The 72,089-nt window shown below is 33.3% G+C and overlaps 4 protein-coding genes, 1 long non-coding RNA gene and 2 pseudogenes across 7 annotated transcripts; 4 read left to right on the forward strand and 3 right to left on the reverse strand.

Annotated features, from left to right (window-relative positions):
- Positions 1–1,663: 1,663 nt before the first annotated feature.
- Positions 1,664–10,887, reverse strand: LOC123891670 (annotated as a pseudogene).
- A 3,717-nt stretch (positions 10,888–14,604) lies between these two features.
- On the forward strand, positions 14,605–15,510 carry LOC123888609 (RING-H2 finger protein ATL29-like). The gene has a single exon (XM_045937691.1). The coding sequence runs from the start codon at positions 14,605–14,607 to the stop codon at positions 15,508–15,510; it is 906 nt and encodes a 301-aa protein (XP_045793647.1).
- An 827-nt stretch (positions 15,511–16,337) lies between these two features.
- On the reverse strand, positions 16,338–23,141 carry LOC123888953 (phenylalanine--tRNA ligase, chloroplastic/mitochondrial). Its single transcript, XM_045938119.1, has 11 exons — positions 22,946–23,141; positions 22,574–22,783; positions 21,589–21,782; positions 20,798–21,004; positions 20,604–20,721; positions 19,799–19,875; positions 18,961–19,140; positions 18,714–18,758; positions 17,720–17,824; positions 16,822–16,935; positions 16,338–16,721 (listed from the first exon to the last, which is right to left on the reverse strand). Exons 2-11 carry the CDS (start codon positions 22,779–22,781, stop codon positions 16,671–16,673), a joined length of 1,299 nt encoding a protein of 432 aa, XP_045794075.1. The 5' UTR covers positions 22,782–22,783; positions 22,946–23,141; the 3' UTR covers positions 16,338–16,670.
- A 1,306-nt stretch (positions 23,142–24,447) lies between these two features.
- LOC123890672 (phosphoserine phosphatase, chloroplastic-like) lies at positions 24,448–29,731 on the reverse strand. The gene is made up of 7 exons (XM_045940327.1): positions 29,275–29,731; positions 28,243–28,375; positions 28,023–28,130; positions 26,508–26,601; positions 25,667–25,816; positions 25,539–25,592; positions 24,448–24,957 (listed from the first exon to the last, which is right to left on the reverse strand). The coding sequence occupies exons 1-7, from the start codon at positions 29,495–29,497 to the stop codon at positions 24,832–24,834; spliced, it is 888 nt and encodes a 295-aa protein (XP_045796283.1). The 5' UTR covers positions 29,498–29,731; the 3' UTR covers positions 24,448–24,831.
- A 5,613-nt stretch (positions 29,732–35,344) lies between these two features.
- On the forward strand, positions 35,345–36,770 carry LOC123888112 (annotated as a pseudogene).
- Positions 36,771–37,042: 272 nt separating this feature from the next.
- Positions 37,043–39,585, forward strand: LOC123892728 (heavy metal-associated isoprenylated plant protein 21). Its single transcript, XM_045942583.1, has 3 exons — positions 37,043–37,193; positions 37,545–37,620; positions 38,922–39,585. Exons 1-3 carry the CDS (start codon positions 37,119–37,121, stop codon positions 39,212–39,214), a joined length of 444 nt encoding a protein of 147 aa, XP_045798539.1. The 5' UTR covers positions 37,043–37,118; the 3' UTR covers positions 39,215–39,585.
- Positions 39,586–50,154: 10,569 nt separating this feature from the next.
- Positions 50,155–59,276, forward strand: LOC123892516. Of its 3 annotated transcripts, XR_006803205.1 has the most exons (13): positions 50,161–50,346; positions 51,762–54,476; positions 55,428–55,500; positions 55,771–55,865; positions 56,672–56,773; positions 56,857–56,922; positions 57,438–57,493; positions 57,632–57,703; positions 57,978–58,031; positions 58,093–58,141; positions 58,501–58,560; positions 58,642–58,730; positions 58,810–59,190. It is a non-coding gene; the product is annotated as an uncharacterized LOC123892516 (long non-coding RNA). The 3 variants fall into 3 exon arrangements; XR_006803204.1 differs by lacking the exon at positions 57,978–58,031; XR_006803206.1 differs by lacking the exons at positions 55,771–55,865; positions 57,978–58,031 and having other exon boundaries at positions 50,155–50,346; positions 58,810–59,276.
- The last annotated feature ends 12,813 nt before the right edge of the window (positions 59,277–72,089 follow it).

Consider the following 72,089-nt stretch of genomic DNA (forward strand, 5'->3'; position numbering starts at 1 on the left):
AAAAGGAAAGGCGCCAGGACCTTCTTCTTCCTCGTCGCGTTCTTCTCTCAAATAACAACAATGGTGATTTTCGAACTTTCTCGTTTTTGCACCAAAAATGACAAGTGAATGTACCATTTTGCTCATATTTTCATGCGAATTATGAATATAGACTTAAATTTTATTAATTCTTACTCAAACATTCGAATTTTCAGATTAAAGTAAGAACCCTAAAAATGTCAAATACACATTAAATATTATTTAAGTACAATAAGAACTCATGAGCATAGGGCTTTCACTCCTCACATCATGGGCTACATTCTTTCTTCACGAATCATTCCAAATAGTGCATGTATAAGTGAGTTCGAAATTGCAAAGAATGTACCTATTGAAGCAAGGTCCAATGCCTCTTCTAGCACTTACAGATGAGAAATAAAGATCCATTTAGCTTTCTTGTACCTCCAGGAAGATAATGGTATGCGTGGATTGGCTTGAAAGTTCTTGAATCCTTCTAACCAAGTCAATGTGCAAGTGAGAAAAATGAAAGTTGGGAAACTGTGATGGGGATGTTACAGTTGGGTATTAATGCATACCTAAGTTTTTTTTATGGTGTATGGATGATGATTCAATGGAAAAAGTAGAGGAAACTTGGAGAAAATGGAGTTTTTGAGTGAATTTTGTGGATGTTTGACTTCTGAGCTTGAGGGGCTTTTACAGAGGTTGAATTTGGTCATCATAAGTATAAAAGATTGGTTTTGGTTGAATTCCAATGCTGGTTTGTCCATCAAGTTTCAAAAGAGGTTGTAAAAGCTCGGTTAACCAGATAACCGGTTATGTATTAAAACACCGGAACCGAACCGTTTTTAACTTAACTGGTTTTAATTTGAACGAACTGCACAATTCTAATTTTTCATTGAACTGAACCGAACTATTAACAAGAAATCAAAGAAAGATCAAGAAGAAAAAACCAGTCACAAAGGAAATGTGACTAAAGAATGAAGGAGAAGATGAAAATCAAATATGGCGGTAGTTATATTGTGGTTTACACGTATAGAGTAGTTTATTCTGCCATTAGAGTGCACATTGTATGCAACAATGGTGGAATAAGATGTGTTAGGCGCAAGTTGAGCCTAACTATGCAGAGAAGAGAATAGGCACGCGCGTAGCTCAAAGTAAAGAGAGAAAATTTTATTACTCAACTCAGATGTTACAGTGACTATGGATATGCTTATATAAAAATGTGTTAAGCTAGTAACTAACTCTTAGAAGTTGTATCTGCCTCTAACTACTTGTGGAACTAATTATTAAACTAACACAATATGACAGTTGGCTTGTTGCACAAGCAACTGTCCTAATCCTTCAATTCTTCACTATCAACAGTTTTCAATTTAACTGGTTTTAATTGGTTTTTCTTTAATAATAACTCAATGTAACACATACATAGTTAAAAACAAACAGAAACTAATGTAAATCCATACATACAAAACCTGCTACATATATATGGTAAACCAATGTAAATCGATACATATTAACCTGCTACCATATTTTCTTTTTGCAAATTAGAAACTAAAAACTTGCTACTAAACTCCAATTTCATCCACAAAATACTTGTCTATTAAAAACACAAATTTTCTACTAACTCCAAACATCTTAACTACTAAAATCATATCTATTACAAATGACTTCAATCGTCAAGATTAACAACGCTTGCAGATGCCGTTGCCGTTTGAGAAATCATATCTGCAAACAGAAAATGCTACATCATAATATATTCACCATTGGAAATAAAATGTTACATCAACATATTCATCATCTACTAACTGAAATATCAAAAGAACTTCATGTTCTGTTCAGAATAGTACTATTGTTATAAAACAAAAGAATGAACTAAAGCTATATTATATCTATCAAAATATAGGACATTTTCCATTGTAAACGAAACTAGTTTGTCAGCAAAAATACTGATAAACAAATATAATAATTAGAAAACAGAATATTAGAAGGTGTTTGTTTTTCTCCATAAGACACAACCTCACTAATTTATGTGATATCAAACATCATGCTAGAATCTGCCAGCAAAGAAAAGGAAATAATATCAAACATCCTATCAAAACAACTACTAGTAGAAAACACTCCAACATCTTATATCTATCAAAATACATTATAACAAAAGAATGAACTAAAAGAATTAAAATTAGAAATGGTTTGAATTTACCTTGCTCAAGAGAATTTCTGGAAGACGCATCTGAAATTTGTAATGATGGCACTTCAGGAGAATATAAGATAGGCTTTGGAGGATATGGCACCGACTGAAGTGATCCTTGCAGCATTTCTATTACTTTACTCATTGATGGTCTATCTGATGGTTTTGTTTGAATGCAAAATAGACTTACCATAGTAATCTTTCTCACCATATCATTTTCTTCCTCTGAAATTTCCAAACAATTCTCAAGGTTGTTGTTACCTTGTTCAAGATCTGTTGGCGTTTTATGATTGGCCTCATTTTGCTAAAACATATGACCAAACTAGATGTGGAACTACATGCTTCCATCATCCAGTGCAAGCAAGATGTTGCCCAGAATGCTTCAACATTGGATACCACATCCAGTGGGCCGGGCCTGTTACATTGTGATCTCGCGCCTTTTCTATTTATGGAATCCACGTGAATTCTACTTGTGCGCCAAGTAGCGCCGTTCCTTATGGTTCAGAAGGCGGCCATAACCTAGTTTTGTTTGCTAATCAAATCATCCATTTAAGGAAACAAAACATTTGTTCGAAGAATATTCCTTGAAGGAATTTTTGATCCTGCTGAGTTTTCGAAGCCCAATTCAAGACCTGGCCCATGCTAGCGCAGGTTATTTAAGGAAGCTGACACCATTGTTCAAACCACTGAAACCAGATTTGTGTTTTACAAAGCGTGAGTTTAGGGTTTTAGTATAGTGTCATTGTGTTCATATTCTTGTGTTGATTTGATGCAAGATTAAGAACTGTGTGTCTTTGTGTTGTAATATCTCGGGAGCTTCTAAGCAAGGAGATAGTGTGTGTGAACCATTCCAAAGCTTTGAAGTACGGAAGTGATGAGTGTTTTATGAAGTGTGTCTTCACCTGTTAAACGTAATAGTGTACGATCACAGTGGCTGTGGTCAAGAGGAGGTGAGCGGAGGTTCTCATACCTAGGTGTGTCTTAGGTAGAATATAGCACAGGTGGTGATTAGGTGAGAAGTCTTAAACGGGTTGTTTATTGAGGGCTTCAAACTAATACTATCATAGTGGATTCACTCCTGAATTGGTATCCCCCAGAGTAGGCTTATGCTGAACTGGGTTAACAAATAACTGTGTCATTTAGTTTTCTGTTTGTTACGTTTATTGTTCATTTCGTATGCGCCGCTAGATGTTGAATCATCTGATCAAGCATTGAAACTGTATTACAGTGTTAAAGCATCAGGTTCAACATCGAAACACGAGTGTGCCAGAATTTCAAGATCTTTATAAATCCAGTCTGGAAAGAACATTTCAGAAGCAGATGTACCTCAAGTGTCATAGTTCTTTCTTCCACTAATCACTTCAAGAATCAACATTCAATAACTATACACATCAGATTTGTAAGAAACTCCATCAAATGCTCTACTAAATACTTCTGGTGCTATGAATCCTACGGTTCCTATTGTGCCGGGTATAGAGACAATACTATTATTCTTTTGGCATATTTTTGCTAGTCCAAAATCAGAGATTTTTGGACAAAAATCTTCATCCAAAAGAATGTTTTGAGGCTTTATATCGAGATGCAGAATCCTTGAAGTACATCCATGATGCAAGAACTCTAGACCTCTAGCAATGCCAATTGCAATTTGGAACAAAGTGTTCCAATCAAAATCACAAACAGCATTAGGAATTTCTCTTTTGTAGATGAAATTATCTAGTGAACCTTTGGGCATGAGTTCATATATGAGTGCTCTTTTGTTCACCTCATAACAAAAGCCTAAAAGAGACACAATGTTCAGGTGTGATGTTCTACTGATGCTAGCAACTTCATTTATGAACTCTTGTCCATTTCCCTTTGATTCCTTTATTACTTTCACCGCCACTTGGCGACCATAAGATAAAATTCCTTTGTACACATCACCATATCCTCCTTGGCCTAATTTATCTCGGAACGAGTGTGTTATACTTTTTACTTTTGCATAACTGTATCTTCTTGGCATCGATGAATTATGACTTCGCATGAAAACCTCCACATCGTGGTCAGTAGATTCTTTTATTTTCTTGAAGAACCAACTTTTTACTAAAATATGATACCTCTTGTGTTTACAAATAATCAACACAATAAGTATAACAAATCCAACACTAATCACCGAAGCCCCCTGCATGTTTGCACATGAGAGAATTATAAACAAAAGTAAATGGAGTAATTAGTGAGGAGGATTAAATAAGTTAAATTGTCAAATCTAAATACAGTATTATTTATATATTTCATTGAGTAATCTTTTCAAATATATGGATCAGTCTAAAAAATTAAATGTTTGTCTTAACCTTCCAGTAAGAAATGAGTCTAATTATTGGAAATTTTGATGATAATAAGTAACAAAGGTCTGACTGAATATAGAAGCATACCTACGATCCAAATTACATGTCTAAGGTTTGCTTTAGATGAACCTCCGGTTTGACCATCACCTACTGTAGTTGCATTTTCGCCTCCACCTTGTCTAGACATATTTTTGCTTAGCAAAGCATTTCCTGTAATATTCAACTTAACCTTGGATGCAAAATTGGGAATCATTCCCGATAAATTATTATTAGAAACGTCGAGATTCTTGAGTTGATGCAAAGTTGTAAGACTCTGTGGTATTGAACCTGTCAAACGATTGCCAGAAAGATTCAAGTTCACTAAATTTGTTAACTTGGAAAAAGCTGGAGAGATAATTCCGGTTGACATTGCCGACAAGCATTTAATTCTTCAAATAGATTTCACTATCAAAATCATAAGAGTCTTAAATCTTTTTTAAAATTTAATTATAATATTTATTTAATTTATTCATTTAAACAGACACGCATGCACGCACGCACGCGCGAGTGCACGCACGCACATATGCACACATTAAGTTTAAAAAAATTGATACCCTAAAATTTGTTAACTTGGAAAATGCTGGAGAGATAGTTCTCGTTGAATTTGTCGACAATGCCTGATCCCCAAAATCAATGCTCACAATCTTCCCTCGTTCACACAAAATAACTTTTGCCTTACAAGCATTGTCCTGATTGAAGAAAAAAGCAGGAGGCCCAAAAGTTTCAAAAATTTCAAGCAAAACCATAATCTGGGGATCACAGGGTCCAACATCGCTCCGACAAATGTAATTTGGTTCGACAGTTGCTTTAACACCCTTGCGGAACAGAGGTATTGGTCCTTGAAGCCAATTGTCGCCCAAAGATACGATGCTCAAGCTAGGTAGAGCGGGTAATGAAGGTGGGATCAAACCAAATAAATGATTTGAGTGAAGCTGCAAATCATATACATGAGTACAATCGGACATGTTGGGGATTCGACCCGTGAAGCTGTTATTGTGAAGCCACGCTTGAGACAAGTTATGCATGGGTGATATAACATTAATTGTACCCTGAAACTCGGATCCCGACTGGTTGTTAAGCCGTAAAATGCTCACCGATGATTTCCCTAGAGACTCGGGTAGAATTCCATCGTTTTGGTTGTGAGAAATAATAAAAGTGTGCAAATTTGGAAAGGAATTGAACATCTCTGATGGTAATGAGCCAATGATATTGGTAGCTTGGAGATCAAGGATGTCCAAATATTTGGAGAAAGATAAACTATCCAGAGGAAATACTCAGTTGGAGAGATTGAAGTTGTTGCTTAGGTTGAGGGTTCTCATATCATGTAAGTAATGAATGCATCATAAACTTACCATAGTAATCTTTCTCACCATATCATTTTCTTCCTTTGAAATTTCCAAACAATTCTCAAGGTTGTTGTTACCTTGTTCAAGATCTTTATAAATCCAGTCTGGAAAGAACATTTCAGAAGCAGATGTACCTCCAGTGTCATAGTTCTTTCTTCCACCAATCACTTCAAGAATCAACATTCAATAACTATACACATCAGATTTGTAAGAAACTCCATCAAATGCTCTACTAAATACTTCTGGTGCTATGAATCCTACGGTTCCTATTGTGCCGGGTATAGAGACAATACTATTATTCTTTTGGCATATTTTTGCTAGTCCAAAATCAGAGATTTTTGGACAAAAATCTTCATCCAAAAGAATGTTTTGAGGCTTTATATCGAGATGCAGAATCCTTGAAGTACATCCATGATGCAAGAACTCTAGACCTCTAGCAATGCCAATTGCAATTTGGAACAAAGTGTTCCAATCAAAATCACAAACAGCATTAGGAATTTCTCTTTTGTAGATGAAATTATCTAGTGAACCTTTGGGCATGAGTTCATATATGAGTGCTCTTTTGTTCACCTCATAACAAAAGCCTAAAAGAGACACAATGTTCAGGTGTGATGTTCTACTGATGCTAGCAACTTCATTTATGAACTCTTGTCCATTTCCCTTTGATTCCTTTATTACTTTCACCGCCACTTGGCGACCATAAGATAAAATTCCTTTGTACACATCACCATATCCTCCTTGGCCTAATTTATCTCGGAACGAGTGTGTTATACTTTTTACTTTTGCATAACTGTATCTTCTTGGCATCGATGAATTATGACTTCGCATGAAAACCTCCACATCGTGGTCAGTAGATTCTTTTATTTTCTTGAAGAACCAACTTTTTACTAAAATATGATACCTCTTGTGTTTACAAATAATCAACACAATAAGTATAACAAATCCAACACTAATCACCGAAGCCCCCTGCATGTTTGCACATGAGAGAATTATAAACAAAAGTAAATGGAGTAATTAGTGAGGAGGATTAAATAAGTTAAATTGTCAAATCTAAATACAGTATTATTTATATATTTCATTGAGTAATCTTTTCAAATATATGGATCAGTCTAAAAAATTAAATGTTTGTCTTAACCTTCCAGTAAGAAATGAGTCTAATTATTGGAAATTTTGATGATAATAAGTAACAAAGGTCTGACTGAATATAGAAGCATACCTACGATCCAAATTACATGTCTAAGGTTTGCTTTAGATGAACCTCCGGTTTGACCATCACCTACTGTAGTTGCATTTTCGCCTCCACCTTGTCTAGACATATTTTTGCTTAGCAAAGCATTTCCTGTAATATTCAACTTAACCTTGGATGCAAAATTGGGAATCATTCCCGATAAATTATTATTAGAAACGTCGAGATTCTTGAGTTGATGCAAAGTTGTAAGACTCTGTGGTATTGAACCTGTCAAACGATTGCCAGAAAGATTCAAGTTCACTAAATTTGTTAACTTGGAAAAAGCTGGAGAGATAATTCCGGTTGACATTGCCGACAAGCATTTAATTCTTCAAATAGATTTCACTATCAAAATCATAAGAGTCTTAAATCTTTTTTAAAATTTAATTATAATATTTATTTAATTTATTCATTTAAACAGACACGCATGCACGCACGCACGCGCGAGTGCACGCACGCACATATGCACACATTAAGTTTAAAAAAATTGATACCCTAAAATTTGTTAACTTGGAAAATGCTGGAGAGATAGTTCTCGTTGAATTTGTCGACAATGCCTGATCCCCAAAATCAATGCTCACAATCTTCCCTCGTTCACACAAAATAACTTTTGCCTTACAAGCATTGTCCTGATTGAAGAAAAAAGCAGGAGGCCCAAAAGTTTCAAAAATTTCAAGCAAAACCATAATCTGGGGATCACAGGGTCCAACATCGCTCCGACAAATGTAATTTGGTTCGACAGTTGCTTTAACACCCTTGCGGAACAGAGGTATTGGTCCTTGAAGCCAATTGTCGCCCAAAGATACGATGCTCAAGCTAGGTAGAGCGGGTAATGAAGGTGGGATCAAACCAAATAAATGATTTGAGTGAAGCTGCAAATCATATACATGAGTACAATCGGACATGTTGGGGATTCGACCCGTGAAGCTGTTATTGTGAAGCCACGCTTGAGACAAGTTATGCATGGGTGATATAACATTAATTGTACCCTGAAACTCGGATCCCGACTGGTTGTTAAGCCGTAAAATGCTCACCGATGATTTCCCTAGAGACTCGGGTAGAATTCCATCGTTTTGGTTGTGAGAAATAATAAAAGTGTGCAAATTTGGAAAGGAATTGAACATCTCTGATGGTAATGAGCCAATGATATTGGTAGCTTGGAGATCAAGGATGTCCAAATATTTGGAGAAAGATAAACTATCCAGAGGAAATACTCAGTTGGAGAGATTGAAGTTGTTGCTTAGGTTGAGGGTTCTCATATCATGTAAGTAATGAATGCATCATAAACTTACCATAGTAATCTTTCTCACCATATCATTTTCTTCCTTTGAAATTTCCAAACAATTCTCAAGGTTGTTGTTACCTTGTTCAAGATCTTTATAAATCCAGTCTGGAAAGAACATTTCAGAAGCAGATGTACCTCCAGTGTCATAGTTCTTTCTTCCACCAATCACTTCAAGAATCAACATTCCATAACTATACACATCAGATTTGTAAGAAACTCCACCAAATGCTCTACTAAATACTTCTGGTGCTATGAATCCTACGGTTCCTATTGTGCCAGGTATAAAGACAATACTATTATTCTTTTGGCATATTTTTGCTAGTCCAAAATCAGAGATTTTTGGACAAAAATCTTCATCCAAAAGAATGTTTTGAGGCTTTATATCGAGATGCAGAATCCTTGAAGTACATCCATGATGCAAGTATTCTAGACCTCTAGGAATGCAAATTGCAATTTGGAACAAAGTGTTCCAATCAAAATCACAAACAGTATTAGGAATTTCTCTTTTGTAGATGAACTTATCTAGTGAACCTTTGGGCATGAGTTCATATATGAGTTCTCTTTTGTTCACCTCATAACAAAAGCCTAAAAGAGACACAATGTTCATGTGTGATGTTCTACTGATGCTAGCAACTTCATTTATGAACTCTTGTCCATTTCCCTTTGATTCCTTTATTACTTTCACCGCCACTTGGCGACCATCAGATAAAATTCCTTTGTACACATCACCATATCCTCCTTGGCCTAATTTATCTCGGAACGAGTGTGTTATACTTTTTACTTCTGCATAACTGTATCTTCTTGGCATCGATGAATTATGACTTCACATGAAAACCTCCACATTGTGGTCAGTAGATTCTTTTATTTTCTTGAAGAACCTACTTTTTACTAAAATATGATACCTCTTGTGTTTACAAATAATCAACACAATAAGTATAACAAATCCAACACTAATCACCGAAGCCCCTGCATGTTTGCACATGAGAGAATTATAAACAAAAGTAAATGGAGTAATTAGTGTGGAGGATTAAATAAGTTAAATTGTCAAATCTAAATACAATATTATTTATATATTTCATTGAGTAATCTTTTCAAATATATGGATCAGTCTAAAAAAACTAAATGTTTGTCTTAACCTTCCAGTAAGAAATGAGTCTAATTATTGGAAATTTTGATGATAATAAGTAACAAAGGTCTGACTGAATATAGAAGCATACCTACGATCCACATTACATGTCTAAGGTTTGCTTTAGATGAACCTCCGGTTTGACCATCACCTGCAGTAGTTGCATTTTCGCCTCCACCTTGTCTAGACATATTTTTGCTTCGCAAAGCATTTCCTGTGATATTCAACTTAACCTTGGATGCAAAATTGGGAATCATTCCCGATAAATTATTATTAGAAACGTCGAGATTCTTGAGTTGATGCAAAGTTGTAAGACTCTGTGGTATTGAACCTGTCAAACGATTGCCAGAAAGATTCAAGTTCACTAAATTTGTTAACTTGGAAAAAGCTGGAGAGATAATTCCGGTTGACAGTGCCGACAAGCATTTAATTCTTCAAATAGATTTCACTATCAAAATCATAAGTCTTAAATCTTTTTTAAAATTTAATTATAATATTTATTTAATTTATTCATTTAAACAGACACGCATGCACGCACGCACGCGCGAGTGCACGCACGCACATATGCACACATTAAGTTTAAAAAAATTGATACCCTAAACTTTGTTAACTTGGAAAATGCTGGAGAGATAGTTCTCGTTGAATTTGTCGACAATGCCTGATCCCCAAAATCAATGCTCACAATCTTCCCTCGTTCACACAAAATAACTTTTTCCTTACAAGCATTGTCCTGATTGAAGAAAAAAGCAGGAGGCCCAAAAGTTTCAAAAATTTCAAGCAAAACCATAATCTGGGGATCACAGGGTCCAACATCGCTCCGACAAATGTAATTTGGTTCGACAGTTGCTTTAACACCCTTGCGGAACAGAGGTATTGGTCCTTGAAGCCAATTGTCGCCCAAAGATACGATGCTCAAGCTAGGTAGAGCGGGTAATGAAGGTGGGATCAAACCAAATAAATGATTTGAGTGAAGCTGCAAATCATATACATGAGTACAATCGGACATGTTGGGGATTCGACCCGTGAAGCTGTTATTGTGAAGCCACGCTTGAGACAAGTTATGCATGGGTGATATAACACTAATTGTACCCTGAAACCCGGATCCCGACTGGTTGTTAAGCCGTAAAATGCTCACCGATGATTTCCCTAGAGACTCGGGTAGAATTCCATCGATTTGGTTGTGAGAAATAATAAAAGTGTGCAAATTTGGAATGGAATTGAACATCTCTGATGGTAATGAGCCAATGATATTGGTAGCTTGGAGATCAAGGATGTCCAAATATTTGGAGAAAGATAAACTATCCAGAGGAAATACCCAGTTGGAGAGATTGAAGTTGTTGCTTAGGTTGAGGGTTCTCATATCATGTAAGTAATGAATGCATCATAAACTTGCCATAGTAATCTTTCTCACCATATCATTTTCTTCCTTTGAAATTTCCAAACAATTCTCAAGGTTGTTGTTACCTTGTTCAAGATCTTTATAAATCCAGTCTGGAAAGAACATTTCAGAAGCAGATGTACCTCCAGTGTCATAGTTCTTTCTTCCACCAATCACTTCAAGAATCAACATTCCATAACTATACACATCAGATTTGTAAATCACCTGCAGTAGTTGCATTTTCGCCTCCACCTTGTCTAGACATATTTTTGCTTCGCAAAGCATTTACTGTGATATTCAACTTAACCTTGGATGCAAAATTGGGAATCATTCCCGATAAATTATTATTAGAAACGTCGAGATTCTTGAGTTGATGCAAAGGTGTAAGACTCTGTGGTATTGAACCTGTCAAATGATTGCCAGAAAGATTCAAGTTCACTAAATTTGTTAACTTGGAAAAAGCTGGAGAGATAATTCCGGTTGACATTGCCGACAAGCATTTAATTCTTCAAATAGATTTCACTATCAAAATCACAAGAGTCTTAAATCTTTTTTAAAATTTAATTATAATATTTATTTATTATTTTTTTTTTGGTACAAATTATAATATTTATTTAATTTATTCATTTAAACAGACACGCATGCACGCACGCACGCGCGAGTGCACGCACGTTAAGTTTAAAAAAATTGATACCCTAAAATTTGTTAACTTGGAAAATGCTGGAGATATAGTTCCCGTTGAATTTGTCGACAATGCCTGATCCCCAAAATCAATGCTCACAATCTTCCCTCGTTCACACAAAATAACTTTTGCCTTACAAGCATTGTCCTGATTGAAGAAAAAAGCAGGAGGCCCAAAAATTTCAAGCAAAACCATAATCTGTGGATCACAGGGTCCAACATCGCTCCGACAAAAGTAATTTGGTTCGACAATTGCTTTAACACCCTTACGGAACAGAGGTATTGGTCCTTGAAGCCAATTGTCGCCCAAAGATACGATGCTCAAGCTAGGTAGAGCGGGTAATGAAGGTGGGATCAAACCAAATAAATGATTTGAGTGAAGCTGCAAATCATATACATGAGTACAATCGGACATGTTGGGATGATTGCTCAAATCTGTAGCTTAAATATGCTATTGCTAGTAACCTGATTAGTTGACATTAGTCAATTTGTATTTATTCTAATAACCAAACAACTTTTTTGCGTACTCTATACTACATGAGAATTACATATAACTCAAAGTTTTCAAATGTACACTTTCATAGGAAGATTGTACTCGAAGAGTTCCAGTAACAAGTCCTTAAGTTTCGAAATGTATAACTTAGTTGCTTTCCCAATCTCAACTGCTCTCATACTCAAACAGGTTTCAATTTTGAACCATTTGATAAACACCTCTAAGTGGCCCGAGGAACCTTGTCTCACACTAAGAATCTGTTTCAGTTGCACTTGTAACTCATATTTGCCAGACAGCATTACGGGAGGAGGTTGTGCGCCTGTTGCTGTACTACTATGACCTTCAAATTCAATAAAGAAACTGAATTCATTCTGCTCTGATCTGGCAACTTGAAATTCCAGTGCCCTATTATGCTTGTTGGCTTGAGCTCTCAAGTAATCTTGAGATTTCAATAAATTGTCTGTTAACTCAACTCGTAGCTCATCTTGCTGCGGTGTGAGGTTATTTCTGCTTCGGTTGGAAGGCTTTTTTTTGTAGTTCTTTATAGGTTAAATTTGTATTGGCATGCCTTTCTTCATGTAGATGCATTTGAGTGGTGCAAGTTTGGTATACCAAAAACTATTTTGCAGTGGGAGAATTGATAGAAATATTTTACCTGGAGTTGTTTTGCCCTACTTTTATGAATTAATAATCTCTGGTTTGATTACAAATATGCATGATGTTTTCTCTTGGAAGTTAGCTCGTGTCTCTGAGCAAAAGCTTTTCCATTGGCCATTACTAAACAGTGAAATATAATTACAGGCTACATAATTTAGCATCCGTGCAAGGGACGGAAAACCAGGATTAGTTGCTCCAAATGCCAATCCAAAACTGACCTGGAATAAATGGGAAGCTCAAGAAAACTTACAAGTTAAGAAGAAATTTCCCTCAGAGGAAACACTAACTGATGTATGAGTTAAATGATTGCATTGCTTTCATACTCAAAAACAGATCTATCACCTCCAACAAGTATTATAGGGATTTCTCAAAAATTATTCAACTTCCAACCTAGCTATTAGATAGGTGTCTTATTAATCTCACACGGACCTCATACCAAGGTCTCACTCCTTAATAAGAGTGCAAACTTTCTGTCATGCCACAATGCAAATTTCTGCAGTCCAAATAAATTTTCTTATCTATTTTTCAGTAGTATTTATTAAAGTGACAGGCCAAAAATAGATAAGAAAATTGTAGTATATCAATAGACCATGAATAGCATTTTTTACTAGCTACACTCTATCATCAATAGACAATAAAGATGTCTTCCAAACAACTAATTTGGATTTAAATTTGTCCACAATATCCTTAGCCTTTGAAATAAGAATACCAAATAAATAAAAGAACCTCCTCAAAATTACATTCTAATAATTCAACAATTCTAGCATTCCTTCAAGGAGTGATAGAATAGAACCAACATAAATAATAAATTTTAGTTGATTGATAGTCTGATAAGAAGCATCCTCATAGTCCAAAAATTTCAATTTCTATTTTATCATCGACATTTTTATTTCTTGGACTTGGGTGGTGTTATGAACAAGGTAGCAATGATAAGGAACAAGAGATATTCTTCTTCCGCCCTACCAAATTCTCGCGCGCCTTATGCCTTTCCTATTTTACCCTTCGCTACTTAAGTAGCAGACGTCATAAAAATGAGAATTTTTTGTAAATGTTATCCGCTATTTAAGTAGCGGACGTTATAAAGGTAGAGTTTTTTTGGGGGTGTCCGCTACCTAAATAACGGACAAGAGTATTTTGATAAATTCGTAAGACGCTCGAGAAAAGGAGTATGTCGTACCACAAAATCTTTCTTATCTTTATTTATTTTTTTATCTATCAAGTAAAGTGTAGTGGGTGAATAATATATATTTATTGATTTTGGAGTAGCAATTTACACATCTTGTTCTAATTTACTCTTTTTTAATAAAAATTTGCTTATACATAAAAAAGATTTTTATAGATATTAATTTCTATACTAAATGTAATTAGAAATTTCCTTTCTTTTTTTTTTGTTGATAAAGATATGTAGTTATAATTTAATAATACTAATGGCTTATCCTTACACCTTGAGTAATGTTCGGACACAAGTCCTTGTCTTTCTCATAAGGACTCGCTCAAAACCAACCCTTCTCACCAAGGGCTAAAAATAACCCTCCACATTAGTGTCTCAAATTAACCCATCATTTACTCTTTTGAATGGAATATTAACCCATCATCTAGTACTCAAATAACACCATGCATAACATATCTACTCAATTGATTTTCTTTCCACATTTTGTCCTTAAAATCCTCTCTAAAAAAAAAGAGAGTAAGGTGGAGGTACAAAAGTAATCACCACTTTACTAACAATCTTCATTCACCCACTACTTTTGTTCATAAACTCCTCCCATCCATGCAAAGAATAGAGGATGGAAGGTCCGGAATAAGCCATCCTCCGGTCACCTTGAAAACAAATTATTGTCCATTGTTGATAGCTTCTCATTCCGGAAATGTCTTCATCGGAACCTAAATACGAAATCCCACCGGCCCCAACCTACAAGACCCCACCGGCACTAGTAGCATTCACCCTCACCGTTCTCATCCTATGCTTTGTGGCTTTTAGCGTAGTTTATCTTTGCAAGTATTGTTTTGCTAGCGTTTTGCATACTTGGGCCTTACAACGCACGGCCTCAGGATCCCTCGTTCGTCTGTCACCTGAGAGGTCACCTCCTAGGGGACTCGATCTTACCCTTCTAGAAAAATTCCCAACTTTCCTCTATGCCTCCGTAAAAGACCTTCGCAAGGAGAAGAGTTATAGCTTAGAATGTGCCATTTGTTTGCTAGAGTTCGAAGACGATAGCATGCTTCGTCTCCTAACCATTTGTTGCCATGTTTTCCACCAAGAATGTATTGACCTATGGCTTCAATCTCACAAGACATGCCCCGTTTGTCGAACCGACCTTGATTCACCTCCCGACCAAATGTCAAAACACGGCGGGGACAACACCACCACCACCAACAACAATAATGAACAAGAGGGTATGTCATCATTACCGTGCGATGATGACATACACATTGATATTAGAGAAGAGGAAAGAGACAGTGTTGGTGAGATCACTAGAGCTCAAATACATGAAGGTGATCAAAATGTGAGTACAAGCATGAGACAACAAGAAGAACAAAGATTTTCAAGGTGTCATTCAACAGGACATTCTATAGTAATGATTAGAGGTGAAGAAAAAGATGATGAGAAATATACACTGATATTGCCTGAACATGTTATAAGAGGAGGACACAACTGCACAAAGAGTTGTACAAATTACAGTGAGATGACATTGACAGTGCCTACACCTTGTAGTAATTGTGGTTTTATTAAACCACCCTCCTCTTCAATTGCTCAAGCCCAAGAAGCTTGAAAAGTACTTTTAATTATTCACAATCATCTATTTTTTCCTTTCTTCTTTTAATTAAATATTTTTTTTGGGTTTAAATTTCACAGTATAGGTTGAGAATTTAGATATAGACTAATAGAAGAGAGTGATATGAGGCTTTTTTTTTTATAGGTGTAAGCAACTAGATATATCATCATACATTATGGTTACTTAGTTTCTTAATGAAGTTTTACCAGTCAAGAGTTTGTAAGTGCTAATTTTTTTTTATTATATTTATATATTTTAGAGATTAAATTGGAAGACCGAATTGGAGAGAAATTAAATTGATAATTTATTCAGCATTCGATATTTGGATTTTGGTAAAGGAAACAAACAACCATAAGATAGTGCATGTGCATTTGCTTGGGTGAGAGACTATGATGAAGGTGTGAATCACAAAATATGAGTTTAAGAACATATTTTTATTTCTTAGCCTATCTTCTATGTAATGAAAATATATCGGGACTTTATTTAGACTGCAACAAACCTTTTATTTTTTGACGTAATAAAGTACAGACTTAGGTGTATTTTTTAGGTGTTTTTTGTGTGGTTCTTTACCTAAAATACACGACTGCCAATGATTTTTCAAATCTGCAATTTTCTCAGTTTATTATAAGGCACAAAATGCAAATTTTATGTGAAAAACCACATAAGAAAATGCACCTAAATTTTGTCGAAAAATAAACTGCCAAATCTCAAAGCTTTGTTTTTAACTGTACCATTAAAAATACCAAAACACCACTTTTCATATTCATCTAAAATCAATTTAGAAATTTCAACCCAATTTTTGTAGCAAAGATAAAATAGGAGAGGAAGCCATAAATTTATACAAATCTAATTAATTCCACAAGGTTCAGTTTTCTACATTATATCATTAACAGAATTTTTTTGACCACATAAATTTGGAATCCTCTTGGCATACAATAGTCAGCAGAAACCATTTGTTGAAAGTGAAGATTGTTAAAGAAAACACGGACACATTCCTGTTCAGCTCACTGTAGTGAACATTCACCATGCCGAAATAAATAATACATCTGTCTATAGTGTCATTCAGATGCTTTAATGGGAGGTAAAATGTCTGTACATCGGAAAAAAAATGAGAACAAAAAACAGAGCAAAGTTGGATAAGTTTAAGCCGTTAAAGTTCATCTTAGGACAACTTCCAATTTGCTCTGCACAAGTTCTCTTACTTTCGACTGCATTGATGGAGGAAAAAAACGTTAGTAGTTCAGAAAACAAAATATGACAATATCAAACCAATAATTGCAGGGATTTATTTCTAATTATATTTAATACCTGCAGATCGTTAATTTCCTCATCAGTAAGAGAACGTTCCATAGACCTATATGCAATCCTATAGCAGTGACTGGTCATTCCTTTCTTGTTGGTGAAATTGTCTATTAGTTGCACCTGCAAGTTTTCATGAAACAAAACAGAATCAGAAAGGGACCAAACATAATGTGCCACCATAGGGATAAGAAAAGGGGGAAAGGCCGTCATAATCCAGTTAAAAACTAAAATGACTATTATCAGAGAAGAGGAACAATAACAAGAGAAGACAAGAGGGTAAATAATTGAGAAACCCAGCATAAGAAAAAAGATAAACCTTGATCCTTTTTGTGGTCGTGATTTTTTTCTTGGTTACAAGAAACAGAAGTTACAACTAACCTCAAAGCAAATCTAGTGAATGTCGAAGTTCCATCTCCATGTGATGATCATGGGGATGTTGTGGTTCCATCCTCAGGCAAAATACAGCACGTGATCACTAAACTAATGTTGATGGGGAAATTCTACTTCGAATAGATACTATCCTTCACCATTGTGTTCTAATTGGAGACATTGTCCCTTGGAAGAGTAAGAAATAGAAAGTTCTTTCTAGATCAACTCCACAACAGAGTATACAGTTATTATGACCATTACAAATGAAGCGTCTTTCGTTAGCCTTAGCAACTTAATCCCTTTAACTAGTTAATTTTAGACTGATAAGAATGTTGCAGCAAGTGATGATATAAGCTTCTTGTAGGTTTATAGTTTGGGTGTGGTGGCTTAATTAATATTTTCAAATCATCTCTATTCCATAATTGTATAATGTATTTTATCTGAATTGAACAATATGAAAGCTGCTAAATCATTAACCTAAATAAATGTAACCAGAGATAGTATGAATCAAATTATTCAAAGATGTATAATGTACCTCTTCTGCAAGATCCCCTGCTACTCCTCTGACAACTTCACACAAATTGTTTTCAGTAAAGGATTCATTGATCCAAAAACTGATGTCTTTGTAACAAGGAGGAAACTGTAAGAAAAATGAGAGAATAATTAGAATGACCAAACAAGATTTTGCAAATTTATCCAGACACAATATAAAGTTGATATAAATTCTCATGGTCAATAACAATTTTTAATTTTTAATTTGTTGGCCCCATTCTCTCACAGCCAAAAACTAAAAAATACTGTGAAATTTGTTATTAAAAAATGGACCAAACCTCCATTTCAATTAAATGATTTACAAGAACATGACTATAAAAGAAGGATATGAGGATACTTGTGTTTTATTGCCTTTGAAATCTGAAAGAAATCTCATAGGATAATTAAGAAACAATTAAGTTGTAAAATAAGGACGAGAATCTCAAAATCGATAAACCCATCTCGCTATCTAGCCATCTAGCCAATATGTTTGCAGCAGAGCACTCGATTGATATTGATATAACAACCAAAACAGATTCAGATGGTTAAAAGGAGAAAGGGGGAAGTTGGAGAAGATTACAAAGTCAAGCTCTTACCATTGAACTGACACCTCATGGAGTTAATAGAACAAGTATCATTTGACAAAAATGAAACAAAAATGCAGAAATTATACTCTAAATTATTAGTTTAAAATAACTTTGTATCTGAATTATATCATGACAGTCCTGGGCAGATGCATTTCTATTTTTAATCATATATTGCAATCGGAATTTAGACTAACAATTCTCACTAAACAACAGAAGTACTGATAGTTTTGCTTTTGCATAAAAATTACACAGGTCATCTTATGTTTCAGTCACATGGCTCATTCACTTACATCTTCGAATTGTAGCATTGTTTTGTAAGGTATAACAGAATTCCTAACCACTAACTACATAGCAAAATGACAACAAATGTAGACACCTGGAATATAGATGCACATGTAGTGTAAAAGTTACCTTCGAAAATGGCTTAAATTTGACCCCTAACTGGCCCTTGGAGAACTGTATATAAAATAATAGAAAAGAAAGTAACACATTAAAGATCACAAAGGAATGAAACTTGTGAAAAATTTGATTCTTGTTCAAAAGAAATATTATTTTGATTATCAGAATGACTAACTCATAAAACCTTGCAGTCAATCTGACAACCAGGAAAAATAAGTAAAATATTGAAGGATGTTTGTGAAACATATCCAATAGATACCTGGGAGGTAAAACGCTCATCATCCGACCAAAAGAGACGAATGTCTGGTATGTCAAATAGAACCATAGCTAACCTCTCCAAACCTAGGCCAAAAGCCCAAGCAACATTATTAGATTTCCCATTACTTTTCAGAATCTCTTGCTCGGTCACTCCACACCCCAAAACTTCCATCCACTTCTCCTGAGACAAAAATAATAACCTCAATTTAATCTCAGTAAGGAACCATTTACTGTTTTGCATTTGATTGGTTAATATTAAGTGTAAGATGCTTTGTCTTCATTGAAAATGAAAATATATTAGAATGAAAGAAATAATAGTACAACTCGGGCGAGGATAAGATTCTTACAAATAAAATAGTCAGTATGAAATTATAAACTATGAAGCATACTAATTACTAAGTATTGAGCATCGAGCTTGGACTAGTTCATATACATATACAGAAAATTATTTCTTTTGTGTTTCTCCATCTTTCTTTTTCTACCTCGGTTCTATTTGTTTCTATGTGTATGTGGCACTGGCATATACATATTCAATAAGGTCAACTTGACACATAATTATGTTGACCAATTAAAAAAAAAAAGTGATATGTGACCCACAATGAACACAATAATTCAGAAGTTTACCAGTTCCATGGCTTGTCCTATTTCAACAAGTAACCCTCATGCTGTAACCCCTATCTTAAACAATGCACCAAACAGGTCTAAGGTAATACCCACATATGCCGGTGGTGATTTTGAAAAGAAAAAGATTATCGACACCCTAATTTTGGAGGCAAAACCCATTAACAGAAATTATACAGACATGATGCATTTAATAGACAACAATGAACATAGAATACCTTGAAATATATTTCAAGTTCAAATGATGGATTAGTAAATGGGAAATAGGTATCGACCCAGCGCATTTCCACTTCACCTGAAGAAGTACAAGGGAAAAGATTATAAATAAACATTTTGTAATTATACTTAGCTCCAAATGAATACATCACATTCACAATCACAACTAGACACCTTTATTAAATATAATTTCTCACGGGATCCTTTTTTTAACATTACAATAAGATGATCAACATAAAATATTATAAAATTCACCTTCCTATTTGACAGGGTTTCATAGGCAACAATAATTTCCAATTTGCGCGACACACACACTTATAAACATTGCTTGTTGTGTGGGGAGCCTTCCAATTAAGGCTATAAATTACGCACATATGTTTGTTGATGTTATCTTACAATCGTGTCATTTTTTATTGTTTACTTGGGAACAACTTTAAAGGGCAGCCTAATGTATGAGGCTCCTACAATTTTGGGTCTGGCAAGGACAGACATATTAAGCATTATTATCCCTATAAACAGAAAGGATCTTTCAAAAACCTGAACCTACCACTAATAAGTCAAAAAGGCATAAAGCAAATTTCTCAGACAATGGGAAGATCTACAAAAACTTTTGAATAAATGTGTTTAACTATGCATGAAAAAAGGAATATCCATGTATCAATCAATGTATATGAAATGAAGATAAAGTTCCCATCAAACTCACATTGATTATTTTGTTTTCTTTAATTAATTCATCATACTAATCCTCCTCAATTATCAAATTGCAGAACTGAAAATGAAATGTGTGTATTGGCTATTTGCAAATACCAAATAAATGGCGTGCTAGACCCTCAAGGCATTTCTTTAGGTCTGCTGCTGAAAATGATGTGGCATCCATCCCAGATGCCTCCCATTCATCTGGAGCAAAAACTCGAAAGCCTTCCATCTACATAATTTAAAAACTAGAAATCATATAAAGGTATTCATTAGGGAATAAACTGATTACTGCATAAGGGACATACTTGATGGAAGACAGGATAATGAGTAGAATCAATTGAATCCCTTCGATAAACATCTCCTGTAACAAGGAAATGAGTGTGTCCATCTCTCAGTAGTTCTGCCTGATGAGCACTTGTGTGGCACCTTAAAACAGTTTGAGGGTCTATGTAGTATGTATCATTATAGCTCCTACTCACATGGTCTTCAGGAACCAAGACATCATCAAAGTTCTGGAACATAAAGAAGATTGTCAGAGAGAAGCCTTGTTATGAAGTTCAAGTCACCTTGTCAACCAAAAAGAAGTACTCCCTCTGTCCCATATTAAATATCACATCAGGACAAAAAAATGTCTCAAAATAAGTGACGTTTTATGTTTTCAACGTAAAATTACTTTTTTTATTCCAATTCTACCTCAAACTAATAATATATGCATTACTTTGAAGTCAACTATACTCCATTACACATTTACGACATGGCTAACATCAAATTGTTAATAGGGATAGTTTTATAAAATTGTTACACTCTCATTTATGTACAACTTTCTTAATCTTTGTAAAAGTAAAACAACCTAAAGTGACACTTAATATAAGACAGAGGGGGTTCGTTGTTTACATTGATAAGGAGTAATCAACAAAATAGAAACAAATTAGTTGGTTAGCTAGCTGTCAGTTGGACAATTCATAAGGGACACACTCTGTACTTGTTGTATCCATTATGAAAAGTTGAATAACTGAACCAATGTGAAAACAAAAAATAACATCAATGCATCATTTGGAGCAAAGGGCAATAAAAGTTTTGATGTATTTTTCCATACCTGCTTTAGTGAAACAATGGGACAAAGGTCGTCAAACTTATTGAATTTGTTTGAATAATTTGTGTCAAAATAGTCATATATCGCATTCTTGATTATCCCAAGAGGGTGTTGATCCCTCCTGTGAAGCTGCATTCCAAGTTTTGAAAATATGTTGTCTGGAACATTATTTGTTGGATCGCCATCCTTCACTACATCTAAAAGACCAAAAAGCACAAAGGCCAAATAATACTTTTTCAATAAAAACATCGACATAAACAACACTGCACACAACAAGCTATACACTTCCCATAACAAGCTATACACAACAAGCTAGTACGGTAATATTTATATCCAAATATGAAACTGCAATGAAATGGCTTTGTATGTATTCAAAGTATGTAATTGGTGGTCGTATAAATAGAACATAGCGATGGACATTCTTACCAATTATGTAATTGGTGGTCGTATAAAACACCTGTTAGTGGTTCAAAGTATTCAAAACATGAGGGGAAGATAAATGAGGATCGTACAATGCACAGGTGGCTAAGTATCAACGATTTTTTGTGTGGATTACAATAGGGGATTTCATATCATATACAATATATAAGACATTAAAACATGAGTTTAGTTTTGATACACTATCAGTGTAAAATCTTTACTAACATTTTAAACCAATCATTACAATGACATTATATATAATTTTTTTAACAACAATAAACTTAACTCATTTCATTAATCAAATAACTGTCCATAAAAAGAGGAATCGACTCGAAAATACAGCAACTAGTCCTAGAATATGCCGCACTTGACAACCATATTCACTTGATGCTTAACAAACTTCACCTCGAAGTTGGAAACTAACAATAACAATGACTTAATATGAGAAATTAAAATACTAAACTTGGATGTTCCTAGATGAAATAGCATCAACAACAATTTTTGAATCAGTTTCAAAAATCAAATCCTTATAACAGTGTAAAACAATTTAAAAAAACCAAACTACTACCTTGTTTGGTAATCTTGACTCCACCAACCTCCAATGCAGCAAAAACTGGCTGGCTCCATTTCTTCCGAGAACGCTTGTCAGTGGAGGATACAAAAGCAGCGGAAGATGAGAAAGGTAAACAAAATGTTAAGCTTCTTAGGCTGTTATTACTTCGACGGAAGAGTGAGGTTGTGACAGAAAGTGTAGCATTCACGGAAGAGATAATCATTTCTACACAAATGAATCAGATATTTTTATATCAGCTATATTTTCAATCGCGCTGCGAAGTGGAGCCGATGCAATTCTGCGTTTGCAGGGGCGGCTACGGCGGCAGCAAATCGGGCTGGAATCGAATAGGAGGAGCAAAATTGAAAGAGAAAAAAGAGGAATAACCTGAACGAGTTTCTCGGTGGTTCTGGCGGCCGACGAGGAACTCCGGCGGCGGTTTAGTGGTGGCAAGTGTTCGAGTTCACGAACAATTTCATTTCATCTCACTTATCTTTTTTTTTTTTTTTGAAGGTGTTTTCACTTCTTAATTCTTATCGTTACTTGCTACTTGTATTTTTTTCAAAAAAAAAACTTGCTACTTGTATCGTTAACTTGTTTTTATCTTATAAAAAAATTTCTTTTGTTTTTAGTCTCTCATTAGCAAAATTTTAACATGTTAATATCAATATTGCGACCTTTTTATGTTCACAATGGTCTATATTATGTCTATATATCATGTTAAAACTATATTATGTTAAAAAAATGTCAAAATTTTGGCCATTTAGTACTAAAAACAAAAGAAATTTTTGTAGGAATGAAAACATGTGATTTTATTTTACAGGACGAAAATCAAAACTTGCTATAAAAGTAGGGACCGTGAAAACATATTTTACCCTAAAAAAATTTAATTTGATCCAATCTAAATTATTGCGGTTTAATTTGGATCGATTTTATAATATCCAAGTTACAATTTTTTTTTTAAAAAAAAACTATTAATATTATAAAAATTTAGGAAAATAATAGATTTGATACAAAATCTTATATATAATAGAAACATATTAAAACATATGAAATGGCAAAAAAAAAAAATTAAAATCAATTAATAATCTGTTAATGTAATAGAGACTTATTTGAACACCCTAGTTATCTAATAAAAATTCAATAAAATAAAATATTCAGTTTTTTTTATTGGTTTGCAGTTTTTATTTAGATCGATTTATATTTGAACATCCCTAGTGAAATAGTATGTATTTTTCCCTACAAAATAGAAACATTCTAAATTAGTCCTTATTATATTTTAGGTTTAAATGCAGTTTTATACCTCTTATTTTAAAATTCAGAATTTTACCCTCTATTTTATAACTTTTTGAATTTTTTCGGTCCTTACAAATTTATATTGCGCATAGTTTTTAGTCTCTAGAGTTGAGGTAACATTTATTTTTGGATACTATTTTATCAATAATTTGCATCTTACATTATCAATAATTTTAGGTTGTTTTGGGGTTGAAATCCAATATCATTAATAGATGAGTACATGATTTCATTTTCTTGCATGTCTATATTGGAATGCATAAGAGACTAAGCATATCTTCAATGCTTAGGAATTGGTTAATAACATTGTGTTTACTAAATGTAACGTAGATATTTATGTCCCTTAACCATTTGTTCTGGGGTTCGGTCTTTAACCTGTGTATAAGAAAAAATATTTGTTGGGAAAAATCAACCATTTATCTCCGCAGTTGTGTGCGGATGATACCTTAGTTTACTGAGAAAATAAAATTAACATGTCTTTGCTACAATTTTTATTCATTCAAAAGTAGAAAAAAATATAGAATAAACTTGGTAGACATAAAAACATTCTCATCGCTTCAATACAGATATAGCAAAAAGCTTTTATGTCTCATAGCTCTACAAACAAAAGGCAATATATAAATTATAGAAAACTTAGGTAATGTTGAAGTGTATTGAAACATACAATACAAATGCAGTGCAAGGGCATTTGCATGAATAAAATAACACTCCAAAGATGAAAAAAATAGAAAATAAAAAAATAAAAAGAAAAGGAAAATAAAAACATTGGTAGAAGAATAAATCTGATCTACCAAAGAAACAAAATCAATGGCATCTATCTATGGCAGAATTTCACATTTATGTTTCCTGCCAATTTTTTCACAAATCCATTCTTTCCTCACACTTCTATGACTCTCTTAATATTATAGAAGGGTAACTTCGAAAAATTGGAAACCTATCACACCCGAGCGAAAAGAAAGGAAAAAAAATAGAGAAAAACGTTACGCCAGTGAATTTATAAGGTCTTGAAAATTGAAAACTAGCCAATCAGCTTTTGCAGCAACGCCTTCTCGAAGTTGAACACCCGCATAGCAAACGAACATGTCAGCGCCACCTGGTCTGCGAGCCTAAATGTGCAGAAAAAAAAATCCAAATTAACACATTTTTATGTTATTCAATAAAACTTAATGATGACGCAACTAATTTGGCTTAAATATCAATAAAAAAGAAAGTTCATTCGTCTATAACAATTTAAGATCACTATTCGTCTTTTTGAGTGAAAATCAAAAGCTGTTTTGTTAGTAGGACAATGCAAAAATATGAAAACAGGCTATCATAAAATAAAATAAATCAGTAATTTTTTTTTTCTTATCCTATCCTACTGGTAACTCAGCTCAAATACAGGATAAGAATTATAACTAGAGAGACAGGATATGATAAGTTTCAGGCATATCCTGCTGTATCACCAAACACTGGATTGCGGCAGGATATGATACAGTTATCTTATCCTATTCTGTCTCTTATCCTGTGCACCAAACGGGCCCTTAGTACTAAATAGCATATTGCAGAACAATCATGATTTACTCAAATTCTGCTAAGCTATAGAGCCAACTATATAACACCTGCTATATAATATTAGTAATAGTAGGTGCTTCATTAAACTCTCAGAATCTAATCTTCGAAACATGAGATATAAGATTTTTCTTACCTCAAAATCAGTTGCACCATCCCCGATCATAGTTAATGCTTTGTACCCATGATCCTGAAATTTTTTATGATCAGCTTTACAAGCGATGTAATAATTAGTTTGAAAACTTAAACAAGGGTATGACAAACCTTCTTGATTTGTTCGACTGCAGTGGCTTTTCCTCCACTCCTTGAAGTATGCTCCTTTTCATCAAATCCCAGAAACTGTCCAGAGCTTCCAAAAAGCAGTTGATTGGCAAAAATGTTCTCTTGTGGAATCCCGAGTATCGAAGCAACAGGCTTCATAAGAAATGTGCTAGTAGTTAGAAAGAAAATGAAGTATCTAATTCATTATCTTGTATGAATAGAGCCAACATGCTTATCAAATGTCGAACGATTTGCCAAAAACTCTTTATGTTGTAGCAATGTAAACTTATGATAAACATTTGATAAAGAAAAAAACCGGAAGATATAGACACCAACAACTAACTTTTGTTCATTGTTTCGCATAATAATTTCAAACTTGCATGGTGGCATAAGAGAGGACAGGAAGTGGCCTAGTTTGAAATTTCAAAATCAAATTTTCACCTTCTAAGTAAGCAGTTTACAATCTTATGTTCATCAAGCCAATCGCATAGATTTAGTCTCTCTTCTGCAGTGTTATCAATCACAAATTGCGAAAAATAGCGTTTTGTTCAAATTCCACTACGGTGTGGTGCTATACCATTTATATTTGACAACACTTGATACTAAATAGTGTATCGCATAACAATAGCGATTTGTTCTACTATGCTATAGCACCACAGTTTGACAACAACACCGCTCTTCTGTGTGAAGTGAGGTGAAAGTAACACTATTCTACTGGTTTTCAAATATTTTTAGAGATAATCTATCCAAATTCACAATAATCTATAACTAAGTAACTACTGATATCCTCTTCTTATTCTGAAATAAATCAGAAAAAAGTAATCAATACAACTATTGTCCATACATTAATCATTTGACGAAAGCCCCCGGAGATCAGATAAACATGCTTGTGATTAGCCTTTAGTTTCTGGATCAACTCTTCAATGCCAGGAGAAAGCCTGCACTTTAAGAAGTTATAAACATTGTTCCAAATATGTCTGAACTCTGAACTACCTAATTCAGGATACAATTGGAGAAACGGTGATGAGAAAGCAGAGAAAAGAAAGCAAACAATTTAGCTTTGGTAATATACTAAAAAAGTAAGAAACCCAGATATATAGTACGATACGGATACAATGCAACACAAATACGGGAATACGGGAAATTCAAAAAAATCAAGATACAACACGACCAATATATGATAATAAGTTTGTAAAGAGATGTTCATTTTGCAAATTGCTTATTAATAGATAAACATATCAATAGTCAATAAGTCAGAACAAGTAGCAAAAGCTTAGTGCATGTTTGAATTGGCGATGAGTCTGGACGAATTACAGTGTGTGATTCTAGTAAAAGCTTGGAGTTTCAACAAAATCATGATGTCACCATGATTTCACCAAACTCATTGCAAATCCATACATGCACTTAGTCACACAGTAGCAACTTAACCATTGATTCAAGACACCCCTTCAAAGTTTTTCCTGGTCTTAACAACGGATAAGTCAATGAATTTAATATTTCACTAGAAATGTAGGGTATCATTTTTCCACACTATTATCAACTTACCAGTATATATTATATTTTTTACCACAGTTAAATTTTCTTTTTTCCACACTATACTCTTTTGATTCTATCACACTAACCCTGCACTTTATCTGGACTAACTGCATCAAACATGGATGAGAACCTCATACAGGCACAGAAAAACTCGGTTTGGTAGACTTATGTACACATTTGGCATCACTTCTCTTCCAAGTATAGGCAGACAACGCACAAATAAATACAGAAACTTTCAAGTACTTTTGCCAGAATGAATTGGCAATGTTTTAACTTTTAACTATTGGATAGATAAGTGAGCCCTACCACATTGAATTATCCAACAACCACGCTAGAATATTGGTAAATTCGCGCTAAATTCTGTCAAAATATTTCCACCTACACAAAGGGAAGACTGGAGGAAACAGTTGTAGTAGTTGATGCCGTGTTACTATAAAGACGTGGGTTTGACGTTAAACCAGTCTATCACAAATTCAAGGTAAGACTGCCTACAATAGATGTAGTGTTGTCAATCGTGCTTACGGTGCTATGCTGTTATTTGACAACATTTTGTAGTAAATCGCGTATCAAAGAATAAAAGTGATTTGTTAAAATTCCACAAGATTGTAGAGCTATATCCACTATTTGACAAACTGAATAAATGCACAAGATAAACCCTTTTGGTTCTGCAAAAATAAAATCTAAACGCAAGAACAATTGAAGTAGGAACTACCAGACCATTTTTTGTTTTGCGAATACGAGTCAAATTGAGTGAAATACTCCTAAGTGTAATCACATTGCTTATTATCAAAATGTCAAATCAGTCAGTCTCAGTCAGTCATACCTTGGTGGCCTTTGCTGAAGAAAATTCTGAAGTTGACCCAAAGAAGGATTGAACAAAGATAATCTAGCAGCCAAAGCTTCCTCAAAAGGAACAGAACCACCCATTGCTCTGTGAAAATTCAACGCTAAAATCAAACATCGTAAAAAAAGTAATACTACGGATATTCAAAAAACATAAACCCTTTTTTTCTAAAAAAGAATGTCCATTTAAAAAATCCAACCTTGCAGTCCATTCTGCAACAGCCTTTCCAGCCCCACAGAATTCAGCAAGCTCGTCAATTCCTTCATCCAGACACACAGTGCTATCGACATCAAAGCATACTGCATCACCATTCTTCCATTGCTCCAAAATTTCTAACCATCATGAAAACAAAACACATCATCATCATTCCAACAAAATATAGAAGCAACTACTAAATTATTATTTTAAATATACAACTATGTACAACTACAAAGATAATTAATCTTTGTCACACTTATTGAAACACCCCCATGATGAAATTCGATAAACCAAAATAAAATATACAGTCTTGATTAGATGTATGTCTAAAACATGTCGACATTGAGGTTTTAAATAAAGGTCCGCAACAATCAAGGCCATAACTAGCGGCGGTCCTAAGGGTGGGCGACATGTACAAGTGTATGGGCTATTGCAGGGTTAACAAAACCTACACATGAGCAGAGAAGTGTGCATCAACCTTGGTCTCGTCGCAGTACTTTTATGAATATTCCAAAATCCAAATTGTATTCAATCGATTGTTATTGTTATGAAATAAAATGTCAAGAGATTGTTTGAGTAAAACAAAAATGTTACAAGGGCACCATTTTATTACGTCATCCAGGGCACTCAAAATCGGCCATGGCCACAACAAAAACAGTTTTTGATGTTATTAAAATTTCAATGCAACCGCGATTGAGGCTACATTGGCCACATTTGATCATAATTCTCCACAAAAAACAAGCTATAAGACATGATCTTTACCACAATTTTAAACCATAGTCGACACTCGACACCATATTGTTAAATGGAAAATGCTAAACAGTACCCGGCGCACTGTTTAAGGAACCAAATATAGTAATATCATATTAAAATTTCCTTTTTTGGTTTCCTTAACCAGTGCCCGGGGCACCGGTTAGCATGACCCTTGTTAAATTTATTTTGAATTAAACATATAAAAATTCAATAACTACAACTACACATTTGAACAGATAAGATAACAAAAAGAAAGAAATATTTGAAGATTTATGTAAACCTTTGGAAGGAAGTGTGTTCTCAAAATGACCAAGTTGGGAGGAATTTCCAACAGCAGCAGCCATAATCAAAGGTGAAAAGTGCTTCTTCTTATTATTCAGTATTCCAATTTGAAATCCCTTTTTGAGATTTGGTTGTGAATGAGAGAGAAAACGAGACTGATGGTGGTTTGTAGTGGGAATAAGACGAAATGGGTTGATCCCATAACTGACCAAAGCTTCCATGTAACTAACTGTAAGGATCTGTGAAGGTTAGTGTGAATATTGTTGTTGTTTGAGAGTGTTGTGATTTGTGAAGTTAACAGATGAAAAAAAAATGAAGAAATGATGATCTTTGACAGTGTTGTGAAACGAGAACAAGAAGGAGAATGTGTGAGAGACAGGGTTGGTCACTAACCAACTAAGCGTGCGACCAATGTTGTTGTAATCCCAAATGAAAAACAGACAAACCATGTTAGTCGTACGGATCCTTAATTGTATCGAAATTTTACGTCAATTATTATCTTTTTTTCCCCCTTATTCATAAAGCAAAAGTCAACAGGGCCTTCAAAGCAAAATTACTGAAATTAAATTTATTTAATGTTATTATTCTCGAAGTAATCTTATTAATTATTCTATTTTTTTCACATGATGTCTCAATACAATTGTAAGGTCATTTTAGGAATTGTAATAGAAATTTTTCATAAAATCAAGATAAAAAAATAGCTTCTTAATAAGTGTGCAAATGAGTATACAATATTTGCTTATAAAAGAGGCCGAAGAGAGTATAGGTGAACTATTATTAATCACACTTCATTTATCATAGTCCAACTCAGTCTATTTTCTTAAAATCGGATGGTTAATAAAAAAAATATAAAAACTCTCTTTGTCTATGGTGTTATGTATAAATAAAGGGTGTGTTTGGTAAGTTCAATAAGCTAGTTTATAGTCTATTGGGATAGTTTATAAGCTTGTTCGAAAAAAATAAATGTGTTTGGTGAAAAGTTTTTTTCATTAGCTTATAACTTTTTTTAAGATGTTATTTCAAGTAGAGTATGAACAGCTTATAACTTATACTCCCTCCAAATTATAAGGGAAATTGGTCAAAGAAAGTTGATGTATTTGGTTAAGAATTTGGACTAAATACATCAACTTTGGTTGACCAATTTTCCCTTATATTTTGGGAAGGAGGGAGTAGTTTTTTTGCAGTTTTTTCCACTTCTACCCACTAAAGAAAAAACTACTCACTATGCATGTCCTTTTATGTCGGATCAAATTCTTGTTAATTGTTTCTCTACTATTTTTCTCGAATCAGTTCGAAGAAACCTAAACTAATTTATTTAATGTCAAGTGTAAACATTATGTAAAGCTTACTATCGACCTGTGACCCGACTTAAAACCAACATAAACGCCAACATATGGAAGCATCCGGTCGGGTGCGGTTGGCTCTCGGGTCACCGATTGTGACAAATCTGTCACGAACATTTGCATGCAGGTGGGTGTGAGTTTCCGAAAATTTATATCTTGATAACTGAAATTGATCGAACAACAATTTAGATGTAAATCATTTTTTTTTCTTCGATTTTGAGTCTCTCTCTCTCTCTCTCTCTCTCTCTATCTCTCATATACTCTTCGCTTTTTTGGTTTTATCTATCTTTGATAAATGAAATAAATGTTATATTTTACAACCATGTATATTACGTTGAATAATGAGGTATAAAATATACTATAAAATTATAGGTCTATTTTAATTTGTACTTCTCATCTAGTTGATCTATTTTTGTCTTTGAATCTACAAATTTCAAACAAAGTAATTACATTTCACCCTCTTTGTTGTTCATTTAATTCTTTTTTTTTTTGTTGTTGTTTTATGTACGAGGTTTTGAATTATTTGAATAATAATAGAACTTTATGGATCAATAGAATTTTAGATTTAGCTAGCAACAAAGTTTGAATATAATCTGTTAAAATCGACTCGTTCTACTTGTCACCCGTATGACCCGACACCCGAACAAACTGAAGATTCGATCGGAGTTTGGTCAAAATTAAGATATTTCATGCGGCTTTTATCGATTTGTCAATTTTCGATCTGAATACACAGCTCTAACATTATGTATCAACTAGTTGTATATCTTGAAATGAATGATGATTCTCATACATTATTAGTTAATGTAAACAAATCAGAAGTCACTACAAAAAACACACCTGATAGCGGCGGTTTTTTAACGGAGGTTTCATTTCACTCCCTTAAATTATGTGAAAACATTAATTTTTGAGGAATGTCTTTGTTAATTTACAGGGGTTTGAAAACCCAGCAATTCAGCGCGGCTCTTTTTCCACAATTTTTCATTTCGCTCCATTTTTTTCATTTCTCTCGATTTTTTTCTCCATCTTTTCTTATTTCATATTCGTCGAGTTCAGATCCATTTCCCCCTCAATCCATTTCCCCTCAAAACCACCACCACCGTCGAGTTCAAATCTAAAAGAATCTCCATCGCGTTCAAAATCTCCAACACCTCCGTCGAGTTGTAGGTTTTATCTTCTTCATCTGTAATTCCTCGATTTGTGAATATGAATCGGTTGAGAAGGGAACGGCACAGCGACTAAAGTGGTGGTGTGCGCGCTACTTTTTTGTCGTCTCTACTATTTGGTTTGTTTCTTCGACTTCACTTCCAACTTCTAGATCTGGTGTTTTGCTCCTATTTTGGCATTGCAATTCTTCGTTTTTCATCTTTTTCATGTGCTGAAATTGTTTGCTTAAACCTAATTTCATGTGTATATCTTTTGCTTAAAGCTAGTATTCATATACACTATATCCGGTCTTAAATAAAATATTAATTGAATAACTAATGTATATAATATTTATTAAAGACTAAATATATTAGTTATTTAGTGAATTAAAAAATAATATTTATTTATAATTTCGCCTTAGGACAATCAACAATGAAAACAACTAATGTGAAATACAAAACTTGAAAGATATGAATATCTGCCTACGAAATGCAACGTGAGAGAGAAGAAAAAGCACAAAATATTTGGAGTCAATAAAGAATTTTGATCCCTTTAGGGCGGTGGTTCCGTTGCATATTGCCTTTATTTCTTTTTCCATCTTTATTAGGGTTCGAAATATATAGCTACTTTACACTTTTGGTGGGTCATCAGAGCATTACAATTTGATTAGGGTTAATTATTTTCTCTAATTGTATAAAATAACTAGACCCTTACCCGTATGATGCACGGGTGTGAACACTGTTTTATACTAAATTAGACACTTGTTATAACAATGCATAGATTAAATTTCATTTTGGTTTGTAAATGAGCATGAGAAAACTAAAAATGTTTTCTATAATAATTGAAAAAGTAAGGTAAATATTTCTAAATTGATATAGTATATATACACTTGTCTGTATATGTCTTGAGAAATGGATTTGTGGAGATAAAAACCATCACAACATTTCACCGAGAAAATGATGAATATCTATGCACCGTTTATATAGCCATATAGGTATAGAGTGCATAAGAATAATTTAAAAATGAATCTGATCAATTTAATAAAATATAAAGAATTTTTAATGCATTAACTATGGAGCATGCATGATGTAAATGTATGAATTTTTTTTTGCAACCGATGGAATATATGTAGTAAAGTGTGGCTCTTTAGTATAAGTTCCTCATGTTTTAATGTGGACAATATGAAAAGTCATCTATATAAATGTAGGTATATGAAAAGTAGATAAAGTCTAGAGATGATAATGATGTAGAGATAAGTGATGTGGCATTGTAAGTGGCTGACGTGGCTAAATGGAAAAAATTCAATTGCTTAAGTGGATTAGGGTTTACATAAATAGTAAGAGAACTATCTAGGAATTATATATATAGATGATGTAATTTTGCAAATTTAATGTTTACTCATGTATATTAATTTTAAGTTGTTTAATGGTTTATAAAGTCATTTTTTAGGTGAACAAGTGAGAAATCCAAAATTTAAACTCAATTCCCTACATTTTCTCATCTTCTCATGTTTATAACATTGACTCATATTTATACAAGTAAAAGAGAATATGCATATTTATACAAGTAGTGTATATTTTCATAAGCTACTTGATGGTAAATGAAGATATAGCTGAAAGCACGAGTTCAGATATGCTCCATTAGCTTATCTTCCGGTTTGTTTCAGTACCTTATCAGATCTGTGACACGTGGCAATTAAGAATTTCAATGTCTGCGATTAAAAATTTCAACTTTTGAAAGCAACATAGAATCACCGTGAGAGGAAATCTGGAAACACAACATCGTTTGAAATGGAAAAGATTATTCAAATCACTCATGAACATGAACCTCCTTTATTTTTTGGATCTGGAAATATGAATTGTGAGTCTGAATCCTCTCATGGACTTCTTTGTTTATTTTGTTGGTATAATTAAGGACAAATATGAAACATTGCTTTAAGTTGTTTAAGATTGCAAATTTGGGTCATTCGTTCTGAATCTTAAGATTGAAATTGAAACCATTTTTTGCTAAAACAATTTACATAATATAATAAAGAAGAAAAAAAGCACTACTGTATTTGTCGGTCGGAATATTGCTGCTCAATCTTGTCGATTTTATGCAAATTTTTTTTTAAGTTGTAATCGATTACAAAGACACAGTGACGACAGCAACTTCCGGAGGTGCGATGGGGCTTCACGGTAGCGGTCAGGCGACAGTGAGTGGGAGAAACTGTGATGGAGAGATTGAGAGGCGTTTTATTTTGACGGAGAAGAAGAAAATTGAGAGAGAAGTACGACGGGTTGTGTGAAAAAAGGAAGAAGAGTATGACTTTCCAACCTAATCTAAACCATTGATTAGTTTATATCCACGTGTCACGGATCTGACAAGGTACTGGAAAAAACTGGAGGATAAGCTAATGGAGGATATCTGAACTCTGAAAGCACATAAACCATTTGATAACGGATGAATTAGATGAAGAGTATTTATAAAGACCCAACCCAATTGATTATTTTCAAACAATCGATAGAATTATAATCAAATTATTTTAAGTAATTGTTAGTTGATTCAGTGATGATTGGCGCTGAATTTAATAGGGAGGATGACAGTTCGATCCCTCACAACTGCGATCGGAAGAGGGCTAAAATCATTTGATGTCAAAACTGACTCTGGATCAAATTAAACTAGTATTGAAAGAAAGAAAAAAAATCAAATTATTTTCAAGTGAATTTTTTTGGAAAGTAATTAAAAGCATACTACTATTACTACCACATGATTGAGTCATCATGACAGCAAACAAAACAACACAAAAAAGCTTTTTATTACCAATCATTTATATTATAAGCTTGTATACACAAGCAAACTCTAAATCCTAATTTGTTTTTCCTGTTTTCCCTCCATTTTATCTTGCAATTTTTATTAAAAAATCATACAATTTTGTCATGACTAGGATTCGAACTTACAACCCTTCAGTACAAGGCAATATTTCCAACCACTATGACAAATATATCAATTGTGATCAAAATTATGTGCAATTATTGATAAGCACCATCAATTTTAAAAGTATATCGTATCAAAATTATTGTTGAGATTTTATATTATTCATCACGAAATATTTTTATGTCTTTCCTGATCAATGGTTTTTTTCTACCGAATCATAAATTTAGAGAATAATTATCATGTGAGATTTGGAAAGTTATTATCACGTGTGATTTGGAAAGTTATATATATACTCTCATACTATAACACCTTCAACAATATTGAAATCTATTAAAAAAAGCATCTTTCACATTTCATTGTCTCATGTAACCTTGCTTATATCACTTTTTAAATTATTTATTATGCAGTTTATTAAATTGTAGTTTTTTAAAATTGGAAAAAGAATTTTGTCAAAAAAAAAATGGAAAAAGAATTGATATTTTTTATAAATACCCTTTATTTTTACGTTAATGTATCCAAACATAAATCAATTCTGTTTAACTCACTTTTAACCAAAATCAAATCTATCAAACTCAGTTCAGCTAAATCAATTTTTTTTGCAATACAACCAAACACAACCATAGTCATGTCACTAATCACATTCATTATTTTGATTTTAACATTGCAGATTTAATATTAACTGATGATCAATTAATACAATATGTACTAGCAGATATTGAAATGATGTTACGTAGTTGTGGGAATAGTTTAAAAGATTATCCTCCAATGCCTAGAGCAGACACATCATTAGTTCCTGATATACAAAATAGTTTAATACACGACGAATTGAATTATAACAGATAAGCATTAGCTGAGGAACATGTTAGATTAATGTCAACTATGACTTCAGAGCAACGTAAAGTATATGACACAATCATGACAAGAGTTAAGGAAAACAAACCTGATGTGTTTTTTCTTTATGGTTATGGCGGTACAGGGAAGACATTTATCTGGAGGGCCATGTCAGCCGCATTATGCTCAAAATGTGAGATAGTTTTTAACAGTTTCCTCAAGTGGGATCGCTGCATTGCTTATACCTAGCGGTAGAACAACACATTCAAGGTTTTGTATTCCTCTAAATGTTGACGAGTTTTCAACATGTACCATAGTTCCTAAAAGCCCTTTGGCGCTATTAATACAAAAAGCAAAGCTCATTATATGGGATGAAGCATCAATGATGCACAAACACTGTTTCGAAGCTGTTGATTGAACTTTAAAAAATATTCTCAAGTCTGTTGATGAAAAAAATAAACACATTCCCTTCGGTGGGAAAATTGTTGTTTTTGGCGGAGATTTTAGACAAATTTTATCAGTAATACCCAAAGGTACAAGGCCAGAAGTTGTTCATGTTACTATTAGTTCTTCGGTTCTTTGGAATTTTTGTGAAGTTTTAACATTGAGTAAAAACATGAGGCTTCTCGGTGGTGCTTCGAGTGCAGACGTTGAACAAAGAAGATTGTTTTTTGAATGAGTTTTTGGGTGTTGGCGATGGAGAAATTGGAGATGACAACGAAGATGATTTAGAACTTGACATTCCATCAGATTTATTGATTTCAAATTCAGGTGATCCTCTTGCTTCTATCGTTGAAAGCACTTATGCCCAACTTTTACAAAACATGAACGATATAACATATTTCCAAAATAGAGCTATACTAGCTCCTAAAAATTCAATAGTCGACACAATAAATGATTATATGTTGGATTTAATTCCTGATGAAGAAAAAACATATTTGAGTTATGATACTCCACTCACACAAAATGTAGACGGTCAAACAGTGGACGATATTCATACCCTCGAATTTTGAACACGATTTCTACGTCGGGACTTCCAAATCACAAGTTGAGACTTAAAGTTGGAGTTCGAGTTATGCTATTAAGGAATTTGAATAAAAAATTAGGATTATGCAATAGAACAAGATTTATTATTATGAGATTGGGAAAACGTGCTCTTGAAGAAAAAATTATTTCAGGAAGTAATATTGGTGATCAGGTTTTCATACATAGATTTTCTCTGACACCATCTGACGTGGGAATTCCTTTTAAATTTCAACGGAGACGACCCGTGCACCGCACGGGTCGATGTTCTAGTTTTATATATAATAATATTCAGATTTTAAACGATTCTTCAAAAAGATTAAACCCCAAAAGTTTTAAAGTAGTGTTACCCATCCTTCGTTTTCCTTCACCACTAATTAAACTTATATGGGCATATTATATGTCAACTTCAAATATTTCTTTTTTGTTATTATATTAAAGTTAATTTTCTAGACACTCCTTTTTGAACCTCCCTCATGTAAAATGAATCTTTTGAGTTTCCTATATAAATAAACACCATGCTCCATTTGTTTTGTGTCATTCTTCTTTCTCTCTATGTTAGATTTGTAGAAAGTTTGGAATAGAAATGGGTGCACTTTATTTCTTGATCTCCAACTTTTGCACTAAACCTAGTACAAAAGCCAAACGCAAACCAATGCAGGTATACATTCAATTCCTTCAACCAAATAACAATTTTCCTTTTCCTTAATGCATGTTTATTTAGATTTACTATGAGTTTGATAAAATAACAACGAATTTCTAAAACACCTCAAAATATTGATTGTATATTCGTACTAGGGATATATGTCTTGAATTTCTAAAACACCTCATTATTTTAAAATAAAAATAAAATGTTAAAAACTACTACAAAAGATTTTTGTCAACTATGTTTCCTTCATAATCTAAAGAGGCTTTTTTTTTTTCTTCATAAATCTTTGTTATTCCATTCCTCTAGCCATTATTACTTTCATTATTCATTTCTCACATGAGTTGGTCTTTGTTTGTTGTCTAGACAGTTGAGATCAAAGTCAAAATGGATTGTGATGGGTGTGAACGAAGAGTCAGAAATTCAGTGGCTACAATGAAAGGTTTCAAGTTCCATAACTAATTCTCAAAAGCTTTTATTCCATCTCTTTTTTTTTTTTTTTTTTTATAATATTATTTATTCCATCTCCATTGAACCTAGCTATATAGTTCAATATAGAACATTTTTATTTCCAGTTTAATTTTGCTACACATTTGGTGTGAATATACTTTCACTTTCAACAAATCACAACATATGTGTAAATTTTTGTAAAAAAAAATAACATGTAAAAATCTAGAAGTAATTATATAATAAAAGACAAACATTTTTAATAATCTAACGGTAACAATTGATTGACAGTGTAAAATATAATAGTACATAACACTTACAATGAAAAAGAATTTATATATTTTACATTATCTTTTTAATTTGGTAATAATATAAAGGTTATTTCCAACCTATAATAATAGAGAACAAAGAATATCAATTCCTACATTTGGAGTCAAGGCTACTTGCATCTAGTTATTTTTAATTTATTACATATATAGACTTTAGACTTTGTTCCTCTTGAATTAAGAATATTTATTTTTGTTTTTATTTCTTATATAGGCTTATTTTAATTTATATATAAAACTTTTTTTTTTTATCTATTTCATGTCTACAAGAAATAGTGAAAAAACTTTTTTGGAAGCTATGATATGCCTAATGAAAGTGTGGCACGTTGTAAGCTGTGTGACCATTGTGGAAGATTGATTAAAAGTTAAAGTGACAAACTTTTATTCACAACATTATTGGGTCCATTTCTTTCCTTTATATCTTTTCAGATCAGAATTTTTTTTATGGTTAATTCCTTTATTTTTGTCTAACTCAATTCTACTTCTTTTGGAAGCTATTATTCCACAGTACTCACTTATTGACCAATGACAAGTTTTTAGTATTCACTACTCTTCTCTACAAAAATTATACTAACTTTATTCTGACACTAATTCGTTTCTTATTTTTTCTCTTAACTTTTATTTAACTTTATTATTTTTTCTCTTAACTTATTTTTCCAAAATAAGGAAAAAACTAATCATACATGTCAAGGAATCTATATTCATGTAGGACACATTTTTCTTCTTCAAAATATGCATGATTATCCATACTCAATTTATCTGTTTATAAGCAAACATAACAAAAGAAAAATGAACAACCAAAATGCATGTCTTAAAACAAAAATCGCATATTTTGCAGGGGTAAAAAACTATTTACCCAATAATTGAGGAAACACAACTCACAAAAGCGCCTATACCGAGCAATATTTATCATTTTTTTTTTTCAAATTTTACAATAAGGTTAATGATGATTATCATGCATGTTTTGCAGGAGTGAAATCAGTGGAGATAAACAGAAAGCAAAGCAAGGTAACAGTGAATGGTTTTGTTGATCCAAACAAGGTGTTGAAAAGAGTAAGAGATACTGGGAAAAAGAGAGCTGAATTTTGGCCTTATGTTCCACAACATGTGGTAACCTATCCTCATGCCCCAGGAATCTATGATAAAAGGGCACCAGCAGGCCATGTAAAAAATGTGCAAACATTTCCAGCATCTATTGATACAGAAGAGAAACTTATGTCCTATTTCAGTGAAGACAATGTTAATGCATGTTCCATCATGTAACAACAAATCTACTACATCACAAGAATCACTTCTATAAAAATTTGAATTATAACACTTTTTTTTTTGTCGAGTGGCCTATTGGTTAAAATTTCACTTTTGTAAGGTGAATAAGTAAGAGTATCAGAGTTTGAACCCCGATCCCTGCATATTACATGTCATGTTCCTACCAACAGATCAACTATGCTCAGGGTGGACAACACAGAAATATGTTTTTAATTTTGTGTATTGAATTTTGTTGCTTAGTATTAGAGTCAAAAATTAAGTCTAATACAAGTGGTTGGTGCGCATTGTGTGTTACTATTGTAAACCCTGAAGTGCCGAGTTCAATTTCTACTCATATAAAAAAGGCAAAAAATTTAGAATTTAGAGAACAATTTCTTCTTTTCTTTAGTTTTCATTTAGATTAGTAAATTCAAATTTTTCTTGTATCTTGTTGTCGATGAATAATCAATTATATTAAGCAACTTTTTCATTGAACTTTTGTTGCTTTTTCTAGCTAGTGTGAATGTGACGAGTCAATGAATATATTGAATTTACTTTTTTGTTTACTCTTGCTATTATGAACTTATATAACTTCTGGAAAATACTACTATATGCTGTATACTATAGTAGGGTCAATTATTGAACCTTCGTGGAAAATGAAAAACGCTGGATCAGAATCAAACTTTATAAAGTATATGGCAAAAATCAATTTTAAAAGGGTTTGGAGAAGAATTAGATTCTATGTCGTGCCTACCCTAAAGGCAAATCGAATAACGCAATGCAAAAGGACCACTTTTACTCCTAACTCCTACATTAAGCCAATATTTTCACAACACTTCATTTCTTTCTTTTATTTTTATTTTTTAAAAGGAATTTTATTATTAAGTAAAAGCTAATATTTACCTGTTGAGAGACATGGTTGATCATAAATCACCGGAAAGAGAAAACTCGTATCTAGAGACCGATTAATACGAGGGATTAATCCCAATGCTCACTTGTGGGGCCAGTTTAAAATTAGAGTTTTTTTCTGCATGGACTAGCAATCCAAAATTGACTCTAGGAAAAATTGAACATAACACCTTGAGAGGAGCAAACTCCAAGGTCTTAAGCCAACATCACTAGACTAACCTAAGTGGGTTCTGAAAAGAGAGATTTAAATGAAATTTGGTATTGTGAAAGGTTGGTTCCATCCAATAGTGCTTAGATGAGATGATTCAGATCTTGTTTAGTTTAATCAAGATACTGAATTCGATATTTGATTTCGGCATGTAGTAATATTAAAACTTTTAGGGAGATTTTATTATCCATTTAAGTTCCATAAAAATGGAGAGATTAATCTTTGCAATTCCGATTTAGAAAAAGAAAAAGAAATTTGGCTGATTACCAAGAATTTATAGGTAAGCGAATAATTTTCTTTCACTTTTTTTCCTTTGGAATTGCATGCCATAACATCTACAGCAATCTAATTGACATTTTAATTATCTTTTGATAATAATGTTGATACTTGTAATGAATTTTTAACACCAAACATAAACTTGTCAATAAAATAGTAAAATAAAAATTATAATGGAATTACAAGGAATAGTACAACAGTCCAACGGTCCAACCTATAATACAAAATAATGAAGCTAAAATAAAGTAAGACTTTGCCCAATGTGCACAAGTAAGTAAATTTTGACCTTGGACAATACTATATATATCTTATCATATCTTGGAATTATTTTATGTATTGATTTGTGCACTTGGTCAAAAACACAGTTTTTAAGCCATTAAGTTTGGTCTAGTGATCGAACCTACGACTTTAATTTAACATACTACTCAAACTCGTTACCATTATATTAAACCTAGTGGTTTTAATTATGTTTGTTTTAGTGCATCAAAAGACTATTTGAATCAATAGGTATGTGCTATTGGTTTTGATGGATGCTTAATAAAGAAAATAGTTTGATGGATTAATTGAAGGATTAAATTGATTAATATTTTTCGTTTAAAAGACTAAATTGTTAATTTCACAAATTTAAAATACTAAAATGATCTATCCTTACAATTTCATTGACTAAAAATTAAAATATCTACTCACTCCTTATTAAAAAAGGCTTCCTAATTATCAATTTCTTACGAAGGTTGAAAATAATTATGTGTGTATATATATTAGTATTACACATTGAAAATCTTGCTTTATCGCTATAGTAGCATCACTCAAATTAAAGATTTGAATCCGATGTGTTAATTGCAGTCTTATCTGATGAGGCCATTTAGTTGATGAGGACCAGCCAATTACAAAAGAAATGCAAAGAATTAAGCCTTTATTTTGTTGCTTTGTTTTAATATATTCCAGCATTTATATAGCTTATAATTTGCACAATCAATCAAGGCCACTGAGCATGACCATAAATATATATTCCAAGTTAATCACTGTCCCTTTTGACCATATTATTTGTTCTATATTGTAGTGTATGCCTCTTGCATAATTGCATCATAATAAAGAAAAGAAGCATATATGAATATACACTTTATTGATAAGTATAGCTAAAGGTAGGGAATTTTGATGATAAAGAGCTACACCCTTTAGTTTAAAATGGAGACATTTTTGTAAAAGAAAGCTTCTTCTACTAAAGGAGTTTTGTGTACTTTTAAGATCCTTTTCGTAACATGGATTTCTTTGATTGATATATAAATAATTTTCAAATTTCAATATTAAAATATTTAGTTAATTTTGTTTTCCTATACCTAGCTACTAACTCCTTCTTAAATATAAGCGATAGTTGGTCAATAAAATTTGATATATTTGGTCTAAATTTAAGCTACACATATCAATTTTTATTAACCAAATTATCTATATATTTAGTACTAGAAGGTTCCATACAACTTTTTTTTTTTTCATTTTGGCAACGGTTGAAAATTGTTGTTAAAACTATGAAAGATGTTGCCTAAAACAGCCACGATACATGATAAAATTAATTACTTGCTGGAAAAGTCTTGTATATATGGTCACAACTATTTGGTCACACCGGTTGAACACGCACATATTTGAGAAAGATATATATAGAAATGGTCGCGACTACCTTCTATCCTCCTTTCTTCACTGCAACCAGGGACGAACATAAGGGGCGCAAGTAGGGGCTGAGGCCCCCCCTCTTGTCATTTTTTTTTTCTTTTCATATATTTGTTCTTGATAGATACTACATAAATTGATATTTGAGAGATGTGTTAAAAGATTAGTAACGACCGTTTGGTGCAAAACATGCACCCATAACATAGTAATTGTAGCAATTTATTTTAAAATATTTTGATAATATATATTATACACTATTAAAGTCTAAATTCAATTAAGTTAGTTTTGATTATTTGCTACAAGTGAAAGATTATTTTCTTGCTATGAAGATTGTGAAAAATAGGTTGAGAAATAAGATAGAAAATAAATTTCAAACTAACTAATACGATTCAATTATCGATGAATTTTATGATATAGAGCAATGTCGTGTACAATTTAAATAAATAATATAAAATATTTTTTATTTTTTATTAAGCACATTTAAGTACTATTATAATTATTATGATTTATTTAATATTTATTATTTAATTACTCCGGCCCTCTATTTTATAGATTCCTGGATCCTTCCTGCAACCTCTCTTCTATCCTACTTTCCTTCACTGCAGTGCCTCCCTTCCAAATCCAAATATTTCCTTCCATGATTTAGAATTTTATGGTGGTGGTGCGATCAGAGTCTTCATAGCTTTTCCACATCACCTTCTCTCCTAGCAACATAAAATAAAGTAGGCGGCGACCAGTTGTCACAATAGAACTTGCACCGTGGTTCTGTGTTTTTCTTTCCCGTATTGTACACTAAACCCTAGTTTTGTTTATAAATCAAACCAAAAAATCATACCACTAAACAACCATCACATCTCTAAACCGTCATTCACCACGATCTCCTCAAACACAGTTTTTTCTAAAAAAAACCTTAACAAAAAAAAAACAACAAAGAAACAGAAGAACACAAACAAAGAACCAGAAACATAATCAAAAAAGAAGGGAGAAAGTGATTTCGCCGCCACCACCGTCAAACGTCACTGCCGCCCACCAATCTCCGGCCGCCGGAACTCGACCGGACCTTCCTCTCTTTCTCTCACACGGGCTCTCTCTCTCTCTCTCTCTCTTAAGTTTTTGTTTATGTTATTTATTATTTAACTTCAATTCTTCTATGTGTTTACTAATGTAAAATTAAATGATTTGATAAAAGACATAACTTTTAATTTTGTTTAATTTTTTTTTTTGAAAAGATTATCGAAAAATACAATTCAAACTGGTCTTTTTTTGTAATTCATCAATAACTAAAATTCTTATAGTGAACCTTTTATATATGAAAAGTTTTTGAAATTGCTAGATTATTTTTTATGAAAAGTAGGATGTATGAGTTTTTTTTTAGTTTAACCAAAGTTTTGGGTTTTATGTCTCTAACTTGGGTATACAGCGATGTTAAAATTTGTTAAGAGAATTTGTCGCTCATTTAAATTCTATAAGACCCGAAAAATTAATCTCTACAATTGCATGCAGAGTATACCCAATTTTAAAAAATAAATAGGATGTATCATGTATGACAAATGTGTGGTATAAGAATGACTGAATTATTAGGTGATGGGGTATCAAGTTGAGAATTTCTAAATTGTGGGTTACACCGTTACATTACATAAGATCTAGGTAGACTGGTAGAGTATTGGGCCGTTGACTTGTAGTAGAATTTCTTTTAACGCCTCCACTTTTTTCGCACGTCCTATTCGTTTTTATTTTTACTCCTTCTACTATTTAAGTAACGGATATTGTAAAAAATAAGAAAAATTGAGAAACTTGTTCACTGCTTGTCTAGCAAATTGGGTTCTCTACTTCAGTAGCGTATCAGTTGGTGGTCAAATTCAGAGAGTTGTGGTCATAGTCAAAGACTTTGTCAATTAGTGGTCAATTTTGATTGGCCACTTGTACAACCGGGTCCGTATAATTTGGACCAACAAATTCATTTGTCCATCTTGGACCAATTGGCTTTGTGTCTATTGATTTAATATATATATATTTATGTGAATGGTAGGGATTAAAAGTTCAGAACCTGATAGTCAAGTTATACTAGTACACATGCTTAAGTAAACTTGGTCACATGTGATTTTATTCTCTATCTTTTCCTTTTTTTGTTTGAATTGGTGGGTTGGGTCAGTACTGGGCCAAAACGTTGGTAACATAATTCTGAGAATTTTTTTCTCTACCCCAACAATTATACATCCACCTCTACATTTTGTATGAACTGCCTACTTTGTCCTTGTATATAAATAAAAACTATCATTTTTATCAATTTTCTTTATATAAGTTTTAAAAAGTTTTCCGGTATACTAATAAGAACATCATCACTATTCACTTCAATTTCACACCAATTCACTACCTATCAATTTTCCTTTCAACATAATCATCAATTTTGTCACCCAATTCACTACCTTTAGAAATTAGAATCCACATCAGAACAATCCGATTCAAATCTGGCCAAATTATAACTTCTCCTCCTTGGAAATTATCACCGCCGCATGTGGAGTAGGAACAGGTCTAGAAGCAGCGGCATCAACAAGAGCAACACGTGTTTAGCATTTGGTGTAACACGACCGAATAAAGATGAGAATGGGCGTGGAGGTTTATTGGGTTTTAGCCGAGAAATTGAAACAGGTACAGGTTGAGGGAAACTGAATGGGTTTATTGTTGTGATGCAGAGAAAAAGGAGGAGAAGGTGATGATGAAGATGAGAAAGTATCGCAGTCGTTGAGAATTTCGTTGCCGGTTCAGTGATGAGTGGTGTGGAGATCGGCGGCTTCGGTGTCGTCGGGAAGGAATGAGCGAAGGTCGAGCTCCATGGTAGGCACTTGAAGTGAATTGGTCAAATTGATTTTGATGATAGCTTTGTCTTCCAAAAAAATTTAGAAACCGATAAACTAATCATTATAGGAGCAAATGAAAATTGATGTTGAATCTGATTTTTTGAGAACGACATCAAAGCATCGCGTTTTCTCTGGTGTGGAACTGCTAATTGTCTATATGCTGTTCCTGAAAAAGCTAAGAAGTTCTTCGTTCAATTCTTAATGTTCTGCTCGGTGAAGATTGAAGAAATTATCAATTGTTCCGAGTTGAATTTTGGGAAAATTTAATATACCAGAATAGTTTTTCAGTGTTCTTGTTTTTTGTTAAAAGTTGTTCTTTCAAATTATCAAATGAGAAAAACAAAATTAGTACCAGAACACATTGGTAGAGTGGAGGGGGTGAATAGGGTTTCCGGAAAAATTAAATAAAGGGTAAAATTGGAATATCAGATTATTTGTAGGGGTGGAGGGATAAATGTAGGGGTAGAAAAAAAAATATTCCATAATTCTTATAATGAAATGTTCATTAGCTAAATTTTTTTGTCGAGTAGTCTAATGACTAAAAAAATGAAGTTTCCGTGAAGTTGATCTCAAATTTTCAACGATTTATGCGAATCATTAGACTTCATTTTTCTGTGTCCCGTTATGTCCCTTCCAACATTTATTGCAAGTTGATCTCAGATTTTCAACGGTTTATGCGATAAATATCATTGATATGGTAAGCAATATCAATATTCACATGAACTCTAATCAGTTTCAGGTAGCAGGTTAAGCAAAGAATCGAGCAAAAGTGGATGGTCGCATGCATTCCAAGTATAATTCTTAGTAATATAATCCAACTAGTCCTTATCCAACTTTTTTTTAAATCCTTACTTTTCGTTTGAATAAATTTTTCCAACTTTTTAAAAAATTATACCTTAAACTTTTTCCAACTTTCTTGAATTTTTGTTCGGAAATTATATAAAAAAACATTTAATTATATACTACCATGTCTCCATGAATTTTAAACTCAATTAGTAAGGACGTCACATTATATATGTAGGGATTAAAATTCGAACTTCAAACACTCTATTCATTTATCTTAAAAGTTAAATTTTATCTAGGCAAAATTACACTACAGGTCCTTTATCTTATTTTTTTGTAACAATTTGATCTTTATCTTTTTTTTGTAACAATTTGATCATTTATCTTTTATTTTTTGTAACACTTTGGTCCTTATCTTATTTATTTTGACCAAAGTGTTACAAATAAAAAAAATAAAGGACCAAACTGTTACAAAAAAAGGGACTAAAGTGTTACAAATAAAAAAATAAAGGACTAAAGTGTTACAAATAAAAGATCAAGGACCAAAGTGTTACAAAAAAAAGATAAAGGACCAAAGTGTTACAAAAAAAATAAGATAAAGGACCCGTAATTTTGCCTTTTATCTACTAGCTAGATTACCATTATCCTAATTCTATGCAATCCTTTTTCTCAAAAAAGAAAAACTTTCCACTCCTTTTCTCCAAATCAAAGTTGAAGGCAAACTGGAAATTCACAAACTCTTCATCTCTCCATGTCGTTAAGATTGAGCAACGTTTAAGTAATTTTGTAAGTCAATTTCATTGGTAAAGTTTTGCTCTACTTGTAATTTATAGTTTCTTCATAATGCTTCGCTGGTATCGTTCAGCAGCAGACAAAACTAAATGATTTTGTTAGTGAAGTTTGAGGTAGTTACAGTGGTGATGAGGGTTCAGATATGACGAATCATGATGGAAAAAAGCTGGGCCAAATGGTACACACATATAGGGACGGATCTAGAAATCAATCATACGGGAGGCCGAATTTTTTTTTAACAATAAATAATAGAGTTAAATATATTTTTTATCCTTATAAAATAACGAGTTTTTATGTTTAGTCATATTAAATTTTAACTTAAAATATCCTTTAAAATATTGCAGTTTGGTAAGAATAGTCTCCATTTTGAAATATTCTTACAAAAAATTGATACTTTTAGTCCTCAAAATAGTTCCTATAAAATACAAATATGGACTAAAAGTAAATTTTTTGAAGGACAAAACTTTAAAACTCATAATTTTATAAAGACTAAAAATATATTTAACTCAAAATTATTAAATAAAATCACAATAATTTATTTAAGAGGTGTCATTAACAACTATATGCATGTGGGAGGGGGGGTTGAAGCCCCTGCTTGCCCCCCCTTCAGTCCGTCCCTGCACACATATATATATGAGGAGTGCTAGGGTCACACCCTTTAACACACTCCTTTAAACACACTCCAATCACTTATCGCCACATGATCATCTTTTTTAATTATTACCTATTAACCTGTTAAGCAAGTGAGAAGTAACTTTTTCTTTTCTTTTTTTAATTAAAAAATAAAATAAAAATTAACATGTCTTCTCCGATTCTCTTATCTTCAATCTCATCTGGGATCCGTAAGTTCATCGTTTAATCAACTAAAATATCATTGCCAGGGACGGATCCAGAAACTAACCAAACGGGGGGCTGATCATTTTTTTTAATAAATATTACATAAAATTTAGTTGTAATTTATATAAATATAGATCAAATTATACCGATATAAAATTATTTTACATTGATTTATTTATCAGAATTAATTTACACTATGATTATACATATAAATTATAATCTATTATTAATAATTATTTATAAAATAACAACTTTAAATATATAGTATATACAACATTAGGGGTGGGAGGGAGGGGCCAAAGCCCACCCTTGCCACCCCTTGAATCCGTCCCTGATCATTGCCACATTAATTGTTTATCTTCCGACAAAAGATGGATACTGAGATTTTGATTCAATCACATCCCTAAATCTAAAAAAGATGGATACTTAGAAGAAGTGAGAACATTCTCCATCTTTTGGATCAAACCCAACAAAGTAACAAACCCATATTTGATTCTACAATCAATTCATATAATACCCAGCAAATTCACACAAAATCGATTCTGTTAGCATGCACGATAACAACCAGATCTCAGATAAAAAAGTATTTACAAGAAAAATAACAACAACCAGATCTCACGACAAAAAAATATTTATAAGAAAAAGCCTCGAAATCGTATCAGTTCACTCTCGCCGGAGAAAGTAGCGGCCGACGGAGCTCGTGGCAAAAACGATTTGTAGCCAGATATGATTGAAGCTTCTGGTTATGGAGATGGATAAGAGAAACATATGTAACGTTTATTTAAAAAAAATAAAAAAGAAAGAAAAATTACATCTGAAACTTGTTGTACCGGTTGATAGAGGTGGGAATAGGCTAGGCCGAGCTAGGCTTTGCCAAGCCTGAGCCTGGTCTGTCAAAAAATCGAAGGTCTGAGCCTGGCCTGTGGCCTATCATAGGCTTAAATTCTAGGCCTGAGCCTGGCCTTTTGAAAGTCTGATGTGGCCTGTTAGCCTGTTTAAAAGCCTATTTCATATGAACATATTTAAATAAATAATTATATTTATTTTGAAATATACTTATGAACTAATAAAATAATGTTCCATTTGATATTTTAGAGAATTTGACTATATATGTCATCATATTTCAATTCTAGTTTATAATAATACATTTATATATGTTAAAAACTAATGTAGATTAATAAACTTAAATTACTTAAAAAGTTAATAGATTTATAATTTAATCAAAGTATAAATTTTAATATATAAATAATAATCGTAATAAAAATATTATTCATGTTAACTTAAATAGGCCGGCCTAGTAGGCCTCAAAGGCTTTTTTAATGGCCTGCGGCCTGGCCTTTTTAGCTAAATAGGCTTATAAAAAAGCATTGGCCTGCTCTATTTAAAGAAATAGGCTGGCCTGGCCTGAGCCTATGTAGGCTAGGCCTTAAGGCCATGTAGGCCGGCCTGGCCTGTTCCCACCTCTACCGGTTGAAAGGTAAAAATTAGAAAAATAAATGATGTGGCATTTAGTGATTAGAGTGTGTTAAAGGGTGTGACCCTAGCACTCCTCATATATATATATATATATATATAGTCAGGATCCGTTGACACCAACTAGTTTGACACCAAATGTTACACCTCTCAATAACGTTTTAACCGATATAAATTTTATAAAATCCACCGTTGGATTGAAAGTTTACATCATATAGATCATTTGTGTAAAATTTCAGACAAATCCAAAATCATTTGATATGCTATTGAGACACATAAAGATTAACGGCATTTAAAAAAATACAAAAACCGTTAATTTTGATGTATCTCAATAACATATCAAATGATTTTGGATTTATTTGAAATTTTACACAAATGATCTATATGATGTAAACTTTCAATCCAACGGTGGATTTTATAAAATTTATATCGGTTAAAACGTTATTGAGAGGTGTAACATTTGGTGTCAAACTAGTTGGTGTCAACGGATCCTGACTCATATATATATATTCATCTTTTCCATTCTAAAAAATAATATTAGTACTACTATTTTTCTTTCAATAAATGAAGGGTGATTTTGGAAAGAGAATATATCTTATTGAAAACTTTAATGCAAACATTAATTTTCTTAACTCTTTGTGAAAGAGATCTTATATATTAGAATTTAGAACGAAGAGTTTAAAGAAAATAAAGATAAAATAAAAAATCCTTATAAGTTTAAAGAAAATGTACTTATAAAATGAAAATCTTACATTATCCGCCGAAGATTTTAATCAATAGAGTAAGTGTTAAAGTCTTGTGTTGGATCAAATCAAAGATAGAATTGCACCTCATGACATCCATTACCATTGACATATTAATTGGTCGAGAGAAAATATGTATTTCTTATTATTATTATTTTTTTATTATAGTAAATTTTTAAATTTTTTATTATAAAAAAAATGAAAATATAAGAATTAGTAATAAAAATTTGGATTAAGTGTGTTTTGTTCCCTATAAAAAATTATCAAATTTTAATTTTGGTCCTAAAATAAAGTGGCATTTTGGTCATATTATTTTTAAAATTTTTAAAAATTGTTTTATTATAGTTGAAGTTTTAAATTATTTTAAATTATTAAAAGAAAATAAAAAACTAAAACAAACAGCACATTAAAGCCGTCGTTTCGTTTCATTCAACAAAATTCAAAACACGCACACGCTAATTTGTGAAAAGAACAGAAAAACTCATTCTTTCTTCTTCAAGAAACAAGAAAATAACGAAACACGCAAACGCTGTGGTGTTCGGTGGGTTGTTGAAAGATCAAGAAACTGGTATGCTCGATCTATGCCGTTAATCTCTTCTGTTTGCTACGGTAATATTCAATCTTCTGCTTCATAAAATCAAAACCCTTTTCTCTATCTTTTTTTTTTTTTTTTTTTTTTATGAAAATGAGGGTATAAACCCTAAATCAAAACCCATTTTTGAACATTCAATCTTCTGCTTGATAAAAGGTATAACTTTACCCATTTTTCTCATTCTTGATCATTCAAGAACATTCAATCTTCTGCTTGAGAAAAACAAAAACAAAACAAAAAAAAACCTTAATCGTGCAAAAATGGGTTCTATGACATGGTCATGTTTAGGATTGATGATACCGATATGATATTTCAAGAACATTCAATCTTCTGCTTGAAAACACGAAATTTTAATTGAGAAAACGTATTATGTCCCAATAACTTTCAATCTTCTGCTTATTGGAAACTTGTTTCCAATATATTTGACCCGTTTGGTTTATAATCAATACCTATTGGTAATGATGATGGGTTGCCAATTTTTTCATTCGTGAGTATTCAAGAACTTTCAATCGTCTGCTTCGAAAAACAATTTTTGTAAGAGATTAAATGTCACTGAATGTGAAAGCTAGTTGTTGCTGTAATTGCTACTCAAGCAATTGTCTCTATCGGTGTCCGCTTTTCTATTAAAAGATATTATGAATTTTTATTCATAATAATGCATGAATGGATATATAATCTGCTTTGATTACCCTTAGTCCCTAAATTCAATTCTGCAACTGCAATTAAAAGTGATTTTGCATTATGAACTTAATGACCTTTGAGGAAAATGCATTACGAATGCTTTCTTGATGCCCAAAAATGCTGGATAAATTACTTAATGACTCTGGTCCCTGAATGAGAAAAGGCTAGTTATTGCCTTAATTGGTACTCAAGGAATTGTCCCTATCGGTGTCCTCTTTTCTATTAAAAAAAATTATGAATTTGTATTCATAATAATGCATGAATGGATATATATTCTGCTTTTATGACCCTTAGTCCCTGAATTCAATTCTGCAATTGCAATTAAAAGTTATTTTGCATTATGAACTCAATGACCCTTGTCCCTGAATTCAATTCTGCAATTGCAATTAAAAGTTATTTTGCATTATGAACTCAATGACCCTTGTCCCTAATGTTTCATAAGTTTTGTAAGGGATGGATCCCTCAATGACCTTTGAGGAAAATGCATTATGAATTCTCTATTCATAATGGAAAAGTTGGATGGTGGCTTTCAAAGCAAAGTAATTTTAATATGAAATTTATTCAAAATGTGGATGGATAGACTTTGTTAGGATGGCCCAAAAATGCTGGATGATGCCAATGTGAAAGCATTATTAGCTTTAATGCTGGATCCTTACTTCTCAACATATATAGTGCGTGAATCTAACTACTAGTCTATAGAAAAAATAAACAAAATTTATATTTGTAAATTAACTGATATATGCAATTACAGGACTGCAAAAGAGCAATCTCTCGTCACATTTGCGATTGCCACAGAAGAGACCGAATATGCTCATGTCTCAGAATGCCCTGTCTTTGTTATATCTGGTTCTTACGAGGGTATCTCAGCGAAGGACATGTGGCATGAAATTATACAGGTTATGGACCTTTAAGATCTTACTTTTATGAAATATATATGTTGAGTTATTCATTCTTCCTTCCTTCCTCTCCCAGATAAGCTTTTATTGTGTTCTAATAAATAAGCATTCTATAACACAAGTACTTAGAATTTTGTCTCTGTCATTTTCCTTTTGTTTTGTGTGTCTGACACTCTTCTTATCATGAACATTATCAGTACTTGAGTCTCCTTGAACATCACTCTTTCATTATATTTTAAGATTAAAAGTCAAATTAGAGCAACTTTCTATCCCAAATTTGAAAATGAAAAGTCAGATCAAGAGGTATATGATTCATGTCTCAGTTTTTTCTGCTGGATAAATTACTTAATGACTCTAGTCTCTGAATGTGAAAAAGCTAGTTGTTGCCTTATAATTACCACTCGAGCAATTATCTCTATCGGTGTCCTCTTTTCTACTAAAAAAATATGAATTTTTATTCATAATAATGGATGAATGGATATATATATTCTGCTTGGATGACCCTTAGTCCCTAAGTTCAATTCTGCAACTGCAATTAAAAGTGGTTTTGCATTATGAGCTCATTGACCCTTGACCCTAATGTTTCATAAGTTTTGTAAGGGATGAATGCTTCAATGACCTTTGAGGAAAATGCATTATGAATGCTTACTTGATGCCCGGAAAATGCTGGATAAATTACTTAATGACTCTAGTCCCTGAATGTGAAAAAGCTAGTTGTTGCCTTATAATTGCTACTCAAACAATTGTCTCTATTGGTGTCCTCTTTTCTATTAAAAAAATATGAATTTTTATTCATAATAATGCATGAAGGGATATGTATTCTGCTTTGATGACCCTTAGTCCCTAAGTTCAATTCTCCAACTGCACAATTAAAAGTGATTTTGCATTATGAGCTTAATGACCCTTGTCCCTAATGTTTCATAAGTTTTGTAAGGGATGAATGCTTCAATGACCTTTGAGGAAAATGCACTATGAATTCTTTATTCATAATGGAAACGTTGGATGGTGGCTTTCAAAGCAAAGCAATTTTAATGTGAATTCTTTATTCAAAATGTGGATGGATAGACTTTGTTCCATGATTTTTGTAAGGGTGGCCCAAAAATGCTGGATGATGCCTTAATTTGAAAGCTGGTTGTTGACCCTAGTCCTTAAATGCTATTATCTATTGTGCTTTGATGGACCCTTAGTCCCTAAATGCAATTTTGCAACTACAATATGAAGTGATTTTTCAAAGCAAAAGAAAGTGTTTCCTTGTATTTGATTGGCCCACTGATAAAGGTTTCAAAGGAATTCTCTAAGGAAGAAACGAATCAACTGAAGCAAAGTACAAAGAAACCAACTCTTTGGAGTCCTCTATGATACTTATACTGTATTGCATCTCTTACACTGATCATCTGTATTATTAAAATGCAGAACCTGATACAGCATTGAAAATAGTTCGTCGCCAGGTTTCACCTGTTATACCCCATAATTACAAGGAGAGTAGCTATCTTGTATCAGATTTTACTTTTACGGTAGGAAAAGCTCACTTAAATATAAATTTAAGTTACGGTTTTATATATAAAGTTTTCACATGAGCTGTAAGTGCTATGTTTTTTTAGTGGCTGTTATAGTGTTACAGTTAAAGTGTGTTAGTTTTAAATACTTGTTTTTTGTTGAGGAATTGAGTGCAAACTATTTGATGTGTGCATTCAGAATTCTGTTGGAGGACATTCTGAATTTACCGGTCAGCACTTCAACCCAAAGATGAAGTAAGAAAATTATCAGCTGGCTACTTTACCTCATCCCCACAGCTTGCCTGTACTTTATTCTAAAATTCATGATACATATCACATTATGCCAGAATGGCTGATGGGGTGCATAAATTCTACATCACAAGTTTGCATAAGCTGTTTTCTTTAGCCTAAATCCTAATATCCTACTACATAATCTTTACTGCCAAATTTCTCATTGATGGATTAGATTAGTTTCATAAACATGGACTTGTTTGGATTGACTTATTTGAGCTTATCTACTAACATAAGTTTTGTGCAGCTGTTAATTTGGGAGAACTTACGAAAGCAACTTAGGACAATTTGTATAAGTTTTTTTCACAAGCTCTCCAATATAGCTTATAAAAATAGTCTGTAGCATATATGAAAATAATTTATCTTTGTTTTATCTTTTGCTATAAAAATAGCTTATGTAAGCTTATATATAAGCTCTTATTATGATTGGCGTTTGTGCTATAAGTTATATATAAGCTCAATGGGCATCTGCAAATTTTATATGTTTTGCAATTCAATAAGGCATGAGATGATGGGCAGATGCACAGGGAATTTGCAATGAAGGCAGCTGTCCACCCCAAAGTTGCAATTGTGATCCTGTAATCATTACCTTCATTACGAGTTGTCGCGATTTTTCTACATTTCATGATGCTTTTCTTCATCTTGGTTTTCCTCAGTTTAGCTCGCCAGTGTGCCCAACTTTGGTTGAAGACTAGGGAAATGCTTGGCTTCCTCCTTGGTTTCATCTCAGAACCTGATCAGTCTGTAGTGCCAAAGGATGTTTTGAAGGCTGCATGTGAGAAGGTTAGTTTGCATAAATAGGTCACCACCGGTCACGCAATCACCTTATCTTGCGTAAATCTTTGGTTCTGCTAATATTTTGGAAACACTAATGCTGATCAGATAAACAATTTTATCTCAATTTTATCTTGATTCATTCATTGATCTTTCATTTTTGGGTTACATGTCAGCGATATAGATATAAATGTTTGGCCCTTTATCTTTAGTTTAAGTTTATAGGGAAGTTGATACTGGTCCTTGGCATGCTATTAGAGCCTTTATGATGATATGGTTTGGAGTTCACTCCTTGCATGCACTCTTTCTAATCAAACTTACGCACAAAATTAGTGAGGTTTATTTCCATCAGATATTGAAAAAATCTTTGGGATTTCACCTAATAACTTAAGATTTGAATCAATACTGTGAATAAAAACATATTTATTACAAAATTCCGCTTCAATAAAAAATGCAGTTTTTTGTGGCTTGTTTCTGGCGATGTCCAAGTCATGGCTGCCTGATTGGAAACTATTGGTGTGATATCAATGGAGATTTGCTTAGAATATTGAGTAGGCATTGGACTTATTGGATATCAAAAGCAGCACATTATCAATATATGAAACATGATTTTACTTTGAGTGTCTTCAGTTGGAGTAATCAAGCAATATAAATTATAAAGCTATCTTAAATATAACTCTGAAATATATGTCGGGAATCATAAAGTTAAAATAATGAATTCATTCACATTTACAATAGCAATATTGTAAGTATTTCTAGGTATCCGCGCTTTAAAGAAACACTGTTATCCTGTATTTCATGTTACAATTACTGGATTTGCTTATTAATTCAAAACAAACTTACAGATATGGTAGGGGTTAAATCATATTAATTTTTAGCTTGAGTACACATTTTATTATTGATTATTGTTTGACTTTATCTATAAAGTAAAATTCTAGCTTTGCTTTGTTTTGGTTTCAGGTTCATGATCATTGTTCTTGCAATTGGAACTGAAGAGTTGCCACCTCAAGATGTTGTTGATGCAAGCAAACAAGTATAACTCATTTTCATCTGATTAAAATCTTGATATTTTTACCTACAATATATCAATATTGGAGCTTCATCTCTTCCATTTGCAAATAAACTTTTACCTTTTTCGTATTTCTGTTTTGAATTTCAAGCATTTTCATTTCATTTTCTTTTTGAAACTGTTGTCATCACATTCATTATACATTCACTATCAGCCCTCATTATGTTTTTTTATTAAAATATTATTATCCTCTATCATTGTTCAATATTGATGATACTCTGTTGGTTATTATAGCTGAAAGATTTAATATTGCAATTACTGGAACGACATTGGTTAAAACTTAAAAGCATGGTGAAGTGCGGATTTTGGGCACCGCAGGGAGACTAGTGGTGCGGGAATTCACTTTTTGAGCACAATTCTTATTTATAGATGCTTTTCACAAGACGACATCATTTTAACTTTTTTTTTTTTTTAAAAAAATCTGAAATAAAACAACGACGTCGTAGGAATAGGAAAAGTTTTTGTTTTCCATCTGATTTTTATTTGGTTTGAATTATAAATTTTATTTTATTTTGACTTGTGATATTTTATCTTTTTAATGTGTGAAATTATGAAATATTGAGCAATTATTCATATATTTTTTATTTATATATTAATTAAAATATATATTTAATTAAAAATGGTTCGACCCCAATTGAACCCGGTCCGACCAATTGAACCTTGAACCGGTAAGCTCGCCGGTTTGATGACCGGCCGGTTCTAACAACCTTGCTTTTTATAGTAAACGCTATAGTATACTAGTATATAGTTATATACTCTGATATGATAAATTTAGAATTAGATTAGTGTTTAGTTTTTCTTGCAAATCCCTATTCCAACTTCCAAGTGCTAACTCATCGCCCATTTGATGAAGGCTCCACTTCCACAAATTCATTTGGAACACCAATGTTCCTTCTATTGTCACAAATAACTAGTTAAAGAAACACATACTTCAATATCCTTGATTCTCACCCTATTTGTACCAACTCTCTTTAAGTTCCTACTTAGGATTAGTAGATAGAATCATAAGTTCTATAATTGAAAAAAATACACATTGCAATTCATATACTGTAAAAGTTTCAAGTTTTAGAAACACTCGCACAAGAAATGATAGTAATTGTATATTTGTATCTGTTCCCTGCTATGAAATCCACAGGTTTCTGTTGAAAATCTTATCACGAAACAAACAGAACAAGAGGTTGAGGTTCGAGGTCCTCCTGTTTCAAAAGCATTTGATCAGGAAGGAAATCAAACAAAGGTTTCATTGTGGTTTAGAATTTTCTTATTATATCCTGAATTGTGATTCAAGAATGCTGCCTTAATTTAGCTTTCTTATGTCAGGCTGCTGTGGGTTTTTCTCGTAAATATATTATGTTCCACTGGACTTAGTATACAGAAAGGTTGATGGTTAGTATCCAAAACCAAATTGTTTCATGGGTTTGGATGTGTTTATTTTTTACCCTACTCATCAAATCAAACAATTATTTTTTTATTGTTGGTTTTCATTGTACACTAACAACACAAGAAGAGTTGAGTAAATAACTAAGGTAAAATCCTGAAATGTCACTTCCAATGCAACTGGTTACAAGGAAAATACTCATCAGACCATATTTCATCTTATATAAGATTTTTTTGTCTTCCTGTTTTATACTTTTTCTACCTAATTCAGAATTCTTTATTGAAGAAAACATGGATGAGTTGTATTACCAACCACTAGTTGATCCTGCAGAATTTTTTTTACCTTACGAGTTGCTGATTTGTAAAATGTGAACTCATTGCTTTTAGAAATTGTTCAGCTTTTAACTTGAGCTTTAAAACTGTAATTCAATTTGTGTAACTCGTCAATTTTCACGTGAATATGCTGCTATACCACAAGCCAACTCAATATAATAGGTACTTTAATGTGATTTCTTGATTTGCAGGGAAAACAGAATATGTATACGCTTGTATAAAAGAGTCTTCAAGACATGCTTTGGAGGTTTCTATTCTTTATTTTTGAAATCTAGCCATTTTAAGCTTGTTTTTATGTTCTTGGTAGTGTTATTTGGAAAAAAATAAGCACCATATTCTGGTGTGGTATTTATTTCTTAAAGGTAATTTTTTCTACTCTTGTCAGGTTTGATCTTAAGATTTGCCTGCTACTATTGCTAAAATTTCATTTCCAAAGACAATGCGTTGGAATTCACAGGTATGTTAGCTTTTTAGGTGTGTACTGTGGTTCTGCACGCAACTTGGCTCTATCTTCAGAGATGTCACAAAACAACAAAAGACAGATAGCATGTTATGAACCAACTCTCTCAAAAGTTTTGGTGAAAACTCATGAATGGTTTTTATAACGTGCTCCCTTAAGTAACAAAACACATGGATACTAGACATAGTTTTGAAATTTACTTTATTTTTTTAATTTACAAGAATGAGAGCAACAACGATTTTAACATGTTTTCATACTTTAATATATATAGGTGATGTTTAGCAGGCCTATCCGTTGGATTTTGGCCTTGCATGGAGATGTTGTGGTAATACCTGGATTGTCCATATTAAACCAAATTAAATAACATTTGATTTTATATTATGCAGTGAAAATTCGTCTTGCGGCCTTCGTAATACTACTTCAGCTGTTGTCCAGGTGCATGCCTAAATGATTTTAATCAATTGATTGTATGCTTTTAATTTAATTTTAGTTGGCTACTTGGCTACATGGATTAATTGATGAAATTCACTATTAAAAATTACTCCATAACACTAATGGGTGTAATTGTGTAAGCATTAGCAATTCTTACATTACATCCGGTATCAACGAGTCCAATCTCGTATTCGTGTGCATGTGTAATAGCTGCCATATTCTTTGTTTTATTCTCGACTGTGTTCTTTCTTTTTTCTTTCTTAAGGAATGCATCTCTTCCTCTCCTAACTCTTTGTTATCATCTTTGGTTTTCCTTATTGAGTTTTTTCTTGAATATAAAAAACTGCATACTTCATCTGCAGATAGAAAACGCAGAATCTTATCCAGCTGCAATGAGAAAGGCTGGAGTCAATGTTGTTGAGGTATGTGTAGATAAGTTTGTCAATATAACAGTTTACAATTCATAGATTTTTAAAATATGACTAGATTGGTACTATTGGCAGGACCATAAGAAAAAATTGTAGAGCAATGTAATACATTAGCCGAAAGTGTAAATGGCCAAATTCTGATTCCGAAAGGTTTGCTTGACGAGGTGAGTTTTGGATGTTACCTTTGCTCAATATTATTGCATATTTGCTCTTCTTACAATTTTCATTTGCATTTGATTTTAGGTTGTAAATCTTGTGAGGCACCTATTCCAGTGCTTGGAAAGTTTAAAGAAACCTTCTTAGATCTTCCAAAGGATCTTTTGACTATGGTGAGCACTTCAGTTTAAAGTGTGCCTTTCCATGTTGATTATTATACTAGTACTTCCCAGGGACTACGCGCAGAGGCAAAACAGAGAGAGGCTTGCGCTTTTGTACATGTAATTGGTGCTAATCCTATTAAGAACAGCAGTTATTTGTTCGGATGACAATAGGGTATGGCTTATGGGTAAGGTACTATAGTACCCATCCCCATATCCGCGGATAGAAAAAAATACCCATCCCCATACCCACGTGGGTTACAACTTTTGCCTCCGTCCCCATACCCTATGGGTACCTAAGTACCCATACCCGTACCCGTTACCCGCATTTTTACTAAAAATAAATTGATCAATTATAAAATATCATATGATTTTAACAAAATTAAAAAAAAATTCAAAGATTTTAATATTGACTAATGAAAATTATAAACAAAATTATTACTAACCTTATGTTAACGTATTCACATTATTTTTGTATAATTATGTTATAAATAAATGTTTTTATTAAATATATGTAATAGTTTAATAGTGTTGTATTATTTTAAATTGATTTACATATATTATTATATGATAATATAAATAAAATAAATATATATTATGTGGGTATGGGGCGGGGTGTGTACTAAGGTACCCGCAGTGGCGGAGCCAGGAAAAAATATTCGGATGGGCCAACAAAAAATTATAATATATAAATTAAACACAAAAGTTATATTGCATATAAGAATTTAAGTTATAATAATTGTACAAAATTGACGATGAATATGTTTTATTATATTATATTATATGTATACTAAAAGGATAGTGATTTTTCTTAATCGAAAACAATTGTGATTTTTCTGGAAAAAATAGAAATTGTTAATGTTTTATTAATAAAAAATTGTGTTTTTTTTTTGTATAGTAAAAAATTGTGTTTTTTTTTTTGAGCCAAACAAACTTACTGCATTTCATTAATTATCAAAAGTTCAATACATGAAGGAATAATCTCAAATCTATGGAAACTAGTCCAGGAATTGGCCGCCCTAGCTAAATTGTGAGCAACCGAATTCACTTGTCTCCTAATAAACTTAACTTCAAAGTTTACACATGATAACATAACAAGAATAATTTCATTAACGATTGAGAGAAACTCTGAATTGCCTCGCCGTTTGGTACGAATAGCATCAACCAACACTTGAGAGTCACTTTCAAACTGGACGCTTTCAAAACCTCTACTCTTAGCTTCATTCATAGCTTGCAAAAGTGCCCATGCTTCACCCTCCTCTGTTGATAAAGTCAGTTGCTGCCACTGCGTAATTCCAGCCATAAACTCACCAGAATTATTACGAAAACAAGCACCCATCGCGGTCCTACCTGCACCGACAAAAAATGCTGCATCTACATTGCACTTTAACCAACCTATCTGAGGCTTTTCCCACCGACTGGTGCTGACAGGCGGATCAACCTGATCATCGTTACTTCGCAACTTATGGACGGCAATCCACTCGTTCCACTGATCAAACGCAGCCCGACCAATTTGGATTGGGCTTCTAAGACCATCGTTCCAAATTTTATCATTCCGGTTCTGCCATATACTCCATAACAGCATAGCTACTCTACCTATAGTAGCGTAATCCTCATTCCGACACACGACAAACACTCTATCTGCCGCACTACCTTGCTGACAAGCTGCGGAACCCAAGACAGATGACAGTCCAGCTGCTTGCCAACTGGATTGAGCAGAAGCGCAGGTGAAAAAAGCGTGTACATCATCTTCTACCTCATCTTCACATAATGGACAGTGAACATCACAATCAACATGACGTTCTAGTAACCGACGCCTCGTTGGAATACATCCCCTACATAATCGCCAAAGAAGATGACGCGCTTTATGTGGAGCATGCGCTTTCCATATTTCTTTCCAATTACCTTTCACATGGTATTTATCATTACGGAAAATACACTTCATAGCAAGCTTGTACCCGGATTTGACAGAGTAACACCCATTTCGTTCCTCCTCCCAAACCATTTTATCCACATAAACTGACCCAATAAGAGGTGTCGCAATAATCCTCTCTGCCACCTGGACTGGGAATAACATGCGAATTTTAGACACGTTCCAAGCTTTATAATTATCTACCATCAGGTCCCTAACAAATAAGTTATACATTCCTTCAGGTTGAGGCGAAGGAATCCAGCGTTCTCCATTCCCACGTAACCAAGGATCCGACATGACGTTTATCTTGTCACCACCACCAATCCTCCACCTACACCCAAGTAACAAAACCTGTCTAGTTTTCCAGATACTACGCCATGCAAAGCTAGGATTATAGCCCAGGGACGCCTCCAACAAAGTAGATCGTGGAAAATACCTTGCTTTAATAAGTCTAGCCACCAATGTATCTGGATTTTGTAAAATTTTCCATGCTTGTTTTGCTACCATAGCCATATTAAAGGCTTCAAAATTCCGAAAACCCAAACCCCCTTTATCTTTGGGGCAAGCAAGTCTCTCCCATGCTAGCCAATGAATACCTTTACTATTACCATTGCCACCTCCCCACCAAAAGGCATTTATCATTTTTTCAATATCATCGATAAAAGAAGAAGGGAGGATAAACATACTCATAACATATGCTGGGATGGCTTGAAGCACTGACTTTATCATAATTTCTTTTCCAGCTTTCGATAAGGCTCGTCCTCTCCATGAATTTATCCTCTTCCAGATACGATCTTTAATATAGGAAAAAATTGCCTTCTTACTTCTACCTACCATAGACGGTAGGCCGAGATAAATACCTGTGCCCAACACATGTCGCACACCAAGTATACCGGCTAAATCTGCTTGAGCCGCCTGTGACATATTGCGACTAATGAACACTTCAGACTTAGACAGGTTAATTTCCTGACCCGAGGCCTGTTCATAAGTTTGTAGAATACTTAAAAGTTGGGTCACCTCAGCAACATTAGCTCTGCAGAATAAGAAACAATCATCTGCAAACAAGAGATGAGACACTTCAGGGGCGCCTCGACAGATTCGCACACCATGAATGTCTCCTCTACTAACAGCTTGGTGTATTAGAGCGGTCAGTCCTTCCGCCACAAGAATAAATAAATAAGGGGACAATGGATCTCCCTGCCGTAAACCTCTTCCTGGAGTAATAGGACCAACTTTGTCAAAATTCATAAGCACTGAATAGTTAACAGAACTCACACACATCATCATCCATTGTATCCACTTCTCTCCAAACCCCATTTTGACTAACATACCACGAAGGAAACCCCAATCCACCTTGTCATAAGCCTTACTAATATCAATTTTTAATGCTAACTCACCTCTATATCCTCTAGTCTTTCTCTTCATAGCATGTATAACTTCAATAGCAATAAGGGCATTATCAAGGATCGACCTACCCTCGACAAAAGCTGACTGCTCCTGGGAAACACATTTATCCAGACAATGCTTCAACCTATTAGCAAGCACTTTAGAGACTATCTTGTAGAGGACATTACAGAGAGAAATAGGTCTCAAGTCTTTCATCGAAGTAGGATTATCACATTTAGGGATGAGACAAATATTAGTTTCATTAATGCTAGAAGGGAAATACCCCCTATCTAACCAGGAAGATGCGGCTACAAAAATATCATCTCCGCAATGTTCCCAGAACCTTTGGTAGAAAGCTGGGTTGAAACCATCAGGACCTGGTGATTTATCCGGGTGCATCTGAAATAAAGCTTGTTGTAATTCAATTTTAGTCAGGGGTGCCATAAGTGAATGATTATCCTCCTCAGTCACCCTTTGCTGGATAAGATTAAGCACAGGTTCATGAATACCACTTATATTTCTGAAGAGAGCATTAAAATAATTCTTAGCTACCCCGCACAAATCCTCTTGAGTATGAACTATAGTACCTGCGTCATCCATAAGATTGGTAATCTTTTTTTTCTTACTACGAGCTGAAGCGGACATATGGAAAAATCGAGTATTCAAGTCACCCTCTTGAAGCCAATGCATCTTGGCTCGCTGCTTCCAGTACCCCTCCTCCTGAACCAGTAAAGTAGCATGCTTATTAGAGCATTCCTGAAACCTCCTACTCTCTACCTCCCCCTGATTATCCCTCAACGCCTCCATCTCACGGACACATTCTTCAATCTCCTGTTTAAACTTCACTCTTTTCCCTTTGCCCCACCTTTGTAACTTGTTAGCACACCGAGTAACACGATCAACTATCGCAACATTGTCATTCGCACCCCAACCATCAATCACCGTCTCTTCCAAATCCGGTTCCTTCAGCCATTTATTCTCAAACCGAAAGGAGCCATTGAAGCGGACTGTTATAGTAGGAGAGCATTGAAGTAAAATTGGACTGTGATCTGAATGTGAGGCCAAGAGGTTAGATAGTCTTACGTCAGGAAAGAGATGCAGCCAACTCGTACTAGCCATAGCTCTATCCAACCGCTCTTCAATAACATGAGGTGTACCTCGACTTTTAATCCAAGTAAATGGGTGTCCTGCAAGAGGAATATCGATTAAATTACAGTCAGCGATGGCTTGTCTGAATCCCATACACAACCAATTGGGATGTGGGTGAATGCCCTTTTTATCCTCCTGTGAAAGTAGATCATTAAAGTCACCAATTATACACCAAGGTACAGGGGACACATTAACTAACTCTCGCAAAAGATTCCATGCATGTCGCCGTCTACTACGCTCCGGATATCCATAATAACATGTTAACCTCCACTCCCCCTTCTGCTCATCCTCTACTAGCATATTAATAAAATTTCTCGAATAGTTTAAGACGCTACATTTACTATTATCCTTCCAGAACACCGCCAGACCTCCACTCTGCCCCTCCACATCAATAGCCAGACAAGAATCGTAACCTAACGTGACCCGAATAGGTTCAAGGTGTCTAGCATGAGATAATGTTTCAGACAAGAATAAAATATCCGGCTTATGTTCTCGGGCAAGCTTCCGCAAATTAGGAATTGCACTCGGGCCGCCCAAGCCCCGGCAATTCCAACTAAGAATATTCATGAGTCCCGGCAGTCCTGGGAACTGCCAGGACCTGCCGATAAAAAATGCTGGTTAAGATGCTCATCTGTCGCTGCTGGAGTTATGCCTTCAGCACGTCTGCGCTTTTTCTCCATATGAGTTTCCATCTGCTCAGGGTGAACCCCTGCAGTTAACAATGGGGTAATTTGTCTACTTTCTCTCAGATTGGATCCAGCCGAGAGGGCTAAACGCGGTGTATCCACAGTCCTAGTAACACCCGGTTCATTGGGACCAACTGAATTTCGTCTGTTAGCTACCATTGACGGGGTAGATAAGATGTCATTGTTGTCCTGGAGCACCACAGAATTAACCCCTGGTTCACTTTCCCTTTCTGTAGCATGTGCACTTGGGCGTTCTGAATGAGACTGGGAAGAATGCGAAGGATTCGGTGCACTTCCCCTTGACTGGCTTCCAGTAAACGTATCAGCTCTACCTCTCCCTTCCTCATGCAACCATCGCGAGTCCATACGACCACCAGGACGGCGGACATCTGCTCTAATTTCGCTAGACCAACTTCGCCTCCCATCATCCCTCTCCATGGCATATCTAACATCACATTTATCTTCGGAGTGGCCAAGGATACCACACACAAAGCAAAAGAGTCCGAGTTTTTCATATTTGAATTTTACAACACCTCCCTCACCACCATTCACAGCAATCTTCTTCTCGATTTTTAATGGTTTTCTAACATCTACCCGAACCTTCACCCTCATATACTGTCTCCAGAAGCTCGTATTATTATTTTTATCATACTCCAAAAATTCTCCAATATAGTTTGCCAACCCTTTCCCTACCTTCTCAATCATCATGCCTACTGGAACGTTATGAATTTGCACCCAAAAGTTGACATGAAATAGTGGAATATCATATAGTGAAACTCCCACCTTCAGCCTTTCAACAATCAGTGTGAAGTTGTCAAAAGTCCAAGGCCCACCCTTGATTACGCTTCAATATCCAATGGATGAAAGAAATTCAAGACTTCAAGACCGACCTACTAAGCATAAGCTAACATCATCTTGTTCAAGTTCATTCTCCTCCAACTCGAAATTCAAGACTTCTTCCTCACCTAGATTAAGGTTCTCTAGAGTTGCTTCCATGGTTAAAACAAAGCGCAGAAACCTGACAAAACCAGAACAGAGCAATAATAACCCAGACAATTCTTCGAATGCGAAAACGCAACGCAACCAGGAGAATAAGCACACCGTGACAGACAGGAAAACAGAGCAAAATAAACGGAAACAAAAAACGCACAACTCTCACGGTAACGGAGAGATAAACTAACAACTCTCACAAAGGAGACAATCCCAAATCCCTAGCAAGACCCCGTGGCTATCTTGCTATAATTTCCAATATCCCTGGCAAAACCCCTTGAATGTTTTGCCTATATTGCAAGCTTAACGAAAGACAGAGGATCGGCGGAACCAGACTGAATCGAAAGGGAAAATATGCAACCGAGAGACAATACTAACATGGACATCGATCCGCAAAGCCTAAATCGGATGGAAGAATACAACCTGGAGATTCAGTATCGTTATCCCTTCAACGTCATCACCATGGAAATCGTCTCAATTTCGTTTTCACCTTTCAATTGCAGTTTCGCTTTCTTTTTCCGGTAAGCTCCTAGCTCCCTTTCTCTTTGCTTAACTTCTGCACTCTCGTGGCGGCCGACAACTACAGGCGGCGGTAGCACTCACGGTGACGAAGCCTAACCGAACAGGGATAGAAGCAACATCGTTGAAGAGGGAAGCCGAGTAGAGAAAGAGGAAGAGAAATCGTGATGAAATTTGTGGACCGCGTTCCTAATCGCAAACCCTAGCAGAGGGAATCGCTATTCACTGTGTTAACCACTGCTGAGAATTTTTTTTTCCTTAACCTTTCATTTTTAGATTAATGTAAAAAATTGTGTTTTATTCACACAAAAAAGGAGTTTTTGATTTTTATCTTGATGTTAGGTCATAGGTAAACGAGTATTCTTTGAAATATTTTTATTCTCTAGTTTAAAAAATTATGATATTATTTACCAAAACTAGCAACAAAATAATTCTTGATTTTGTTTAAAAAAAAATTATTTTTATTTTTGGTACATTTGTTTAAATAAATTTATCCCTCGTAATAGTGAATATTGAAAAAAAAAGTAATGTAAAAAACTAGTATAATGTTTATAAACTGAAGAAACTAGTATAATTTTTATCACCTGCTTGTTAGTTAAAATTGATTATATTTAAAAATAAAACAGAAACAAAATGATATTATTAATGGTGGCAAGGAATTGAACCCACAACCTCCTGCATCAATTGTTACCTCAACAACCACTCGGCTACCTATAGAATTTGGCATGACTATGCGCAACCTATTGTATAGAGTCTACCTGCCGTCTACTAGATCTCTATCGCTCGCCGTCGTCGATCCTCCGCTCGTTGTCCACCTTTAAACCACCATCAGTTTTTCTGTTTTTTCTTTTCTCAAGCATCAAATTAGGGGTGTTCAAAAATTCAGTTAACTGAACCAAACTGTAATTCGAACTGCACTCAACCATATTTTAAACCAAACAATTTAATTCAATTTTGAACTAAACCACTTTTAAAAAACAGTTACAATTCACTGCATAACTGGTTCAGAATCAGTTTGAATTTATTAATTGATTTTTATTAAAAATGAATATTTAAATTTTTTTAATGTTTTATCAATAAAAGTTTTCAATTTTTTTTTTCGGAAAAAAAGGTTCTAGATTTTTCTGGAAAAAAATTTCCGATCTTTTTTTAATAATTGAGAGTGTGTCTTCTATGTCATCTTCATTTTGTTTTTTGAAGTTTTCTCTCCCGACCCCCCTCATTTCTTTTCTACCCCCCAAAAATCCCATTTTGCCCCTTGCGGTATGAAAATTTTTTGCCAACAAACTTCAGTTTATATAAACCGAAGTTTTTAAACATGGAAAAAAAATTCGGTTTATATAAACCGAAATAACATATACCCCCCAAAAAGAAGGAAAATTTATGTGAAAATTCGTGTAGAGCTACCTGTGGTAAATTTATCATATCTCTCTGAATATAGGTCGTATGCTAATGATTTTTAATCCAGTGTAAAGAAGACAAAATTTACTACAAAATTGACACCGGAATTATTAAATTTCATTAAGTATAGTATGAGAAAATCTACCTACAAGTTTGAGAAAAGTTTCTGCAAAATGTTGTAGAGATATCTGTGGTAAATTTATCATAGCTCTCTGAATATAAGTCGTATGCTAATAATTTTTTATCCAGTGTAAAGAAGACAAAATTTACTACAAGATGGACACCGGAATTGTTAAATTTCATTAAGTATAGTATGAAAAAATCTACCTACAAGTTTGAGAAAAGTTTATGCTCTGTTTCTGTACCAGTACCCATTATTTCGTCAAACTGAACCAATTGGATAGTTAACCCTCAAAACAAAAATTATATTTGTATTCTTGACACCCTAAGCTTTCCAACGAGTGGTCATTTACTCAAATCGGACATCGTTTAATATTTCAAATAAATTGTGGAAGTTGAGAGTCTCATGCAGAATTTATGCAGGAAAGCTGGAAAAAAATTTGGAACACAATATTTCGGTTTATATAAACCGAAATTTTTTAGCATGACAAAAAAATTCGGTTCGTATAAACCGAAGTACCCCCCAAGGGCAAAAACGGAAATTCAGGGGGTAGAAAAGAAATGAGGGGGGTCGGGAGAGAAACCATCTTGTTTTTTTAGTCGGTATCTTATAAGCTAGGGTCCGTATAATTTGGACCAACAAATTCATTTGTCCATCTTGGACCAATTGGCTTTGTGTCCATTGATTTAATATATATTTACTAGTCCCACACCCGTGCGATGCATGGGTGTTATGCGGTATTTTATATTATAATAATATTGAATTCACTTCTTTCAATCACATGCGCAATAACATCTAAAACAATTAAAATAGAGATATATTATTTAGATTAAAATATCAATCAATATATGAGATTTAAATTAAAACAAAAGCTAATAATCATTACCAACTATTTTTTCTTCTTCAGTTGAATTCAAAATATTTTGGAATGAAATAAAATCAAAATGGTTCAATGGAATGTGTGGAGCATCGATCTTGGTAAATGTAGTAGTGTGCGATGCACGGACATTATGCATTGTTTTATAATGAAGCGTCAAAAAATTATTTGTATAAATAGTAAATTAATAATTGAAACAATAGATGATATCAAAATAATATTAGCAATAAAACTTAATTAAAAATATTAACAATATGAATTATATTTGTAATTGCATAGTAAACCAAAAAAAAAAATTGTAATTGCATTTCAAACAATTTATTTGTAGTGTTTGGTAAATATCATGCAAAGTCCCACTACAGAAATATCACAAATTAGACAATAAGAATGCTAATGAAAAAAAATAAATATATAATATTAAAAGGGAAAGAAATGAAGAAATAAGGATGATAATGAAGGTTGGGTAGAAGGGTTATACAATGACTATGATAAATTGTTAAAATAGAAAAAAAGCATCAAAATCTATATATACTTGCAAAATCAACAATATAGACCCACTCGTTAAATACAAAGAAAAAGAAAGATGCAATAAAATCATAACATTTCAAAAACATATCATTCTTCTACAATACTAATAACCCTTCTAAATATAAATTTCACATGCCCATATATGTATGAGGAGGGATATAAGACATATATATATATATATATAAATCAAATTGAAATTTTTAGAGCAAAGAAAGGGATTATCTGCTATCGAATGATTTAGTGTATAATGGTTACAAATTGGATAATAATATACAAATCATATGGTTAACTGATTATGTTAAGAATATTGAAAATCCAACACTAATTGCATCATTTAACTGCTAATTTTCAAGTCAGTTATAAAAGATTCAAATAATTTCAGAAATAGATATAATTAGATGTTTGTTATTGCTAATTTCTTAATGTTATGAAGCACTCACTCACGAATTACACGATTATAGCGGAGTTTGGATCATCTTCAATTTTTTTTTTCATGTTGTCTTTCATTTTCTTAATTCAAATGAAGGGTAAATTACACAGCGAAAAATTACTGCTAAAAAAATGCAATTTAGTGACAGAAATTTGAGAGGGAACTAAATCTCTCACTAATTGTGACGGAATTATAATTTTTATAGAATTTAAAATCAAATTGACAAACATTAGTGATAGAATTGTTATGGAGAAATTCATCACAAAATTTCCCCAAATATGTAGTAAATGAGAAAGCTATCAAAGGACAAGCTGTAACCAAATCAAGTCGCTATGTGATCTTCTTTTGTTGTGCTACCATTTTCTCATTTTTATTGACGTGCGAAAAATTCGTAGGACGGCAAAAATAGTCTCATATGCTATCACCATTCATAGTCGAGTGACTCCATTGCCACGGCCCACTAATACTCATTGGAGTCATAGCACCACCACCACCACCACAATCAACACTTCAATTTTAGTTGCCTTATTATAAACTGTTCTTATCATTAGTTCTTCTCTTTATCTCACAAAATTTATTAGTCCCGTAAGAATAGTGCGGTTAATAGTTTTATTTTTTTAAGAAGTTAAAATGAAATATATTAACAAATAGCCTCCTCAGCACAAGGTGTGCCAAGGTAGACTACCAAAGTTTACAAAAAGTCATAAAAAGAAAAAATCAATCATACAAGACCCAAACATAACAAAGGACAAGACCACCATCTATAGTAGTTTGAGACTAAAGTAACTATCATTTGGGCCACTCAGAAAAAACCAAAGGCATTATTGGCTTGATTGTGATAAAGTTCACCAAGACTTGCTTGGACGGATGTATATTCTAACCTGATGATTGAAATGAAGTTCCAATCTCCATTAGTAGAATATTTTAACTACTTTCTGGAACTGGAAAATAAAGCCGAATAAGTTTATTGGCCTTCCAAAGAGGTTCATCATCTCATAGATCTTGAGTGATTTTGTTAGGGATGTCAAAAATCTATAAGTTATATAGAAAAAAGAAAATTTTATTTGTGTAATATGATTTATTACTTTTTTTTTGTTTTGAAGGAATGATTTATTACTTTTTTTTTTGAAGGAAGGAATGATTTATTACTAGTTGGTAATGAACATGTGTATATATAAAATCGTATCGAATAATAATAGTTCGATGACTAACATTGCTTTATTTATTACCTTGATAGTGAGGGTTTGAGTCTCGTGTGTGTTTTTGAATAAAAATACTATAATAAACAGTAAAACGAAAAAAATATAATCGCAATGACTTAAACTCATTACTCATGACATTTTGTTCAAAAACACCTCCATATATCCACCACAACGAGAGTGGATTGTCTCCCGTGAGTTGCCCTCCATTGACATTCTGGCCTTCCAATAAAATAATTAAAAAATATCAAAAGAAGAGAGGAAAATTGAATGACTTTGATTGAAACTGGAGAAAATCCGGTGAATAAATAATACATTGGAGACAATCCATTCCCCCACTACAACCTATGAAGTCCATATACGTGACACGATACGATGATACAAATTTTTTTTTTCAAAATTTCCGATACGATGCCATCGGGATACGTTATTTAAAAAATAGATATATAAATGCACAATATATAATATAACTAAAATCGATAATGATAAAAAAATTAACATTAAAATTAGTCAAAATGAGCAAACAAGTGACAATTACATATTTACGTTAGAGGAATCACGAATTGTATCAGTCTCATCTCCCCCGTCTCCAACATCAAAGAACATTAATTGCCCGATACTTCTCCGATACGCTATCAGAGATGTATCCGACACGTATCGGTTATATTTTTTTAAAAAATAATATTAATTGCCGATACTTTACACGTATTGGAAAGTATTGAACGAATATCGGTATCAGATATGTGTCGGACACGATACTTTGTCATTTTTGGAGTATCGAGACTTCATAGACTACAACAAATACAAGGTGGCCCAGCATTCATTCGCTAATCCTGTAATGAAATTGAGACTGCTCGACCTCGGAATCTCGATATTATAGAGACAAATTAATAACCATTAAAAAAAGACCTCCATAAAAAAAAACATTAAAAAAAGACTTCTGGATATTGGGCCGAAGTTCTCACTTCTCAGTCCAATAAATTAAAAGTCCATAAGATTATAAGCACATTGATCACGTCACGCGGCTTAGAGTTACGTTTACGCAAAGTGTTGGTTTGTTTCACTCTCTGTCTGATCTGATCTTTGTTCTTCAATTCTTCAAGAAAAGAATGAAACGAAACACGCATTGTCGTTTCTTGATCGAAAATGTTGGCTCCTTCAATCATCTGCAACATCAAAGTTTTGATCAAGAAACCGACGGATACACCTTTTACTACGGTAATCTTTTCAATTTTCATTCTTGAATACTAGCGGGCCAGGTGCCTGTGTCTAACTTATGTACCCAAAAAAAAAAGATACGCCTTATGTTATGGTGAGTTTGTTAATAAAAGATTTTTGTTGTTACTAAAAAAACAAAGGTAATGTTGGTATTATGAAAATTGTACCCCAAAACTCATGTATTCTTTTTATATATTATAGTATAGAATAGATATAAATGAAAAAACCATAAAAAAAAAAAAGGAAGTTAAGGGCAATTATGGAATAATTAAAAAACCATAAAGGAAGTTAAGGACAAAATGGACTAAAAAAAATCCAGCCCAAACTCCTTTATCCTCTTTATATATTGTTATAGATTCATCAACATTGCATGAGAAACTTTCAATTTTGGGGATTTTCATTCTAAAATGTTGGTTTAGGGTTGATACATGTTTGCCAATTTTCTCATTCTTGATCATTCAATTTCAAGATTTTTCAATCTTCTGCTTGAAATAAATTGAACTTTCAATTTTCTAAATGAAAATTTAACAGGGAATACAAAACCCTATAAGACTGTGACCGTTGGAATCGATGGATATATTTTGTTTTTTAAATCTGACCGTTGCCATTGTCATTTCTGTTCCATTTTCTCATTCTTGATTATTCAATAATATTCAATCTTCTGCTTGAGAAAACAAAAAAAAAGGTAGAACCTTTACCCATTTTTTCTCATTCTTGATTATCCAAGAATATTCAATCTTCTGCTTGAGAAAAGAAAAAAGGTAGAACCTTGCCCATTTTTTCTCATTCT

This window comes from Trifolium pratense, linkage group LG6, assembly GCF_020283565.1.
Source record: "Trifolium pratense cultivar HEN17-A07 linkage group LG6, ARS_RC_1.1, whole genome shotgun sequence".
Taxonomy (NCBI): Eukaryota; Viridiplantae; Streptophyta; class Magnoliopsida; order Fabales; family Fabaceae; genus Trifolium; species Trifolium pratense.

Excerpts from the sequence above, each read along its gene's own strand:
- LOC123892728 (XM_045942583.1), top strand. The coding sequence starts at position 37,119 with ATGGGTGCACTTTATTTCTTGATCTCCAACTTTTGCACTAAACCTAGT. Across the intron at positions 37,194-37,544 it reads CCAAACGCAAACCAATGCAG|ACAGTTGAGATCAAAGTCAA; the intron begins GTATACATTCAA and ends TTTGTTGTCTAG. Across the intron at positions 37,621-38,921 it reads TTCAGTGGCTACAATGAAAG|GAGTGAAATCAGTGGAGATA; the intron begins GTTTCAAGTTCC and ends CATGTTTTGCAG.
- LOC123890672 (XM_045940327.1), bottom strand. The coding sequence starts at position 29,497 with ATGGAAGCTTTGGTCAGTTATGGGATCAACCCATTTCGTCTTATTCCC. Across the intron at positions 28,376-29,274 it reads GAACACACTTCCTTCCAAAG|AAATTTTGGAGCAATGGAAG; the intron begins GTTTACATAAAT and ends CATGATGGTTAG. Across the intron at positions 26,602-28,022 it reads CTTCAGCAAAGGCCACCAAG|GCTTTCTCCTGGCATTGAAG; the intron begins GTATGACTGACT and ends CTTAAAGTGCAG.
- LOC123888609 (XM_045937691.1), top strand. The coding sequence starts at position 14,605 with ATGTCTTCATCGGAACCTAAATACGAAATCCCACCGGCCCCAACCTAC.
- LOC123888953 (XM_045938119.1), bottom strand. The coding sequence starts at position 22,781 with ATGATTATCTCTTCCGTGAATGCTACACTTTCTGTCACAACCTCACTC. Across the intron at positions 21,005-21,588 it reads CCATTGTTTCACTAAAGCAG|AACTTTGATGATGTCTTGGT; the intron begins GTATGGAAAAAT and ends TTTATGTTCCAG. Across the intron at positions 20,722-20,797 it reads ATTATCCTGTCTTCCATCAA|ATGGAAGGCTTTCGAGTTTT; the intron begins GTATGTCCCTTA and ends TAAATTATGTAG.